The sequence below is a fragment of the Echiichthys vipera genome, assembly GCF_963691815.1.
Source record: "Echiichthys vipera genome assembly, chromosome: 17".
Classification (NCBI taxonomy): Eukaryota; Metazoa; Chordata; class Actinopteri; order Perciformes; family Trachinidae; genus Echiichthys; species Echiichthys vipera.
The window spans coordinates 6,781,124-6,852,667 of NC_139842.1; the positions used below are offsets into that span (position 1 = coordinate 6,781,124).

The following is a 71,544-nucleotide window of genomic DNA, read 5'->3' on the forward strand; positions in this document are numbered from 1 at the left end:
CCTGGTCTGACGATGCATTATGACAAGCCTGTGGATGTCCATTTGAGTGGAGCCTCTTTCAAAAAACAAACTGGGAAGAGCATAATGGAGCCCGCCTGACCAGCAGCGTGCTGCAGACGCATGCATTCAATCAACTGATGTCATGTGAGGTTAAAAATGCCGTTTTTAAGTACAAGTTTGCAGAAAAAACACGTCCTGATTTATTGTGTTTTTGCTCGGCCGATCAAGAAACTACAGCACCTTCTGTAATGTAACGTGTGCTTAAAATATGTATCTGTCAGTCTGGGGAAGAGCACAAAAGCATGTGAGTGAGGGATAAAGAGAGTGCTGACCTAGGAGCAGCTTGAATAATATTACCAACAAAAATGCATGCATTCAGCCTACACCTGGCCCTGGCTGTGCACACTGTAATTGGTCCGGGACCCAGATTTTTCGTACAGATAGCTTAGGGATGATCTTTATCTGGAGGCACGCCAAAGTCAAGATGGTGCAGAGCTACCCACTAGAAAAAACATTCCCTCCAGATAAAGAAACTTGGCTAACTGAATGGTACCTCTGTAAATGCCCTCATTTTTCAAGGGAAACATCTGGTTTCAGGTGACCTAGAACATTGTAATTTCACCTTTAAAACTAAGAATTATATTAAACATGCACTCAATGGGCTTATACTAAGATGAATGGTGGGCACATTTGAGCAAACTGAGTTTAGATTTACCCCGCACTATTCAAACTGCTCTCCAAATGGTTTAGAGAGCAAAGAGACAGAATCAAGATTTAATACTTTCGGAACAATATGTTCAGGAAAGGCCTGTCTTTTAGAGTTTCTTTATACATACACACACAGTATAAGGCAGCGAGGATCAATACAACCCTACAGAGTACAGTGCAGTTATCCGACAGTAAAGTAAACCTCAAATTGATTTGTTAAAAGATTTAAAAGCTTCTGTGTTGCTGGCCTTGAGGCATTCTGCACTGCCTGAACAGAAGCACTTTTTTGCTATGCAATTGCGTAAAAGATAATACTCAAGATGTTTTATTTCGCATTGTTTTATAAAGCTGTTGTCTTCTTTAATCATACCCAGGGTTAGTGTTCTGTTGGTATGGTGGCAGACAAATCTGCTCGCTACATTGCCACCTAGTGATGATGCCACACAATAAATACTCTCATTACAGAGAATGCAGTATACAGTCGATGGAAGTAGTTAGTATTGCAGTCCTCCAGTGGGAACAATGTACATACCAGATTCAAAAACACAGCCAAAAATGCACTATACACAATATATCCATATCTTTTATTGTTCTCTGAGGATGAGCAAAGTACCGATGATACAATCACCATTTAGGAATGACCACACAGAAAGTAACATCACTTTGGCCACAGTAAAGTGGTAGGACTTTAGACAGTGCAAAATGCTTCGCTAAAAGCCTACAATGTAACATGTTTGACTGACACTGAAAATATACACGGCTTATACAATATATTCACAGGTGAAGTGGGACTCTAAGATTCCAAATGAATGTCTGAAACATCCTATTATCAAATGGTAAAGTCATGCTCGTCACACAAAGTGCTGCGGTAGCCTACATCACTAGATGAAGCACAGTCAGTAAAGCGTAGGAGAAGCAGTGTCGGGGTTTCTTTTAAAGGCTACATCATTCGTAGAAAATAACATTTTACAGCATGGCAGTGGTATCGGTCATATTACTATAGTATATGCTTTAATTTGTACCTTTCAGGGTAGGAGTTTTCTCTTGCCCGCTTTTTTTTCTTTTTGCAGTCAAAGGGGTAGAGGGAAGTGATGTCATACCAGGAATTCACATACTTGCTCAAGCGAGAGTCAGAGGAATAAGAAGTGAGGTTGCCTTCAACTCTATAGGCACTCGTTTATTTGCATGCGTTGTCTTAACATGCCTCTGAGAGCTGAATATATATGTATATATTTTTTTTCCCCCCAAAACATCGCTATTGATGTCAAGAACTGATGTCTCACTGATGTAGAAAAGGTATTAAAAGCCCTGTGTGAGCTCGAATGGTTCATGAGGTTATGTTGTTTCTGTAGCATGCGAAAGCTTGATGTAGCCTATAGGATACTGCCCTGTCGCAGGGCTGAACAGTACTCCTGCTCTCGCGCTTTGATGCTGAGGCACGTAGCTGAATCTACCTTGTCGATCGATGCGCTGGATGCATGACCAGATACATCGCAGCAGACCTGGCACAAGCTGCTCCGCAGGGATCTGAGACTGCACACAGTTTCACTAGAGCCTTTCCTGTAACTGTTCTGAGCTCCTTGTAAGCATGAACGCTACAGCTGAGGTGGGCTCAGATGATTATATTTACTTCTGACGTTGGTTTCAATTTAGTTTTTCAGCACAAGAGAACTAAAGGAACCAATTGCAGCTAAAGTGCAAACACGAAATCTCTTTTACTAATCTCTAGTACTGGCAGAAAAACTCAACTGAGAGAATGTGTGACTTACGTCTGCAGTTTAGAAATCATCACAAGTCTGCGTTTCTGTCAACTGTACCACATTTTGCCTTGGAGGAAGCAATTCAACCCTGACTCCCTGAGCAGAAACAAATGAAATGTGAATGAGAATTTTAATATCACTCATGTCTGAATGTGTAGGATGACCGGGGCGCACACACAACTCACGCCTCTCCTTTTGTACGCACACATTCCAGTACACATCATTATCTTTTGTCACACTGTCAATGTTTCGGTAGGGTATTCACTTTCACTCAAATCACTCATCTTTGAACCCTTTTCGATTCAAACTCATTAAAGTGAATAGCAGAAATGGCACTTGATGTAGCTATATTGTAACGTCCAGTCCAAATTCACGATACAAGTCACACATAGAGACATTACTCTTCCAATAACCAACAGTGACAAACTTACTGCAGTCCTACCGCCACATCTGACTGGTCAGGATAAAGTTGTCTCCTTTTGGCTTCGATTTTACGCTTTTAACTTGTATCAGTGCAGTCCGAACACATAGTTGCGATGACGAGTAATTCTTTACTCTGCAGTGATGAAACAGGGTCTCTTTAGCAGCAGTTGATATCTGTGTACATGCTCATTAACAGGGACCGAGCTCTGGTCCCTTGAAGCAGAAGCAGAATATTTCTCCTCCTCTTGGGTTTGAGGAGAGTTTGCACTTTCAGTCCAAGTCGAGCTTTTGCTGAGTGATCAGTTCGGTCGTTCTAACAAAGACCTACTTGTGACGAGACTCCCGGTTCCAAGCCGTTTGTTTTCCCTAAAACTCTTTCGGAATTGGAGCAGGATGTCTAGATGAGGTTTAGGTTACGTGAGGTGGCGTTTAGGGGCCTGTTGAAGGATTAGAAGCCAGGAACCTTCCTTTGAGTGCGATCGTGTCACTGTAGCTGGCATCCTCGACAGTCATCCTCAGGCTCTGTGTTGTCAGAAGAATAAGAGCTCTCCTCGCTCACTGTCAAAAACAACACAGCTGATTAGACAGATGTATAATATGAAAAACCTTAGACATAAACACCAAACAGCAAAATATAGGAAATAATCTTGTGCGACTTACACCACTCAGTCTGTATGGGGAGGAAGGCTTTATCACCATTCTCTCTGATCATCTCCTCCATCTTATCCAGTAGGACTGACACACTCCTGTCCTTGCCCGGGATCTTACTGTCCAGGACGTGGTAATAGTTCCCACAGTATTCGAGTAGTCTTTGCAGCTCCCTTCCGCCTCGAAGAATGTGCTCTTCGATGGGAGTGCGGCCCAGCCAATCACCACAGCTGAACAGTACCATGGTGTGGAGGCACGCACTGTCACCAAACAGAGTCTCTATGTGAGCCAGGAGTGTCCGCCTCTTCCTGGCAGTGAGGGATGAGACCACAGGGAGGACCAGCAGCAGGGTGTGGGGTCCAGGTCGCAGGAGGGCGGCTCCGCGCTGCGACTCCTGGCGGATGCGCTTTGGGGTTCGCCTCACCGAGAACCAATCCCAGCCAGGAGTGTCGACAATTGTGATTCGACGGCCTGATACGAGCGCCTGCCTCCTAAGGCACAGCTCCGTCTCCTGGCCCGACTCAAAGTACCGGCGGCCCAGGATCGTGTTTCCCACCGAGCTCTTTCCGACACCCTTCCAGCCTAACAAGAGCAGTCTCAACTCTGTAAACCAAGAAAGACGGACAAGGAAAGAGTGAAATATGGAGAGAAATCTGGCGAGAAAAGAGTGTGGGAATGAGAAACAGTCTAACTAGAATGTACTCTCTGTTTGTCTGTCCTTCGATATACTCGACAACTGTTCATCAGATAGCCTTCACACTTGGTGGGTGTATTGCTGAGGAACCAAAGAAGTGCAGTCTTGAGTTGCAATGACGTGAATGACGAGAATGACTTATATTTCTGCGAGCAAAAAGCCTATCAGCGTTGAGATTCTCCTGACGTCACTGACACCCAGATGTTGTTTAATCAGTGTGAAGGAATGGAGGAAAAAAACATTCTAGCCATCTGTGGGCACTTAGAGCTCTACAATACTACTTCATATTTGTAAAAAAAATGTATGTTCTGAAAAATATTGCTGCTTCCACTTTATGGTGTGGGTCGACTTGATTCACTCTTGTTTGGTTTTCAATTAGCAAAAGTTGCGGATAATAACTGTTACTTGTTTTTGGTACCATCTTGGTGGAAAGGTGGAGTTAAAACACTGCACACCACTAGTTGGTTGGAGGGAATTGTCAGTAGCACAGCACAGGACATCCTGCACAAACCCACCATTTTTAAATAGCAAAGCTAACATGAATAGCAACTGCCATTTTTGAGAAAGGTACTGGTACCATAAAGGTGAGTTGAGTTGAGCAGAACAGAGCTGTACACAGCTGTCTGTTGCTTGATTCAAATTATCGATTGTGCATTACCATGAACCAAGTTAGCATTAGCATCATGTAGCCCCTCCTCTCCAGGACATCTCGAGTGAGTGCGTGGATAAACACAATTTTCCAGCCTTTACTCGTGAGTAACTCGAGGCAAAAATTTGCCTTGTGTTTTGTGTGAACACAAAGCGATATAACATGAACGCTGTTGTTCCCAGGAATAGCCTGGTCCCAAATAGCTAGCTGTTATCAAATTATTCGTATACTCCAGCATTGCTAGGGGATGCAATCATGTCATGACAGGTGTATTTCTCAGGACCCAAGAAAGCATAGTGTCGAGTGTGAAGTTGTTTGGATGAGCTGTTCTCGAGAAAGCTGCATTCAGCGATACTGAAGACCAAGCGACCGGCCTGCTCCAAACAGAACGGGCGCCGCACTAAAAAAAACTAAGAAAAAGAACAAAAAGTATTGATTGACTAGAATGAGTAAGCTGTTTCTTAGAACACCACTTCTGGAGTTTTGTTTTCTCTGGAGCTGCATTATGACACACGCACTTATCCCTCTCCTCCACCACATACATGATTCACACACACATGCATGCATGCACAGCCCCCTCATACCTCTGGGAGGCCCTCCGATCATCTGTTCCCTCTGTCTCGCATGCTCCTCCATCCTCATCCTCTCCTCCTCCAGGGCTCTCCTGGCCTGCTCTTCCTCCAGTAAAATCAACTCATTCACCTCGAAGTACCAGCCTGCGTGACAGCAACAATAAATTATACATTGTTTTTGGTGTATTTATTAATAATGCAATAATCAGAAATTGTCTGCCTGCATGCAGTATTATCTATTAGTGGCTGCAACCTTCGGTCACAGGGACAAATGAGTCATTTCTTCAACCCAAACGGTCTTTGGTGACACTGTTTGTACCTTATCTTGGTGTGAGCTACAGAGTCACCTTGAACTAGAGTGTTTTATGAGCATGGAATATTATAAAAACAGGATTACGGACTGTTTGACCACTGAATGCACACGTCCTGTTACTGAACACTGCTAAATCACTGTTTGATGTAACTTGCTGTTTGTTCATTGTTTCCTTCATGTACATGTTTATGCTGTTAGTTTGACATTTTATGCCATTTTGTTTAAAGTCTGTTTGTTCCTTTAAAAGAGACTCCAATGTGATTATTTCTAGTAAAGGTAATAAATACATTTTTGTTGTGCATTACTGCATCAGAAGTGGAATCATTTTACTTAATGTGGAAAACAAACCTTGGTTGTCAGTGATCATTTCCTCCACCTTTTCCATCAGCTCGGGTACCTGTGTGTTGTCTTCTGTTTCTTTCCGGGTGTTATCAAAGGCGTGGTACCTGCAGGTGGACAAAAAACCCACATTTTTAATCACTCATCACTCATCATGAGGAGTCATAGCCTGTGAAAACAGTTGTCTAACGTCTTCTGTGAAGGGAGCATTACAAATTTGAAAGGTTCTTGAAAAAATAACCCAGATTATGTCATAATGGTGTCATCAAGGTTTATCACAGCTCCGGCTAGAGCGTCAAAGCCTGACCATCAAATGGAAAATGTAGGATTGAGCAGTTTTGGAGATTGAACCATAAGAGAGATACATTTATTTATTTTTTTTTGGTCTATCTCTTGTGAATCTCCTAACTTTACAGAAATGCAATACTGAATCGCTGGAGTACCTCTATAATAAATGCAAACAACCTTTTAATGGATTATAGATAGTAAAAGAAGTGTACAGATGCATACGTCGGCCTGTGCATGAAGTGAGTACTCCACCTACATTACCCTCAATTCAACTCTACTGCCAACAGTTCAGTTGGAGATTTGGGTGTTTTATGTTAGTAGTGGCTTATGTTGATAGCATAGACTCTATATAAAGATTGACAATGCATCTACATCCCTTCCACTGTTGTAATTCTACAACCAGAGTCTATGCAGTAGTGATCAGGCGGTATCAGAGTCCCACCCATACACCTGCCCGACCAATCATGAGTCAATCCCAGCTGTAAATCATAATGTTTCACCCTGTTTTCATAGCATAAAAAAACCATTTAAAATCAAATTAAAATTTTAAGATAAGAACTAAATATATGCTAAAATGCCATTTGATGTTTTTCAGTTTGGACCATGGCCCATTTGCTAACATGTAGGGACCTAGCTTCATGACCTATACTGCAGCCCAGCCACCACGGGGCCATCTAGATGTTTTGGCTTCACTTTATATACAGTTTATAGCTGCTATAGGATTTCAAACAGCTCCGTCTGGAGCGTCAAAACGCTCTATACAACTTTCTTCACATATGCAGTAGTACTCCGCAAGACCCGAACAGAGACTTTGATGCACAAAATCGTTGGAGTTCCTCTTTAAGATGTCTATTCAACTGCTGCTTCACTGTTGCTCCAAGCACAAGATTCAGTAATTATTTGTGATGGTTTTGTTTGCACTAACAGAGACTTGACACAGATTCGTTTTTCCCTTTGTTTAGAGATGGCTTTTTGGGAATTCAAAGAGAGAAAAGAGGGGGAAACATTATACCTGCTTCCACATCTCTCCACCAGCCACTGCAGGGCCTCTCCAGTGTTCGCTATGTGCTCCTCAATGAAGACCCCTTTGGGCAGCTTGTCCACTCCAGTAAAGACCACCATGGAGTATCTCCAGGTGCCTCCACCCAGGGCCCCCAGCTGCTCCTCTGCGGCTCTCCTCTCTATGTCAGTGAAAGGTTGGGTGACCGAAACCACCAGCAGGATGACGTGGGGTCCAGGAGGGCAGAGAATGGCCCCCATGCAAGGCCCCTCGCTGTCCAAGCTCGGCGGGGGCCGCGCCGGGTTGTCTGACTCTGCGCCGGCGTTGTCGTCATTTTCAGCTTCACCGTTGTCCTCCGGGTCACTGGGGATGGCCCACGGCGGGGTGTCCACCACAGTGACCCGTCGGCCATAGATCTCCGTCTGGCCGACGTTGCTGTGAGTGGTCTCTGTCCCAATGTCGAAGACTTCATCCCCGAGGATGCTGTTGGCGGTTGAGGTCTTACCAGACTGTGGCCCCCCCAGGATCAGCACTCTGCGCTCAGGAGGGTGTCGGCCCCTGGGGTCCCCTGTTGAAACACACGCAGATTAGACTGGAGGTTCCCCACAGGAATGGGTTTGTTGGTTTTATTTATTCTACATGAAGCACAGCCGATGGCCCTCAGAGGAAATAATCTTTATTGTTTATTTTGTTTTAATCTCCTGTTCTGACTCTAAAGTATGGTCCACAAAGATTAGGGAGCTTCTTCAATACATATGCAATATATAGCCTTATCCCTCCTCTACTTGTGCACAATCACTCTGTCCTCACTCCGTAGATTTCCTCTGTGTGCCCTTCTTATCTGTGCAGCTTGTTACCTTATACCTCTCTTTGACTGCCTCCTCTTTCACTCTTGTCCTTCTCCCCTTCTCCCCCCTAACCTCTCTCCCAGCACGCCTCCTCTTTGTTTTCCTCTGTCCTTAGCCTTTTGAAAAAATTGGGTCAGAGGAGGAACCGTGGACTCCTTCCAGAGAGAATGGCATGTGGACAGAATATGATTTAGTAAAAATCACTAGACGAGGGTAAATGTGAAGAATATTCAGAGGTCGACAAGAGGAATGACGCCTGCTCTGTGCAGACGACAGGAGGGGAGAACATAGAGGGGAGGAGAGGGACGCTTAATGATTCACCCCTGTCACTCACCACTGCTGACACTTTCCATGTGAGCTGCTAAACACAGGAAGTTGACTCAAGCAACAGTTTCCCAGCATTGAAAAATGTTGTTCTCCAAAGATGAAATGGCTCTGAGAGTTTACCCCGGATGCTGTGACTGAATGAACGGTGATGATGAGGGGGATATGCGGCGAGGTGTGCAGCAAAGGATGAAAAGCCACTTACCAGTGTCCGAGGCAGAGGACACAGCAGCCATCTTGTGTGTAGAACCTCTGGCTTCCTCCTCCTCAGCCCCCCTCCTCCTTCTCCTTCTCGCCTCCACGGTGGATTCCTCTTCTTGCCTCTTCAGAAAGCGACGGATCCCAAGTGGCGTGCGAAAGGCTGGCAGCTCGAATGCTTCTTGACTCTCTCTTTCACACTTACCCTCATTCTACTGCAGTGTAACTCACTCTACTCTCTGTTTCCTGTGTCTGCCCCTGCCTCCCTTCTCTCTTCATACCTCCTCTGCCATTCAACCTCTCCCCCTTTTTTTTTTTGTAAATCTATTATCCTCCACACCCCCCTCACCCCACTATGGCTCTTTTCCGTCCTTTCCTCTGTAGCTTCTCTTTCCTTCTACTCGTCTCCCCGTGCTTCGTCTTTTGCCTTATTCATCTGTCAAAGCAGAGGGGAAAGATTGTGCAATGCAGGAGACTTGAAGCCAAATCAGCCCCTGCAGCAGCAGCTCCGGGAAGATGTCTCCTCATTATTATTTTTTTTAAGGCAAAACAGAGAAGGCAGTTCCTCCCACTTGCCAGTATCACACAGCAGCAACAGCAGCGTGGCACAGTATGCAGACTGCAGTCAGGAGGACAGCTAGGAAGATGGATAGACAGAGAGAGAGGGGGAGAGAGAGAGAGAGAGAGAGAAAGAAAGAGAGAGAGAGAGCACTATGTTCTGTTTACAGCTGGATGTATTCCCCAGCTGCTGCATCATACACAAACACAACTATTTATACGCCTGCAGACACAGAAACATTGTTAGGCAGGGAGAGCATGTATGCTGCATGAATACATTTCAATATTGATATAAGACATGCAGCCACAGATTACATAACTCATAAAAGCTCCCATAAAAAGCAGATGGTTGCGTTGAATTCAAAGCACTGCCACCTCGGTGTGAGTCATTTCTGGAGGATGTCGAGCTGCATCAATAATATAAATCATCCTGAATGCCTGAGCCCATCTTTGGCTCCTTAACTGGTTAATAAGGCACTGTATGTATTGAGATACATTCACGGACTCATACTAAATCATGTAAGATAGAGCGCTGAAAAACATTAGTTGAATGCACTTTAAAGGGTACATTTTGTACCGTTTCTTGACGTACTTTCATGGACCGGGGCGTTGTTTTAACTCTGTGGCGTCGACAACGACAACAACAACAACAACTGAAGAGCAATTAGCTGATGGCCTATGTCGCGCCACTCCGCCGTACACCGTTACAAGTGTCGTAGTCAGACCTCACGCCGTACCGCGACTTGTAGTGTCGTAAAAAAGCTTTCCTTGTCCATGTGATGCTACTAGCAGAGGCCGGGGTAGCCACTTGGGAAGCTAGTGTGTAGGGAAAGGTGCAGGGCAGGCTTTGTGTGTTTTAGTAGACACCACCGTCTTACAAACATGGAAGGAGCAGACGAGTTCATGAAGTACCGGTCCCCACTGGTGTCGAGGTACGCCAGCAAGGAAATGGCCTACAACTTCAGCGACAGGAAGAAGTTCACTACCTGGAGAAAGCTGTGGATCTACCTGGCTAAGGCTGAGAAGGTTTGACACAGTGTGTGTGTGTGTGTGTGTGTGTGTGTGTGTGTGTGTGTGTGTGTGTGTGTGTGTGTGTGTGTGTGTGTGTGTGTGTGTGTGTGTGTGTGTGTGTGTGTGTGTGTGTGTGTGTGTGTGTGTGTGTGTGTGTGTGTGTGTGTGTGTGTGTGTGTGTGTGTGTGTGTGTGTGTGTGTGTGTGTGTGTGTGTGTGTGTGTGTGTGTTATATTTGTGAGGTCATAGTCATTCATTGTCATCTGTAATGAGGCTACTGATGACATTATTCTTATGCAATCATAAAGTAATCTGTGAAATGTGTTTTGTTTGCAATGGTCATCGAAGTTGATCTATACATCACTCTTTGTAGAAATTTAAATGTCAAGGTGTGTGTGTGTGTGTGTGTGTGTGTGTGTGTGTGTGTGTGTGTGTGTGTGTGTGTGTGTGTGTGTGTGTGTGTGTGTGTGTGTGTGTGTGTGTGTGTGTGTGTGTGTGTGTGTGTGTGTGTGTGTGTGTGTGTGTGTGTGTGTGTGTGTGTGTCCTTTGCTAATGTTGTTAATATGCACACTCTTTCATGCTTTGTAGTCTTCTGAAATAAAGTTTGCGACCTTCAGAGAGCCCTATCAAGTTCCCTGCTCTATATATAGTTTTAAGGAGGACCCCCTCGAGGAGCTTTCTGCATGCTTCTCAGTTCCACATAAGTTAGATTATACATTCGAGTTACGTCTGTTCATTACAATAAACAGAAAGAACACATATAAAGAAATACAAATGCTTATTTAATTTTAAAGTTACACAGCAACCATGTGTAAATGAATGTAGGTACAATGCCATTTTCATTTTTTTATTCATACTTTTCAACTTATGAGATTTAGCAATTCAAATATGAATTATATACAGCAGGAGACTCATATATTTGCATAGTAGGATTGCAAATACTACTTGTGTCCATGAACCGTTTAAAACAAATAGAGGGTGGTTTTATTGTCCTGCATTGCTGCCCTACACCAAATACCATGTCTGTTCTTTTCTATAAAATGGTCAAAATCTAACAGCATCAAGAAAATGATGTCAACCTTTGTTTCTGGATGAGATTCTTTGCAGTGATGCAACACACAGCTTCCTCATTTGTTCCCCTTAAGCAGCTTAAAGGTTGTTACTCATCTAAACCCTAACTGTCTGATAGTGTCACACGTGTATAAGTATATATGAATATATATATATATAAGTTCTTCTAAACTGAGTGAAATGGTCAAACCCAAAACTCTGTGTCAAATGGAAATATTGTCATGTTGTGCAAACATTTCCCCGAATGTCTAATGTACCTGGATTACTTTTGAGTAAAGTAATGTGGGTTTTGAACAATGTTAGGCTGCGCGGAGTGAGTCTGTAATGATGATGTCTGGGCTTATTAGAAAATACCCTCTAAAACATCTGGACATTTAGCTCCAAAACAGCCATGTGATCTGTTAAGGTCCTTCAGCTCATCTTTAGCACACCGCATGGAGTCAAGGTTAATCAAAAAGGATCACAAGATATTATAAACCAACAAGAATTTTGCAGTTGATGATTTCAAAATATATTAATGTTCTGTAGGTGTGGTGGTCGCGGTGGTGGTGGTGGTGGGGGTGTAACTGGTGACAGACCCTCTCTCACATGCATCATCACCTCACATGACTACACACTAATCAGAACGGATTAGAGTCCATCTTTTCTACTGTTCCTGTATTTTGAGATGTTCTTCAGGGGGTTAGCGGTGCAGTGTGTCTTTGGCTTGTGTATGAAAATAGCATGTAGAGAATGTCATAGTAACAGGAGACCGCCCCCTGAGAGGCTGCATGTTAATAGCCTCAGCCTAGCACAGCCTGACTTCTGTAACCATTTTAATGTTTTATCATATCTTATGTTAGGTCACTATTCGCTTGGAATAGACCTGCTCACAGTTTGACCTTTGACCTATCAGGGTTTGACTTGTTGGGTCTTGAACTGTGTTGTAACATAGAGGGAGAAAGGTACTTTCAGCGGTTAGGCTTAATTTCTCAATTTAGCCATTCTGTAGAACCACCACATGACTGCTGTATCTCCAAAGATAAACCTCCAATCTAATCAGGATCTCACGAGGTGAGCACATGTCAAAACTGTAGCAAGACAGAAGGCTGTCTGTCTCCTGTTCAAACTTCTTAAAGTGATGAGATTATATTTTATCCTAATAGAATACGAAAAGCAGTTACAGTAAAGAGGCTAATAAAATCTATTGCCTAAATAGATTAACTGTACATTATCAGCAGCAAAGTCTTCTGTCTTATCACCGTGTCTCTCTTTCCCTCCTCTCCCTGTCTTCACTGTCCTCCTCAGGCTTTGGGTCTGCCTATCACGGACGCCCAGGTTCTGGAGATGGTTAGCCATGAGATGGACATTGACTTCGCCATGGCGGCCGAGGAGGAGCGTAAGCTTAGGCACGATGTCATGGCTCACGTCCACACCTTCGCACACTGCTGCCCCACTGCTGCTCCCATCATCCACCTTGGTGCCACCTCCTGCTATGTGGGGGACAATACTGTAAATATGATGGACACTGTATACCTTTTATTTACATGATCAGTAATCTCATATAACCCCCCCACGGTCACTATTCCTAACAACTCCCATCTACAGAATACAGTAGTCACTACTGTAGGGGTGCCCAATCCTGCTCCCGGAGAGCTACTGCCCTGCATGGTTTAGGTTTCTCTCTGCTCAAAACACCTGAGTCTAATGATTATCAAACCTGTGACAAGCTTCAGCTGCTTGATAATGAGCACTTCATTGGCCTCAGGTGTGTTGGAGCAGGGAGAAACCTAAAACATGCAGGGCAGTAGCTCTCCTGGAGCAGGATTGGGCACCCCTGCAGTAGTCCATTAGGATTATGCGTGTAGTGTTCATGTTCTCTAAGTGGTTTTGTTTTTCCTCCACAGGATCTGATTATGCTGCGTGACGGATTTGACATTCTCTTGCCTAAGGTGAGGCTCAGCTGTCTGCCAGAAGACACGCACACACATCCAGTTGTGCATTTATGAAACTGGTATATTTTTCCTTTGGAAGCCCCAGCTGTTCACTAACAAGTCAACAATGTAGAAATAATCGCTGCAGTCATTTCTTTGCAGTGTTTTGTCACGTCGAACATAGAATACATGAATAAGCTTCACATGTGAGGGTTGTGTGGCAAGTGTGTGTGTGTGTGTGTGTTAAGTGTGTGTGTGTGTGTGTGTGTGTTATGCAATAACTCAGTTCTAAAACCTTCTGTTCTGTTTTTTCCCCCACAGCTGGCCAGGGTCATTGACAGACTGGCAAACTTTGCAGAGAAATACGCGGATCTCCCCACGCTTGGCTTCACACACTACCAGTTAGTCTGACCTCTCTGAGGGTTGACCTCATCAGATGCATCCTGTTTGTAATGTCTTTATGAGTTTGCCGAGGGCTATTTCTTTACCTGATTTTTTTCATACAGTGATTCCATATTTCCCCTCTCTTCTTCCTCCTGCTCTGCCTACAGGCCTGCCCAGTTGACCACGGTAGGAAAGCGAGCATGTCTGTGGCTGCAGGACTTGGCCATGGACATGCGGAACCTGCAGCGAGCTCGTGATGACCTGCGTTTCCGGGGGGTTAAGGGGACCACTGGCACCCAGGCAAGCTTCCTGCAGCTCTTTCAGGGGGACCATGACAAGGTGCACATCAGCGATAAATTGGCATGTTGACATTGAATGGAGATTTAAAGCTCAGAAACCTTTTGTTACGATGGAATTAAGTGTAACAATTATAAAGTTGAATCATTTTCCTTCCTCAGGTGGAAGAGCTTGACAGACTGGTGACAGAGATGGCTGGCTTCAAAAAGTAAGTTCTGTTGTCAAATAAAAGATTGTCTCTTATGTGATTATTAATAACACAAGACAAGCAGACTCGGAGATGATATACAATTATTTTGTAAACTGTTAAACGCCACAACCACAATAAGGGTGGCGTTATTAACCATGATGATGTTGTTTTCATGCTACACAGAGCCTACCTGGTAACTGGACAGACGTACAGCCGTAAGGTGGACGTAGACTGTGTGTCCAGCCTGGCCAGTTTAGGAGCCACAGTTCACAAGGTAAGCTGCAGGAACTGGAGACATGTAGAGAAACGTTGCCATCTAGTGGTGTTTAAACGGACACTTCAGCCTTTTTTGAAGTGTGGTTGTATGAGGTAGCTGAAATGCATTGTTAGCGATATCCACCTCCAAAGTGACCGTTGTTGCTTATTTGCAGATTTGCCATTGCAGCTAGTGTGATCCCTAGTTATTTTCTGATATTTGTTTATTCCATAAACCGCAGAAAGCTTAACTCAAACAACTGCTGTGGCGTAAAACAGTATGTGGCACAGTTACACAGAGAAACTGCAGTCCAAAAGGAAAGGGCTGATATGTCTGACATCAAGATTAAGGTAGAAAAATTCTAAAAACAGCGTCCACTTAAACTGATATTTATTTCTTTAGCTGGGCCTTTTTTAAGCCGACTGCTAAGTACGTTTTGCTGCAGCTGCTGCCCCCGTCCACATCAGCTTCTGTGTCGGTTCTCCTGTCTGCTTCTCCACACTGGCTGAGTGCTAACCTAAAAAACCTACTCTTTTTTTTATCTGACTTTTAAAGTACACTGTGAAGTTAGCTTTAAACTTGTTGAAGCTCATCTTCAATCTGTCTGTCCGCTGCAGATCTGTACTGACATCCGCCTGCTCGCCAACCTGAAGGAGATCGAGGAGCCTTTTGAGAAGGAGCAGATTGGTGCAGTCACTCACTATTTTTCTTGCACAGTTGGATCACATTCTGACGCATTAGCCCGTAATGCAGGTATCTGTACAAACCATGTCTTCCTCCTCCAGGGTCCAGTGCCATGCCCTACAAGAGGAACCCCATGCGCGCAGAGCGTTGCTGCAGCTTGGCTAGGCATCTGGTGGCACTGATGGCTGACCCTCTTCAGACGGCGTCAGTGCAGTGGCTGGAGAGGACGCTGGATGACAGCGCCAACAGGTTGGCCTTCCCCAGACACACACACACCTTATGCCATGCAGGTGTTAGATATTGTGATATGCTTGTGTCAACCCACAGTGTTACTCAGGGCCTGTTTTGACCTGGTATTAATCCGCCCTGACCAATCAAAAGTGTCAGCAGAATGTGTCTCCACATGCGTCTGTGAACTCCTGATTGGGTAAAACTCCCCTGCTCTGGAAAAAAACCTCATGCATCATTTCATTTCGTATTAAGTTAGTGCTGATGAACACCCAACAGCTTTCCTGATTTCGCTGCTTCACAATAAAAGCGTTTAAAAAACAAAATTAAGGGGGGACTTTTAGTGTGAAGTTTTTATAGGAAATTAACGTGTCTGTCAGTTTTACAGCCACTCCGGCTTCTAAATAGAAACTGCAGATGTTGCAAAGAAAGAACAGGAAGGTCTGTAGAAATGTATATCCTAGATATTCCTGTACATTTTATGAGTTAGTTATTGTCCACTGGCTGTCCCTGGAGCCGCTCTCTTCCAGGCAACCTCCCAACAGCTCCAGATAAGTGCAGGGGAAAAAAACACTGACACATCTGCGGGAGTATGACAATTACATCCAAAACACCCGATTCCCTCTTGGTGGTTTCTGTGACATGAGAAATTCTTTTCAAAATAATAATGTTTAAAAATCCTGTTCACACTAAATGAATGCTGACATATGCAGCTCAAACCACCTGAATGTGTTCTGAGTGATCCGAGCTCAATGCCTCCTGGGTGCATTCACACCTGTACTTAGAGCTGTCCACTCGGTCTGAATGGGGCCTCAGTAATTCAGTAAGTAGTTGTTGCTTTTTACTGGGTCAGCTAAAGGCATCTGGGCTCTGATTTGGTACTGGATCATGCAGAGGCTGGTCTATTGCTTCCTCTACATATTTTCTAATTTCACCCCTTCTCTTGTGTGCAGGAGGATCTCCCTGCCCGAGTCCTTCCTGACAGCTGACATCATCCTCAGCACCCTGCAGAACATCACAGAGGGCCTGGTGGTCTACCCCAAAGTCATTGAGAGACACATCCGCCACGAGCTGCCCTTCATGGCCACAGAGAACATCATTATGGCCATGGTGAAAGCTGGGGGAAACAGACAGGTATTGGATTTGCTTTTTGGTATATGCAAGTTTAATACATTTGTAATTGTATACATCTGTGTTCCGACCATGCATAATCAACTATTGTGCTTAAAATAATGTCTTTCTACTCCTTCAGGACTGCCACGAGAAGATTCGTGTTCTGTCCCAGGAGGCAGCAGCCGTGGTCAAACAGGAAGGTGGTGATAACGACCTGCTGGCCAGAGTCCAGCGAGACCCCTACTTTGCTCCCATTCTGGGGCAGCTGGACACCATACTTGACCCCAAGACCTTTATCGGCCGTGCTCCCCAGCAGGTACAACACAAACAGCCAATTGTCTATATTCTAGCTGCCATCCCGACTGTTCCTCTATTATTACAAGAGCGCTCAGCGTTTTTGAGTATCTGTTACTAATGCGGATGGGACATATGCTCTTGTCCAGGTGGCTAGGTTCGTGTCTGAGGAAATACGACCCCTGCTGGAGCCTTACAAGACTAAGATGGATGTCAAGATCGAGCTCGAGCTCTGACGCACACACTCACGGATACAATGACTTGCACACAAGCCAAGAGGAAGACACTTCATCACGTTGTGTGGCCGTGCTGAACGCTGCACCTCAATAAAGAACAATCGTTGAATGAATTAATCTCTGTCATAGTGTTTTCATTTCTGCCTGCTGCGTTGAAATAAAAATAGATAAAGATGTGATGTTCTTAGAATCATATATTGTTTTTAAAGGAACATAACTTTAACAGACAGTGATTAATAGTAATGTAGTCATAAATGATGATGGTAATGTGTATTATCTTTACTGACAGGAACCAAAGGTCATATGTGCTGTAAGAGCGTTTACAATCTGCTGTGTCAGTACAGAAATGCTAATTGAATAATAGGTAAATGACTTTATTACTTAACATTTATGATGATGATCCCTTGATGCCAGAGCCTGAATACGGCTGCTCAAACTGCATTTCTTTTCATTATATTTTAAACCGTTAAACCGTTAGAAAATTCACCATCCTGTTTGGTGTGTTTGGACTTTGTGGTTAGCTTTCAGTTAACAGAACGGAAAAAGGTAAATTGTCAAGAGAGGAAGCCCACTGTTTGAATTCAGCGGAACTCGTACGAGTGGTTGTAAATCTAAAGGAAAAAAAACCCCCTCTGGCTCAAAGTCCAACCCAGCCCTACATAGAAACATTCATGTTACCGTACCGTGCAGTGTAGTGCACCACTTGATAATTTCACACTGCAGGGAGTGGAGTGAGCTTTCATTTTGGATTGTTGTTAAGAATCTCAACTATTTCAAATGTTACGATATTTGTCCTTTGTTCACCCCCTTAACTCCTTTTGCAGTAACCACGTACATAACGATTGTGATCATACTGAGGGTATACATCTGACACAGAGTCGTCGGTCCGCGTGTGAAACATCAGGACAGAGTGCAGTGGTGTCCAAACTCACCTCATCTGTTAATGTCATTATGGTAAAGGTGGAATGAGCTACTTGAAATTTTATGACTGATGTTTAATAGAGAGCTGCATCTCAATCAGTGAGTACGAACGTCTTCTCTCTCACACACACTGTTCAATTGTAGTTTTAGACTACAACTTTACGTTTGCGGTATGTTCTTTCTCAGAACTGAAGTCCTCCTCCCTGTTTGCTTTTTACGTTTACCTTTGACCTCTTTGTTTTTCAAAGGGAGAGGTAGCGGCGGTGATGTGTGCCTCCTTATGAACCAAGCAGCAGCTGTACTATGTGGCTGTGGGCATTGCTCCCCGTCTGTCTGGCTGTCTTTGGCACTGTGGGCATTTGGACTGTGTGAGTATTCATCTTCTTCCTTTATTAACACCATTAAAACTGAATCTCAGAGGAAGTGATCTTCATTGAGAACTCTTGAGTGTTACTCAAATAAAACACATCATGTCATTCACCATAGTATTGTTATTGTAAATATAATACATTTTAAATAAAGTATATTGTAAGTAATGTTATTGCAATAATGGCATTGCTGCTCTGTTTTCACTATTATCCTTGTTGCCCAATACCAATATTACTGTACTGGTAGGTAGGTAGTTGATGAATACGGTTCATTTTATGTCTAACTTCTTGTCTTCTTTGCATGTACTTCAGTATTTATCTTTGTGTGATTATTAGATATATTAACACTGAACCTCAGAGGAAGCAATCTTCATTGAGAACTCTTCTGTTCTGAATGTAACTCAAATAAAACACATTCTTACTTATTCAAAAATGTTTTACAATGCAATTCGCCGTAGTATTGCTATTGAATACATTTAAATAAAGTATATTGTAATTAATTTTATTGCGATATTGACATTACTGCCCTGTTTTACCATCATTGTTGCCCACTACCATCATTACTGTACTGGTAAGTAGGTAGTTAGTGAATAAAAAAACAAAAAACTCAATCTCATTTCTAACTTCTTGTCTTCCTCCCTTGTACTAGTATGCGTCTTTGGGTGGTGGTCCAGTATTTTATTGATACCATGTATTTATACTAAACAATCAAACTATAATTTGGGGGGTAATGACCTAAAACAAGGCATTTTACCGCAATACTGACATCGTTACCCTGGTTTTCACTATTGTTCCTGTTTTGTTGTTACTCATTATTACTGTAAAAAAAAAAGTACAGGTTAATTTTATTCCTAACCTCTTGTATTCCTGACGTCACACAACCCACAACCACACCGAGACAAATACTCGAGTAGCCCGGCGTCTCAGCTGCTGTGATACCATCACAATATAATCACAATATGGTCTCTAGTATTTATTTGTACATGATATGATTTGTAATATAATTTCTTTCTATGGTACATGCTCCTGGGTCTGATACCTGACAGTGTTAGAGCCAATGGGTCTAAATTCAAGAAAAAATAAATTAATTAAGGCTTGATTGTCCTGCACACTCGCACCACTGGATATTTGATCTCTCGGTCACAGTCCGGTCGTTTTCTCCCCATCAGGTTTGCTGTAGCCGTAACAAATGGATCAGTCAACCTCACAGAAGGGGTCCCTTACATCAGGTTGGTATGATTCCACTGAGAGAGATGATAAGGAAGAAAAGTAGTTCAAGCCAAATCATGATGTGAACAAGTTTACGTTGACTGATGATGTTTATTTTCTCACCCCCCTGTTAGTGAGTGTGGCACCTACAGCCCCCAGAGCTGCCTCTTCTCCCAGATCTGCAACATCTGCTCTTTGTTAGGTAACGACAGAGTCCTTCTCTACTAAACTTCTGTTCTAGTCTTGGTTGAACAGCACGCTTCAAAATGAACATGCTATTAATCAGGGCTGTAGTGGAGTCTGCTTTTGAAGTGTTGGGCATGTTAACATTGTTTAATTACATTTCTTTTATTGATATGTCCAGAATTGATTTCTTATTCAACATACTGTATGGGCCAGGGGTAGTAAAGTTTTAAGTTGGCACTGTTTTCCTTTAATAAATTCTCTCTCTCTCTCTGTGTCTCTCTCTGTCTGTGTCTCTCAGCGCTGTGGATCGTGGTGATCCGTTTCCAGCAGGTTAGGGACTATGGTGATCACGGAAAGGCCAACACAGCTAGCATCGTTTTGGGATTCATCTCCTCTGTAGGAATCTCCATCCTTGGCAACTTCCAGGTACCAGCTTACAAAAATGAATAAATAATGAGAATAATAATAAGAATTACTTGTATTTATCTTTCTCTAATCTGTAATAATCACTCTGTTGTCACTTAGCCATCAGTCTTAAAGAGTATCCACCTTTTGGGGGCATTCCTGGCTTTCTTCCTGGGCCTGGCCTACTTCTGGGTCCAGCTGTTTCTGACCTATGGAGCTCAGCCGTCTCAGGGCCGATGCTGGGTTGGGCCTGCCAGGGCGACCGGCTGTAGTCTCTGTACTATCCTGGTCATCGGTAGTATCCTTCCTATTTCTATGTATTAAGAAAAAAACATATTTGGTAATTGTAAAATCCAGACTAAGTTAAATGTACATTTAAAAAGGAATATGTGCGTATTGTTGCCACCTGTAATACACAGCTATTCGTTGTCTTGACCAGTTGTTCCCAAACTTTTTTGTCTGGCGTCCCCCTGTAGCCCTTCATCAACACCATGTTCCGTATGTGTTGATTTGAACTGATTTTGAACTGGACGCTCATAAACACTATTATTATAATATAATTACAATAATAATATAATTGTCGTACCTTTCAACAATTTATCCTTCATGTTTAGCTTAATTTCAGCCATTATCTGCTACTTTTAGCAAACTGTAGCCATCCTTTCTCCATAACCTTTAGTACTGTATTAATTGATTTATTTTGAACAATCTTTTTAAGTGACAGATTGAGCTCATGTTGAATGGCAGTACTCATGTATAAAGCGTGAGGTGTACTGTAGGCAATCTATATGGAAACGTTGTTTGCGACCACAAACCAGAACGGGAAACTAGAGACAGATCTTCAAGAGGAAGTGGCTAAAGGTACAAACATGCTATCTCATGGGTCCCACAAAGGTTACATGCGGCCTTTGTCAACGAACCTGCAAGGAAACAAACCAAAACTGTTTTCAACATGTTTTGATTTCTGATTTACCATGACATGCATTTATCAAGTGTTACCCTCCTTGACCTCTCTTCTCTCCTTCAGTGACCGTTCTCCACAATACAGGCTCTCCCTCCGGGGCTGCTGTGTGTGAATGGGCCTTGGTCATGGTGTTCTTCTGCCTGTTTGGCCTTTTCGCAGCTGAGTTCAGACACATCGACTGCCACCACCTCACAGTACAGAAACATTTTCTTGGGAAAGACTGCTGCCCCGCCTCAATAGAAATCAATGGTTATGTCACAAATGTACCGAGCTGAAAACATGAAAAAACACAAGTTCATGTGGTTCAAAAACAACAGTCTTCTTGGGCTGTACCCATTATGTCTTTAATGTAGATGCAAAGCCTTTGTAATAGTGTATGGACTTTCTGCTTATTATTATTATTATTATACTGTGTATTATATTTCTGTTTTTGCCATGTTGGGAGATGCAGTAACAACAGATCTGTTTGATATTTTAATATTTTAAGGAAAGCTTTATTTTAACCGTTTAGTAATCTTTTTCACATTGTGTGAAGTGTTGATAAGATTCAATACATTTATGTTTTTATGTCAACTTGCCATTCCACGATTAACACACAAGAATAGTATTTAACACATTGTCTTTCTATTTTTTTATTACATTATATTAAAATATTCAAGGGCATGTCATTTGTTAAACTCAGACAAAACTGAAGTCATTGTACTTGGCCCCGAAGGCCTCCGAAACTCAATAGCTAAAGATATTGTTACTCTGGATGATGTTGTGTTGTCCTCCAGCACCATAGTAAGGGATCTGGGTGTTATTTTTGATCAGGATATGTCCTTCGATTCTCACATAAAACTAACAACAAGGACTGCATATTTTTTGTCATTGTGTGTCAGAAAGACGCAGAAAAACTAGTCCATGCATTTGTGTCTTCTAGGCTGGACTACTGCAACTCCTTATTATCAGGCTGCTCCAATAAGTCTGTTAAGAGTCTCCAGTTGGTACAAAATGCTGCAGCTCGTGTACTAACTAAAACAAACCGAAGAGAACTTTATTCTCCTGTATTAGCTTCTTTGCACTGGCTACCTGTCAAATCTAGAATAGAATTTAAAATCCTTCTCCTTACCTACAAAGCTCTTGTTGGTCAGGCTCCGTCGTATCTTAAAGAGCTCATAGTACCGTATTACCCCGACTAGATCGCTGCGCTCTGAGAGTGCAGGACTACTTGTCGTTTCTAGAGTCTCCAAAAGTAGAATGGGAGGCAGAGCCTTCAGCTACCAAGCTCCTCTCCTCTGGAACAAACTCCCAAGTGTTATTCGGGAGGCAGACACTGTCCCCATATTTAAGAGTAAACTTAAAACTTTCCTTTTTGATAAAGCTTACAGCTAGGGCTTACGAGCCCTTAGCAATGTTGCTCTTTTTAAGCTGATTCTGTTCTGCTTAATGATGCTGCTATAGGCCTAGTCTGCCGGGGGATAATACTTTTCCTGATACTCTGAGCTTCTCTCCTCTCTGTCTGTATCATTCATGGCTCATCAATGCATGTTACTAATTCAGCTTCTTCCCCGGAGTTGTTTGTGCTTTGTCACCTCGCAGGTCTCTGCTGATCGTGGTGGTGCCTGCTGCCGTGGTCCTGCATGACGCTTTCTGCTACTATTATAATCTATAACCCTAGCTGTGCTTGTTTCTGCTATTCTGCTGTATTAACTGCCATAACATATAAGTCACATTCACATTATAGATATTATTATAGCTGCTGGAAGTGTGTTTGTCTCTGTCTTTGTGTCTGTCTTTGTCTCTCTCCGTCCATCGTCCGTCTTTTCTCTCTTTTTCTCTCCTTTTCTTCCTCCCCAACCGGTGCAGACAGATGTGCGTCCTCCACAGAGCTCGGTCTGTCTGACGTTCCTGCCTGTAATAGGGAAGGTTTTCGCTGCCATCGTACTCTACAGAAGAACTGTTGGGTCTATGTTTATCATAAATAAGTCATAGAGTGTGGTCTTTACCTAGTTTGTAAAGTGTCCTGAGATAACTTTTGTTATGATTTGGCACTATAAATAACATTGAATTGAATTGAATTGAATCAAATGGATTGTTTTGGTCAACCCCAAGGTATTAAGTCTACTCACATTAGACAAATAAAAAACAGAAAGTGCCCACAGTTGAGAAGCAGGAACAAGAGACGGTGGTCCTTTTTGCTTGGAAAAATTACTTAAAATAGTTGCTGATTGTTTTTGATTGAGTGAGTAATTGATTGATTGGACCAAGTTTATAAAACCTCACTTGGCCTATACTGCAATAAATGTGAACTAACACATGGGGGCACCATTCAACCATCATTCACGCTGCACGGCGTTTTGACGTCTAGTCAATAATCACTCTTTTTTATGGAACTATATGTGAAAAAGTAAACCACAGTTCATGCATGTTATCTTTGATATTTTACCCCCTTTAATGCCACCATCCCTCTCCCAGAATGGGACATGAACTCACAATTACATGGACAGTAAATACCAGGAAAGGTCTAGTCTTTTTCTCCCTCTCTCTCCACCTGTCAGCTGGGTAACGCAATAGAGGAAGGGGAAAAGAAAAGGAGGATGGAGGTATGCAGGAAAGGTTTTGTTAGCAAGAGAGAGAAAGGGTTTCTTTTGAAACAATGCCTAATGGGAACTGCAACCTACCCCTACCTAACTATTTGATCGATTTAAGCCTTTATTTTGAAGTAGTTTGATCAAAATGCATGTAAGACAATATCTGTGATGACCAGCGGGGGTGCTGTGGAGGATTCTGGCTGATGATCATTTCACTGATGGGAAAATGCAGTACTGGCACCGTGCCAGCATGTTTTTTTGGAAGATGCCTCTAGTTTAGACAGAAGTTTCACATTCAGCACAATTTGTCAGGCCTGTTTGAGATGGGATGAAACAATGGAGCTCTTACAGCCATGCCGATAGTGGGAGAGGTCCTTCTCTTGGCTCCGGCACTCAAACTGTTTCTCTCATCCAGCTTCTCTTTTTATGTAAACATATTGTCTTCGGGTCTGTTGGCACTGCCTTTGGTCATACTTTGTGATCAAATCTTCACGTTTGTTTGTATCTTTTATTGATGTCATTTAAAAATCACTGGGGGCATGTAGAGAAGCTTGAGCTGGGAATACTGGGCCCCCAGTGTCCTGCTATGTCCCGGCAGCATTCTTTCACATACTCCATGCTGTGTGATCACCAGAGGGGGGCTTTGAGGAGCGGGCACAGGGATCAGATGGACGGCTCGGAATTCTATGGGAATTTCTCAAGTGCTGTTGGTTACCAGTGTTCCTGCTGCAGACGGCATGCAGGTTTTACACTTGCAGTTAAACAATACATTCTTGGGTCTCTGATGAACTTGTTTACTGCAGCTGATTGGCAACACAGACTTCAGGGCGCTCTTGTGATGCCTGTATTTACTCCGAAATGCAGTCGTGCACTGAGGAAAAAAGTTGAGAGATCCTCGTTTGTCCTAGAAACTTTGACTCAGACACAAGTTCACCTCAGACGGTGTGAATATTCTTTTGGAAGTGCAGTTGGCTTGGTTTGCTGAAATGATGATATGTTCTTGAATTATACAGCAGCTCATGCAGAGGAATTCAGAGGGAAAGTGTCGGCGCCAAACTACCCTTAGCCCTGCTGTTTTCATTAGTGAGTATAAAAGGCATCTGATAAAGCAATAACGCTCATAAAATCACCTGTAGCGACGTGCAAAGACTTGGAGGCCCTTGATGTAAATGTCAGAAAAAAAAGGTCTGGATCCTCTATTGTGGTGTAGGAGAACATGGTTTATGTGACGCCCGCCTTGTTGCTTTTGACTTTGATTCAAGAAAGTGGTGCATGCTTTCTAGGGCCTATACCGTAATCTCGCCTAACACCTGCTCGTGCTTGAGGCTCTCTTATCTCCTCAACAGCTCTCCACCAGAAACAATAGCAATGCTTTTCCTATCATGCAGCGGAGCAATCGCCTCCAAGTTCACTATCAGACACCGCCAGTCTGTCAGCTCGTATCATCGGAGAGCCAAATCCTGTGCATTCCACCTGGAAAGGCCGCTTTTTTTTATTTGCAAGACAGCTAGATCCGCCGAACTTTAAGGTTTAAGGAGTAACGGGGAGAAGTGTTGGGGAGAATGGCTGGGGAGAGGGAGATGAAGAGGTGGGAGAATAGCGACAGGGCAAGAATGACACATACAGCATAAAGATGCAATTGTCCAGAAGTGAGAGAGCTAGATCCTGAGACAGATACAGAGACCTAGAGACATGGCGAGTGAAAGATGGACTGAGTGATAGAGACAGAAAAGAGAGAAAAAAGAAGAGTGGGCACCAGCAGCCGTGATCTCACCCTCCTCCCCTCTCCTTTGGCAGCAGCTTCCAAAAAGCTGCCCTTTCGCTGAAAAATGCCAAGCACACCGCATTCCACCAGCCACACAAAGACCCTCCCTCGTCTCAGCTGCACAGACACAATCAGACAAGGGATAATTATATAATTAGGCTGGCTGGTGCAGACAGGGACCCTCAGATGGTGTGTTGGTGTGTCACATTTATGTTATGGGACAATGAGCGAGTGAGAGTCTGGTCTTATCAGAGAAGGCAGCAGAGTGTGTGTGGGGGGCTCCAGCTGTGGCACTTAGGAACAGATTGTCATGATAGCAAATAAAGGGTCGATGGAATGACCTTCAGCATGTGACCCGGCCGAGATCAGCGCCTGTATTGTGGCCGAGCCCGGGTGTCTATGTGATATGAAGAGGTGGGGACTTTTGGGGCTCCAACAACCAGACAAGTGAGAAACAACGATGAACGACGATATTAATCAGATTGCACGGTGCTTGATTGAGCACAAGTATAGCAGCAAACAAGTATTTTCTGTGTAAAGATATCTCTCCCCAAGAGTGTGTCGTAATCTGACACGCTATTTCACGTATTGGGGTGAGAGTCGTATGGGTGAGAGTCATGTGGAGGCAATGCCAGACCATTTTTTCCCTCAGTATTTTGAGTAAAGGCTACACGGTGGTGTAGTGGTTAGCAGTGAGAAGATTTCAGGTTCGCATCCCGGCCTGGGCCTTTCTGTGTGGAGTTTGCATGTTCTCCCCGTGTCTGCGTGGGTTTTCTCCGGGTTCTCCGGTTTCCTCCCACAGTCCAAAGAATGGACGTGTTAGGTTAATTGATGACTCTAAAATTGCCCTTAGGTGTGAATGGTTGTCTGTCTCTGTTCGTCTCTATGTGCCCTGCGATAGACTGGCGTCCTGTCCAGGGTGTACCCCGCCTCACGCACAATGTCAGCAGGGATCGGCTCCAGCCCCCCCGCGACCCCTACAGGGACAAGCGGTTGAAGATGAATGACACTAGCCTATTAATTGTAGCCTATAAATATTATAGTGTGTGGATATTGGATATTGTCACAATATTTTTCAATACAGTTGAATTTTCTTTTTGGTTGCATTTGTAGGAACTGCCACGAGTCAGAAGCCATTTCAACAATTACTCTATTTGGCTAAATATTTTAACAATAAATAACACAGTAATATTATTATATACATAATTATACATAATATTAAGGATTAACCTGCCTTAGTTTTTACGTATATATTTTTTTCTCTCTGCAGTGTTTAATGGCTGCCATGGTATATCTGTGTTTATAATTTTTGGGGAAAAAAATCATAAAAAAAAACAGTTGCAACAAACAGTAAAGTTTAAATATTTAGTACATTTCTGGCAGACTTCACAATTCTATTTTTAGTTTTAGAGAAATAGGCACAAAAAGTGAAATTACTATATGTCATGTTAGTGCCATGAAACAAATTTGAACAATCACTTTAAAAATGTAGTACCAGGACCGTCAATTAACTTAGTATTAGTGTAAAAGAAGAATTACTTATTGTGATGTATTTAATTCAACACTGTTAACAGTAAAATATTGTAAAATTTCACATGTGAGATGTTATTCCCTGCTGCCTGATTTCTGCATTTATTTCATTGAAAGCACTATTTGAAATGTCCAGAGATGGTCCAAGATGGCGGCGGCGGCAGACACATGACTCTCACAAATGTGATGCGGTATCTAGGCTACTGTGAGACTTCCTTGCTCGCTTGCTAACTAGTTTTCGTGCACTCTAAACATGTTGTTTTCAGTGGTAATATTAATTTTTGTCAAATTATTGAAAAAAAAATATTTCAGCTACTCCCCCATCTTCCCATGTACCCTTGTCAACTGCAGTAGTGCCCTTGGTTGAGGAATCACTACACCAAATGACCACTAGATCTGCCAAACAGACCACCTCTTCCCTCTTGTCGAGGCGGGATTCACGCTCCCAGACGAGAATTGAGCCAGTGTCCTGCTCAGTTGGCCACCACCCAACAATCTCCCCTCGCACCGTGGCCTTGGCTATGGGTGTGTCTCCACTCGCACGGGACAGCACAGAATAGACTATTGTTTATTGCACAAGACAGAGAGGCAGGGGAAGAAGGGGGGTGGTGATGGGTGAGGGAGATGGTGGGAGGGAAAATTAGCTTTTAACGAGCGAGCGAAAAGCACATGGACAATGAAGCATGGCTCCCCTCCCACTTACATGCGTTTGCACTGATGCAGAGCCAATGGACATTTCATCTCACACACACACACACACACACACACACACACACACACACACACACACACACACACACACACACACACACACACACACACACACACACACACACACACACACACACACACACACACACACACACACACACACACACACACACACACACACACACACACACAACATTGTGCACCAGTTGCTAATGGCAAACAAGGCGTGTGATATGTAATAAAGAGCATCAGGTCCAGAACCAAACAAGGCCATGCATGTAAACAATGATGTGTATCAAGAGTAAACCAGCAATACACAAACAAGCTACAAGCTACAAATCAAGTAGCTTTAAAGAAAGACTTTTCGGGAAGCCTTGCAGACAAGAAGATCAATACTGCTCTCATATCTTTACGTTAAATATGAAGCTACGGCCAGCAGGCAGGCTGAAAAACGAGGGAAACAGCTAGCCTGGTTCTGTCCAAAGGTGACAAAATCCACACTTCTAAATCTCACTGATGAACATGTTATAGCTAATTTGTGCAATGTGTGCACAAATGGAGATGTTAGAATGGGTTGTAATGTTTTGTGACCAAAGAAACAGGAACAGCGCACTAGTGTGTTTGCCATTTTGCACTGGTGTTCAAATTCTCAGGGGTTAATTTCATTCACTATATAATCCACTATAAAGTAACCACAATGCACAGCTAATTTGAGCGTACATGTATGGGGGCCCTGTGCCCACAGTGACCATGAGACTCCAGGCGTCCAACAAAGAAATAGTCCTGGTTTATTTTGTGGGCAGATTTTGTCACCTTTAGACATTTTTAGTGTTTGGTGGTAAACTAAGCTAACCTGCTGCTGTTTGTAGCATCATATATGGTATGTTCCCCAAAAATCATTGGGGAACATACCATCGTCAATCAACTGTACTGGGATATTAATCATTAATCATTCTTCAGCCCCCTCTTTAGAAGGACAACAATGTAAATATACTTTCATAAAGGTTGTGAAAGGGGAAATCTTTCGTGAGAAGGCTAGAAATACTGTCATGAATTGAACAGTGTTGCATTCAAGAGTCATTCAGCTTAGTCAAAATACAACTATAATTTTGTACTATTTAGCTTCCGGAAATTGAAATGAACCATGTGGGTGGTTAGCCATTTCACTTTAAATTCCCCTACTTAATTTACATTAGTCCTGACAATTTTCCAAGTGCAGCATGGATTTAGGTTCTGGGCAACCTTCCATGTTTTGGAGGGGAGAAAATCAATTTGAAACGCATGGAGTGCTTTGGGAAAGTAATGTGAACCATTGCAGTTAATGAGCTCAAATATGCAGAACCAGTGTATGGCTCTTCACATCTTCACATGTTTCCTATATATGTTGTATATCCTGCTCGTACTGTGCATGGTCATAACACATGCATAAATGCCTTGATTTGAATTTTCTGTGTCACACGCACGCACGCACGCACGCACGCACGCACGCACACACACACACACACACACACACACACACACACACACACACACACACACACACACACACACACACACACACACACACACACACACACACACACACACACACACACACACACACACACACACACACACACACACACACACACACACACACACACACACACACGAGAAACTGTAGGAATTTCTTTGTCTCACATAACTGCAGGTGAATGTTTGCCTGAAACATCAGCAAACAGTCATTAGCACTTACGAGGCTCCAACTGTCTCTTGCTTGGGTAAGATTACTGCTTCTGAACATGTGGAAAAAACGTCATGCGGTAGAAAGTCTCACTCTCATGGCAACAAAATAAACCCTCTTCAATTACAGATTCTCATCCAGCTTTGAAAAGCTATTCACATGTAACCCTGTGCTGCACAACTATATTTGGGCTTTGGACATTTTTTTGAGATGGTGAGAAACTACTGTCTAAGTAGAAATGCCTGCCATCACCAAGGCTTTCTGTTTTTAATCATGCTGTTTATAGATGTTGGCAGCAATATCTTAAGCTTTGTTTGTCCCCAGAGGTTTGCATTGCTTTGGAGTGTTGGTTAACATTTTCCAAAGGAAAAAAAGTATGTGCGTAGAGGTCAGGTTTATTGGCATGGGACATGAAATAAAACTTTTTTTGGCGGTTTCAATGGCATGCCAAGTTAATTTGACTGGTTACACTAAAAAGTAAATTATAGAATCCATGAGGTTCAATTTTACTAGCCTGGGATCAGTAGGCCAATCGCGAATGTATATTAGTGTGGACCCTCTCGGTTCATTTACGATTTCCAAGGGGTGTTCTCAACGGTGCAAAGCGAAATGTTTCTAGCCACAGTTGGCTAAACTTATACTCAATCAGCGCCATGACACATGGCCTACAAACAATCAGAGCACTTTCTTTTTTCTCATTATAGCTAAACAGTGCACAAAAATGCGTTTCTGAAAACATTTTATGTGAGTGCAGTAAAAGTAACACAATATTCAATCATATTTGATCAGCGAGGCCTAGTTTGACAGCTTTCATGAGCCTGAAAAACTGTGCTGAACACGGTTGTGATTGGTCCTCCCAGGGAAAGATCAGGAAATCTGTTTGAATTGGAGTGTGGCAAGACCTATCCGTCAGAACAAATAAAACATGAATAATGACCATGTGATATGTAGAATGACTAAATTGACATGAGTCACTGAGTCTCTGAGGTCTTGGAATGCCCATTCATCGTTCCACTTTAGCAAAGCTGCACTCAGACTTCAATGCACAACTATAGCAGACAATAACTGTGACATAAGAAACAATTCAGCATCAAGGTAATTCTCTAATTTTCCATATTGCCGCTCTCCATGCTACCCTTTTGCGTGATACCAGGCGAGCATGCCAGATCCATGCCCCCCTCTCTAACGTCTTGACCTTTTTGTCTTGTTGGAAGACTTGAGAGCGGGCAGAGGGGTATAGCTGGTGTGTCCCGACAGAAAATACATGCAGGGATTATGTAAGGGCCGTGACATTTTGGAGTGGGCTGTGACCTCCTTCACTGCTTTGAGGATCATCAGACAGACATTTGCTCAGAAGGACCCCCGTTATGGCGCCACTCGTGGGCTGAATCGGTGTCTTGATGCAGCAACAGTAGTTACAGTAGAAAGGCTCATTCTATGTGGTGTGAGACAACAAAGACGTCATTATCAAAGCCACACTGTACCTAATGTGTAGGGATATAAGAAAGGGGACAACCAAATATATAATATATAAAATTTGTTGATCAATATGTCGTTATCTGTATAGCGGAAGAGAAACAGTTGCCTTCTACATTCAAACTTACCAGACTTTGAAGGAATTTCGAAAAAACGTGGATTCTTCATGGTATCACCAATTCGGTATCCGACCAGTATCCTCTTCTGTTCCAGAGTTATGGTGCAGAATAATGGATATAAATATCATGATGAGGTAAAATGTTTGTACAGGATGGCAATGCTCTACATGCTCTTCTGTTGAGAACTGTTTCTATTCTGGTCTCTTATATAATGTTGTAATTTCAGTTAAAATGCAAAGCTTTAAATTATATTTTAATCTGACATTTGACAGAATATGTTAGTTCCTCTGCAAATTGTTTTAAAAGATTTGGCAAACCAAATATGGCACTCTTGCAGTTAAATGCAGTTGAATGTCAAATAAGACATTCACTATCACAATAGGATTAGCCTGTTGTGGGATTCACGCAGATGTGCATTCAATTTGCACCTCACCAGAGATTTCAGATGAACCTAGAGGCCGATCCAAGGCTGGGCCAGGCCATGGGAAACTCAACGTCAAAGAAATTCACCCTCCAAAATAAGTAACCTCTTTTCCCTCTCCCCGCTGGTCTGGCCTGCATTTTCATATTTCACTGGTATTTCCGGATGGACTCCCACATTTGCCAAATAAAGGCCATCAGAGTAATCATTATAATGTAGAACAATAATAACTGAGGGAACTGAATGAAAGCTTGGAGAGGCTTGTTGACCTTTCGGAGCTAAACTGGTCCTGGCTTCTGTCTGTGCACTGCTGAGCCCATTGTGTTCCCAGACCTTATCATTGTGTTGCAGTTTCCTCTCCCTGCTGCGTGTGTGCACATGTGCATGTGAGCGTATGAGATGATGAGTGTGCGGGGGTCCTGTCCTTGTGTATAAATGTGTGTGTGTTTGTGTTTTAGTGAACTGGGCCGGCGTACAACAAAGGTACAGAGGCTTGGAGAGTGATACATGCTGTTTCACGCATATTGGACACCCCCCCCCCCCCCCCACACACACACACAAAGTTTGAATCAAGTGTTACATGTTACACTCACCTGTAGGTGACGTCATTTAAAATGTAATTCCGGCGCAAAATCGTCCCATGGTCTTTTTCGACACTTACATAAATCAAATAAGCCGGGGTATTGCGGCGAACGCATTAAAACTCTTTTTTAAACACTAATACTGCTCAAAATAAGACCAAAGCTCTGCAGTAGCATGAGAAGAGTCCCTACATATAAAACAAAGCACCAACAACGTAGTTAGCAAACCCAGAGTTTATTAAAAGAGTGTTTTGAAAGACTTACCAACTGGCCCCTGTACCAGCTCCTCTCATAGTAAAGTCCATTCAAGTCGAATACTGAAAGTCAATCCAAAAGGAAGGAGCCAATTGTTCCTTCGTTTCATGTGTACAGAATATACAGGGGTACTTATCATGCTACTGCAGAGGTTTGGTGTTATATTTTGTTAAAAAAGCTGTTTTAATGTCTTCACCGTACTGCCCCGAGCTAATCAGTGTTAGCCACGTCCGGCTGTTAGCGACTCTACTGGATTTCTCCGTTAATAGTTGTTACTGGATAAAAACTGTCTCCATGGCTGATTTGTATGTATGTAAGTGCAGAAAAAGACCTTGGGAGGATTTTGCACCAGAATGACACTTTAATGCTTTAACAGATCAGCATGGCATGTGCCTTTCAAAATTATTCTTTAACAGTCTGCATTTTAATCTAATGCTTTTTTTTGTATTCCACTATGTCACAATGAGAGTTAACTCTCTGTTTGACTTATCTGTTTGATTTTACCTTTTATTCAATCAAGTCATTGCCTACTGACATTAAAACAAAATTATTCATTTAATATGCTGCTTTTTATTATTGTGATTGTTGTATTCTGTTCTATTTTTTTCTGCTACTGTTTGAATTGCTCTTTGATGTTTTATGTAAAGTGCTTTGAATTACCTTGTTTCTGATGGCTGAGGTGCGATGGATACGTTTGTCTTGCCATTTCATCGAAGAAAATATGGAAACCTTGAAATTTAAATTTCTACAAAGAGTGATGTATAGATCAACTTCGATGACTATTGCAAAAGAACCCACATTTCACAAATGACTTTATAATTGCGTAAGAATAATGTCATCAGTAGCCTCATTACAGATGACGATGAATGACTATGACCTCACAAATATATGACACACACACACACACACACACACACACACACACACACACACACACACACACACACACACACACACACACACACACACACACACACACACACACACACACACACACACACACACACACACACACACACACACACACACACACACACACACACACACACACACACACACACACACACACACACACACACACACACACACACACAGAGCGCCGGTAGATGTCACAGTATCCAACGGTAAGAATGTTCTTCCCTAAGCATAACATCTCAATCAATGCTCTTGCTAAGTCCTACTGAAAAACACAGACAGATTTTAACAGTGAGGCTCATTCATAAAAGTTAATAGCTGATGATAGCTGCAGTTATCAAAGTATTACTACAACTCAGGAACCAGTGACAGATTCTGCTTTCGCCTGTCCGTCCCTAACATTAAGAAAGAAAAAAAGAAACAACCACGGCCTCCACCTGTTTGCCCTCCTCCTCCTCCTCCTCATCCTACTCCCGACCTTCTCCACTGGCTGGTGTGGGAGCCAGACGTCCTATGATGTAACGGTCAGCTCTGTTCTCCCAGACAATACACCCACACCTCCGGGGCTTCCCCTGCCCCGGCAACAGGGGGAGCTGTTGTGTCCTGGTGGTATGTGTGCTATGACTCATCGCCTCCTTTCTCCCACGCATGGCACACACACACACACACACACACACACACACACACACACACACACACACACACACACACACACACACACACACACACACACACACACACACACACACACACACACACACACACACACACACACACACACACACACTACAACAACAGCAGCCGTACACAGCTGCTGTCAGCCAGAGCTCCATAGTGATACACAAATACACAAACGCACGGTGTATTAGGGTATACTGTGCATGGACAAAAGGGACATGGGCTGCATGTAGGATGTGGGGGAATGTTGCCAGGGGCAACTGATATCCCAACAGAGCTCTGACCCCGGTAACACCATAAAGCTTATTGAATCAATGGTAGTATTGATACACATGGAGAGAGTGAGACAACAGAGGAGAGAAATCAGAGGACAGAGGACAGTTGTGTGTGTGTGTGTGTGTGTGTTTGTTGCTGCATCCATATTCTTTATGCATTGGTGAGTTTCCATTCCTTATTGTGCTTCATTTGTTTTAACTAAAATGCTGAAACTCAGAGGCCTGTATGATGTGTGTGTATTTATGTGTGTGTGTTGAGATGAGAAGTGGGAACCGGGTATCTCCTGGGTGAATTTGTTTGTTTGAACCATATATCCACCCTGAACTCCTCCCTTTGATTAAGACAAACATAATCTGGGACAAAATACGAAACATAACGGAGAATGTTGTTTTGTTGTTTGGGAACATACTGTATACAGTATATATAAACTTTAATATTACGTACAAAAAGTGCTGTTAACTGTCAACAAAGTTCCTATTCATATTACTGGCTATTATCGGGATATTCATAACAATACACATAAGCTATTCAAATCATCTATAGCTCAATGCTTGCGACATGAGACCATGTTTAGGTGCTGTATGTTAATACAGTTGCACGTCCTGACATCCTGGCACTGGCAAAAGGATAAAGTCGTTCCTTACAGTAGGAAGCTGCCAGGATCTATAGCTGATCTTGTGATGTTGGGGCCGATAAGGGAGTACCTACTGCAATCCACCTCTGGCCATCAAAGCTATCCCACTATTGTTCCCCCACGCACAGGAAGCAAGGTTTGTTGTTATTGTTGGATGAGGGAAAAAGAGTGAGGGAGCTGGAATGAGGCAGGGTGTTGGTGCGTGTGCGCTTGTGTGATGTACCCCTGTATGTGTGTGATTTATGAACGCGGTTCAATATGTGAACAGTATGTGACACGTGTGTATATTGATCACTGTGTTGTGTTGGAGCGAGGGGGAGGAAACCGCCGGTATGCAGTACCTGAGTCAGAGCGGAAGAGGAGCTTAAGCGGCCGTCTGCTCAGCAGAACATGGAGCTGTGCAGGAAAACACCTGGGCGCTGAGGGAGAACAAACAAACCCAGAGGAGGGAAGAGGAAGAAGAGGGAGAGGTGAGGCAGGATGAGGAGGGAAATTAAAGAGAGAGAGAGAGAGAGAGAGAGAGAGAGGCAGAGCAGCTGCTGTTGAAGCCATGTGGAGTCCAGGAAGAAGGTCTTATGAGAGAGTTCCGTTTTATACGTCAGTGCAGCATCATTGAGATTGAGCTGCTTTAAAAGAAGCTGGTTTGTGAGTGAGCGGGGCGGTTTTAAAATTTATTTTAGGCTTTCAGATTGCTCCCTGGATCCAAATAAATCCAGATTCAGAGTGTTCACTGGACACAGAAAGTTGTGGCTAACTGTGACAGTTTAAGTTTGGAAGATTAATACCACTTTCATGTTTGTACAATGCAAATACCGGCTCTCCCTACTGCAACTACTACTGTGACTCCCTCCTGGCTAGTCCGCCTGCCTTTGCCATCCGACCTCTGCAGCTCATCCAGAATGCAGCAGTTCGATTGGTCTTCAACCTACCTAACTTCTCTCACACTACACTACTCCTCCGCTGCCTTCACTGGCTTCCTGTAGCTGCTCGCATCCGCTTCAAGACACAATTACTTGCGTATCATGCTACTAACAGATCAGGCCCAACTTACATCCAGGACATGATTCAACCCTAAACCCCAGCTCCCCCACTCCACTCTGCATCGGCCAATCTTCTTCCTGCTCCCTTGCTGCGAGGGACACCCAGTCACTCGACTAAGTTACTACTGTTTGCTGTTCTGGCTCCCAAATGGTGGAAGAAGCTCCCCATCGTCATTGTCAGTTAAATTTGGAGATGGAAGGATCATGGCTTGGGGTCTGAGTTGTGCCTCTTGTACAGCTACATGGCAGGGTGAATGCAAATGTTTATGTGAACTTCCTTCTTTACTGTATGTGCAGCTGCAGAGTGATGTCAAAGGGTCAAGACAAAATGGCTACCGGCCTAAAGACTTGTAGTGGTAACTAAGCTTAAGATGTGCTGGTAGGTGGATTTTGTATGAGCCAAGCAAACCGGCTGCTGGCTCAGCCTGGCTGTAGCCTTATATTTGATGCACAGATGCACAGTGCTTTCAATAATAATGATTCCCCAAATGGAGAATAACTGCTTTGAAATGTATGGATGACTCAAGCAATTCTAGGTACTCCAGGTACTGATTGGCTTTGGAGTACAGTGTCAGCATGGAGATTTAATGTAGAATTGGCTACATGTTTATTATTCCCTCCCCTTTGTCACAGTCATGTGTTTCCAATGCACTTCCATTGGTTTCACCGCATTGTCTCTCTTGTAGCGTGTGTTTTGTGCACTATAAACTGGGCCACACTTGCTTTTATCATGTGTCACCAGTTACAGAATGATAAAAAGAAAGCTAGACAATTATTTAGTTCACTTTATGAAACAAACAAACCAAAAAAAATCCCACAGACTGATACAAAGTCACACAAACACACACCATAGGCTGGCCCTTCCTAAGACACAAAGCGCACAGAGGCCCTGCTCTGTTGCAATTGTCCAGACATCACATCCTTGACACAGTTCCCTGGCTGCCATGCAGCTGAACTGGGCCACTCCAAAGTTTCTTCCCACTCTGTCTCTGCAGATGGCATTGTTTTCAGACACAATTTTCATTGTATCTGGAGTAGGAGGGGATGGAAATCACTGCTGCAGATGACGCCAAGCGGTTTTGTACTCAACGACCCTCATCGGCAGTCGAGTCAGTGGCAGGTCTCCTTTCCTGCTACCCTTCTCCATGCTCTCCTTCTACGCCCCTCCCATCCCCTTTTCTTCTGGGAGGTAAAGCCTGGATTTCCCCGTTTCCACTCTCCCTAGCTCTTTAACAACTAACGCCTCACTCTCACCCTCTCATTTAGCACCACTCCTCTCATTTCCTCCCCTCCCCTGTTAAACCATTATGTCCTTTTATTCAAAATGTTTCCTCCTCCCCATCCTCTGTGCCTACCTGCTCTGAACCTGTCCTCGTGGCATTATACATCAATTCAACTGCAAAATTCTCCCCCATTTACCATTTTACTGATTCTACTTCTTTAACCAAAATGTCCTCATCAAAATCTTGTCACTGTCCTGGTCCTGTAAAAATATTCCCAGCCTTAGTTTTAAAGTTCTGGTATCAAACACATTTTTATATATAAATGTGCATACGCTTGTGTGAGAATACACCTTCCTCTGTCTCTTTGCTTACCCAGAATACCCCGTTTTTAATCACATAGACAGAAAGTGGCAATATTGCTTTTACTTCTTTTGTCTCCCCTCGCCACTCCCAAAATCCATCACATAAGCAATTACCTTTATAATGTAATAAGCAGGTATGGCACAGATATTTAAGGCATTTTCGGATGCAGTTTGGTATTCGCTGAGTGTTCCCTCTGCACCCCTCCTGTGCTGCCTGGACCTGTCTGATTGTTCACTTTGATTACAGGGTCTTTGGCACAACTAAAACTTCCTAAGCACATGTGAGATACCGAACAGAGTGCAGAGTCTGTGTCTGTGTGTGTCTGTGTGTGTGTGTGTGTGTGCGCGCGTATATACGTACAGTATATGTGCACACCCCGTGCAGTGCATTACTGTATACCTGTGGCTGTGAATGCAAGTGTGTGCACTCTCTCTGTATTAGAGCTTTCCAAGAATCTGTGCGGAGGACTTGACATCTGTGAAATTTATGGTGCTCTGAGGATTTTCAACTTTTCGGCGAGCAGCTGCGTGGCAAAGCAACAAAGAGACGTGCTTCCACATTACAAAGGTTTCAGGCGTAGGTGTGACACATTAATTACCTGCCGCCTCCTGACCTTTTATTTGATGTCTTTTTCAGTTGCTCTTTAAAGTCTTTATTTGCCATTGAACTGACATAACACAGATTAATGTGGTAGACTGAGGTGCACATAGGTATTAGTTACTAATAAGTAGGCCTGTTTGTAGACTTTTAGAGCAGGTGCTGAATGGAGAAAAGGAGCACTACCCCTCTGACCCTCCTGTAGGGTTAATACAAAGTTTCTTAAAGTGAATAGCAGTGTCAGTATGAACTGTCTCATGATAAAATGATAGGATATGATTAAGACAAATTCAGCAATTGAACATCTATCAATAAATTTCACATTTTTCAAGCAAGAAAAGCAACTAATGTACCATATCACAGCAGATAATTCAAACAATCGATACAAAAACGAAACAACAGCACAGAGAAAAACATTTTTATCCAACAATACCAAGTGTCTGGCAAGTTATTTGAAAAATGTTATCAAATACTAACGACACCTCTTTCCTGGGAACAGATATTATATTACTTTACTAATTAGTAGTTAGTTTAGTTTAGTAGTTTCATATATAAATATTTATAGTTATATATAAAATGTACATTTGCTGGCATTTGCATGTCTTGCATGTTTTCCATTTTTGTCAGGTTGTGACAGCTGGATTAACTATTTCAAATGTATCATTTCACAAAGTCAGCGAACAATGTCATGTCCTCTGTTCCAGGATGTGAACATGTGAAACCTGCAGACAACACGGCTGAAATTTAGAAAACTGAACGTCACCAAAGCGTTGATGGCAGGAATCCTTAATCAGAGACGGGATATGAAGGAAAGAGTATCTGAATGAATAGAATAGAATAGAATAGAAATACTTTATTGATGCCAAGCTGGGACATTTCAGTCTTAAGCCTGAAAAATCGTCCTTCTGAGCAATGAATAAAAACAAAGACCAATTAACAAACACACACACAAACACAGCAAACATAGATGAGTCCTGCTCCCTGAGAGGAATACCAGATGACGGACCATGACACACTCAGCACAACGTCATCAGGAAGCAACCTTGTAAACAGGAATGACTGGGAGGAGGCTCAGCCACTTTGCAGAAATTAACGTAGAGAAACAAAGTTCATGGAGGCATTTTTAGATCGACTGTTACAGATACACCTGTAATCCCCCCTCCTCTCTATTTTAAATCTGCTTTCCTTTCTATTTTTGTTATGTGATGAATCTAAGCCGCCTTCTTGTCTGTCTCTCTGACACATCGTCCCCCCTTTACTCCCTCACATGCTTGAGTCTCTCACCTTCTCCTTTTAACTCCCTCTCAAGGCTGTCTGCACAGTGAAGGCTAAAAAAGACACGTTAACATCCTTATATAATAATAATTATAATAATAATAATAATAATAATAATAATAATGAATACACCATGTTTCATGTTTTCCATTTTTTTTGTTTAGTTGAATTAAAGCATAACTTAAATTCTTAAATTGAACTCTATGAGCTTCGAGCTGAACGCCAACTTCAGCATGCTAACATGCTAGAATGGCAACGCTTACATGCTGATGTTTAGCATGTTTAATGCTACACATGGTCACTATCTTGGTTTAGCATGTTTAAATTGGCTACTTAACACCAATGTCACTTCATAACGTTCAGTTAAAGGAGCTAAAGGAAAAGTCAAGGGATCACCAGTGTGATTACAATTAATCATAAAGAGATCATGAATGCTCAGCTCAACCGCTTAGCCGGGGCATCAGCTCTAGCAGGGGAACCCAAAACTTCCCTTTCCCGGGCTACATTAACCAGCTCTAACTGGGGGATCCCGAGGTGTTCCCAGGCCAGTGTGGAGATATAATCTCTCCACCTGGTCCTGGGTCTTCCCCGAGGCCTCCTCCCAGCTGGACGTGCCTGGAACACCTCCCTAGGGAGGCGCCCAGGGGGGCATCCTTACTAGATGCCCAAAACACCTGAACCTGCTCCTTTCAACGCAAAGGAGCAGCGGCTCTTCTCAGAGTTCCTCACGGATGGCTGAACTTCTCACCCTCTCCCTAAGGGAGACCCCAGCCACCCTCCTGAGAAAACCCATGAATGATCATGAATGTCCGTGCCAAACTGAATAATAATCCATGTAATAGTTGTTGAGATATTTCAGTTTGGACGAAACGACCAAATGACGGACATTGCTATAATGCTAGAGTTACATAAAACTGATAAAAAATGAACTTGATTAGAGAGACACTTTAACACATATAAACATAATATTGCTCTCAAATTTGCACTGATGCTTGCCATTTTCCATTACTGCAATGTGAAATTGAGTGACTAGCAAATAAGCAGGCTCAGATGGAGTCTGGCTAACTGAATGTACAGTAATAAAGCCTGACCTGTCAGTCGCCCTTCTGCTAACTATTTTGCAAGTGCACTGTTGCTGTATCCAGCGCTTACCGCCTACGACAATTGTGATTGGTTTCCCCTATCCCAAAAATGATAAGCTGGTGTAGCCGTATTGCCTGGCTCCAGCGCTGACGCAGCTTTGCGAGTCTAGGTCACATGCAGCCTATTCTTACCCTGTACACGGTGATATTAACTAAACAGATAGTACAGTAAGCCTACATGGTATAGAGTCATTTCAGTACAGTAGAGAGCAGGGAAGTCCCCTGTGAACCAGGACAGGGAGGGGAGGCTGGCAGAGGAATGCTACTGTATACAGCCTCTTGGAGCTGAACAAAACCAGGCATTCCTCATGGAGGTGTTTATACTCTGCAGCTTGGTGTGGTCCATCCTCACTGGGTCTGTTAGTGTCTTCATAAAGTCACCATCAGCAGCATGCCCATCCAGCAGAAGGAAAAAGGTGATTACACTGAGAAAATAACAGTCAGAATCGAATCCCAGAAACCCGCCATTGGGGTAATATATAATATCAGATATCTCATATATCATATAACATATATATTTATATACATATATTATGGCACTGCAGTCCACACTATGCCATTCATGTATGAGCATGTCAGTTTTTCCCACCCATATACCAATATATACGTAGTTAATTTAACTGAGGTTCAGAAACAAGACCATACTACAAGACCCTTCACTAATTCCACCACTCGGGCCTCACATTTAAACAACCCGTGTCTCATTAATGCATCACCTGTGTCTCATTAACTCAACTACCTGTCCAACCATATATATATTTGTGTCTTACCCTCTCTCTCCCTCTCTCTCTCTCTCTCTCTCTCGTTCGGCTCAGTTTTCACAACCCTCCCCCCTGGAAACCCCGTTCTTCTCCTCTCTTCCCCCCTTTTTGAGAGAGCAGCTCAGTAGTCTACACTACAATGAGAGGCTTCTAGACATGAACCCGGGGGGTTGATGAATCAGCACACATCAAGGCGTAACCCCACTCTGAGCCACGCTCCCCGGGCAGGTGTGACCTCATACACTCCTCAACCGGCTTCGCACCATTCCTCCCCGACGATCGATCCACGTCCTTCATCCCTGGCGATCGACTCCGTTCTCCATCCTTGCCGATTGACCCTCTCATCATTCCCTCAACCCCTCCCTTAATCCCACCTAAACGCACCCTCACCCCACCTTCTTGCATTCCCCGGCTATTCCAATTAAACTTCTCCAATATCGTACAATGGTGTTGTCTTGTTAGTGAAATCTCCTTTAGATTTATATCACATTACATGACAAGCTTTGGCTATTTTCTTTGATCGATCTGGAGAAAACATGTCGTGACTAATGCCCATATTTTGGCTCAGTATTGCCGTAACAGACAGCACAGACACTGTAGGATAACGTTTTTGCACGTCCAAATGTTTGCATGTGGAAGAATGAGTTACAGACATTTAGGTATCCTCTTTGCACTTGACAAAATCTATGTTTGTGGGATCATCTGTGACCTTAAGCGCACAGAGACCAGCATAGGATGCAGCCAGAAAGAGTCTATATCAGCTGTGAGAGTTATGTGACTTTAAACTAGCTCCAGTTGCAACAGAAGGGCTACAAACACCAGAGGGACTGCTGTCGGCTCTGAGGCCCTCTGAGAGAAACTGACTGCGTGTACGATATATTCTGACATAGATTTGATGTGCCTTTTTCATGACAAACATTTTTATTTTTTTTACAGTTCTCATTTTTGGGTTTCAATCTTTTCTGTCACTCTGCATATCTCAGTGCCTCTCTGTGTGTCTCTCTTTCCTTTCTAAACCCTCCGCTCTGTCTCTCTCTCCATCCTTGTCTCAGCAGAGTGCATTCCAACAATTCCTCACTGTCAGTCTTCCCTTTCTTTCATTCAGACCTATTTGTTAGGTGCTGTTGACAGATCCTTGCTGAGACATGAAGGCTTTGAGCTGCTTTAACTTTGTCAAACTGATGATTGGTCAGTCATTATAAAATCCCACATATTAGCTTTATTATTACTGCGATCTAACTGTTAGGAGACAGCATTTATTTTTGCCTTTTGTTGTGCCGTTGCTGACATGAATAAATCAGCCACTGGTCTCTGCACCTGAATCAAACCTCTGTTTTTGCCTTTTGATCTGATTTAGCCACATTCCTGCTCCTGAGATTGGGAAACCTGAGAGCCAGGGTGAGCGGTCGTACTCGAAGCTTGAGGGGCCAACTAATGACTTCTCATTAGTCCTTTTTCTCTCCATGATCCACTATTATCTGCGAGACACGCGCTGGAGAGAGTCTATCCCCACAACTAATCGAGGGTCAATTGTCTCCGCCGCTTAACTCTGATGAATGTGACAGCAGCCAAGAGTGCACCTCTGCACACTCATGCGCCCAAACCCATGGTCCTTTTGTACAACACAAATACAGTACATTCATGTTTTTCATCTAGAAAAGCTGAATGTGGGGGAGAGGACCCAACTATGCGATTACTGCGTCAAATTAACCACTGAAGCTTTTCAGCCAACGATGGAAAAAACGCATGAAATCAAACGGCATCATTGTTCAATCGGAGATTAGTTCAGGGTGCTGTGACCTTCTCCGGATCTTCTGAAAAGCTCTTAAATATTTGAGCGAGTGCTGTCATTTCTCACTCAATTGTTAAGCATAGAGAGCCTTCTGTCCTCCTTTCATGGTGAAATTGGTTGTCAGCTCGGGACAGTGAGCGTGTGTGTGCGTGAGCCAATATTTGAGGGGGTGTGTTCCGTTCCACACAGCAGTGCTTTAACATGTGTGAATGCTCTTCATGTGCAATTTTCATTGAGTGTCTGTGTATTTGTGTGTACATTTGGGTGTTTATGTATGCACACACAAGTGTATTTTTCATGCATAAGAATTTAACTTTCCTAAGATACATGTATGCACGTGTCTGTATGCACACACACACACGCACACACACACACACACACACACACACACACACACACACACACACACACACACACACACACACACACACACACACACACACACACACACACACACACACACACACACACACACACACACACACACACACACACACACACACACACACACTACTGAGCTTTAGGTACGGGTGCACACAGTGTTTTTATGAATGTTTCTTATTAAGTTGTCCCCGCTGTAGAAAATGATGGATTGCCTTCTCTCTGTGGGATTGTGGTGAGATGTTACGTCTCAGGTGTGAGCGTGAGTGTGAGTGTGTGTCTGTGAGAGAAAGTCCGCCACAGTGTGAAACGCATACAAGTCCAGGTGGGAAAATCCCTACCTCTAGTCAAGGAACCTGCATCCCCCCCGCCACACACATCTCCTCTTCATCCTCCCCCTTAGAGACCAAACACACCACACTCTCATGTTTTGGGAGCCACAACCTGAACATAAAATAGAATCAAATGTGTTTTGACGTGTACACGGTCGTAAAACTGGCAACACTGATAGCACAGGTAAGAGGAAGAACATGATCAAAAACCCTTACTTTTACTCATCCCCACTCATGGTTATGTCTACAGACTTCCCTGTGTAAAACAATATTCATTAGTAAAATCATTTTCTTTTTGTTTGGAGGTATCTGGCAACATAAGGTATCCTCTTCATCTTTTTATACAAAACGATTTGCAGTACAATTCGATCATTCCACTTGACATCACTGCCGTTTCCTTAGTTCTGCGTTGCACCGGTGTCCTAAGTCACAATTGTTACCCCATACTGCCAGTGGCCTTGGCCAAACGTGCGAAAAAGAAATGGAGTGTAAATATAGCTCCATAGCTCATGCTGTTTCCTCCATTGACTCTTGTTAGAAAAACAATGGCATCCTATTATTCACCGGGCCATGATTGAACTGGAAGAAAAGACTTTACTAACTGTAGGGACATTGTTCATGGCTGCACTACAGTGGCGTTTGAGAAAATGTCTTCAGTCAGAAACAATGTGTGAATTGATTGCGCAGTTTTGTTCTTTAATGCACTTCACCTTTCAAATGTTTTTTTTTTTTCCATGATAAAAAACATTCTTGCTCTTTTCCCCGCTGTCACGTATCATTAGCCTATAAGTCCACGAGCTTGGCTGGCTGATATATTATTTTTGGGTCTGGGTCGGCTGAGTTTGAACATGCGGAGTCACCGTCAGGCATTGTTCAAAAATGTTCCCTAAACATGGGTGACCGTCAAAGGTCAGGACTCTGAGAATAACTCCCGTGATATTTAGAAACACCTTTTGTTTCCTGGTGATGCTGAGGTAACAAGAGGAGTCAGTTGGCATGGCAACTATCCCTGTGACCTCTCCAGCAGTAGGCTAGTAGCTGCATAAAGGTCTGTTATGCAATAGGCTGAATTTAGGGTCAAGTGTTGACTTTGCTTAAAGTATCTTTTGTTTAACAGACTTTTCATTAATGAGTTAATGAATTAAAACAGAGTTTGCGTGTTGATTACACTGTACATCTTTAAAATGTGTGTGAAAAGTCACATAGATTTAAATGGGGCAACATGTTTGGGCTTCAGTCTCCAAAACTCACGGTTCCTTACTGTTCATAAATACTATTAATGTTGATGATTTCAGGGTTGTAGTTGTTCATTATTTGGTCATCAAAACCAGAACGTGTCCATATGGGGTATCTTTTAAAAACTCTAAAGTAAATTATAACATTGGTGCGTTGAATACTCATGGTGGTGGAGGATGTATTCCGATCTTTTACTCTAGCAATGAAAGCAGGCTGCTCCATTACATATTCAATTGCTGCATTCACTCAAATAAAAGTACATGAAAGTACTTAAAGTATATAAGTAACAGTAGTTGATGTGCAGACAAATGACTGAGTGTTAAATTACGGCATATTATTGGATTATTAATACACATTATAAAAGGTGAAAGTAGTATTTTTTTTATATTGTAGTTTGTAAAGTCAGTACTTTATTTGTTGGTAATCAACAACAACGCACCATGTTTTAAAACCTCCTCATATGTTGTTTATGTACAATCTGAAAAGTAACAATAAGTAAAGCTGTAAGTGATAAGTATAAGTAAACATTTATTGAAATACATGTGGAGTAGGTACAGTAACATAAACATCAAGTAAAGTACAATACCTGAGAACCACACTGCTCCTAAACACTGACGGTTGATATTTGTACCCCCTCAGAGTTAATAACACTAACATTTTAAAGCAGCTCATGTGGCAGAAACAGAATTCAGATCAGCCGACAAACCCACAGGACTTGGCCCAGCCTCAGGAATATCTGCATAAATGATTCACGGCAGAGGAAACATTGCTCAGAGTGGCTGATGTGAGGCGGGCGTTTGTGAGCTCATGTCGCTTCTCTGTGCGCAGATTATCACCCGTTCTTCAGGCAGGGGGCGGGAGAGAGACTCTTGGAAATCTGCTCTTCCCCTCACCACCACCACCACCACCACCACCGCTGCGTAATCAGGCAGGTCCAGGGCTGAGGCGCACCGAGCCACACAGAGCTTTGCCTATTGATAAGACTCCTTGGAAGAAGAGGACCGCAAACTATACCGTGCTGACCTGCGACGTTATTTCAGACGTCCAGCCTGTGAGCCGAACTTTGGGACGCTCCACGGTTAAAGAGACCTGATTACTGGGGGAAAGACAATTGGATATATTCTATTTGAAGTCTGGACACCCTTGGAAATATTGGGAACTTTTCTACCTTAGTGTCACGGATAGTTTTGTCTAGAGAGGTGCGTGACTTTAAAATGTCCTTAGGTCTTTTGTTAATTGAATGCGCTTTTAGCCAAATAACGCACTTGTGCGTAAAGTGAACTCAACCGAAAAGACTGAACATCACGTTGAAGAAAAAAGCGCCTGAGGTGAAAAATATATACATATTGGAGGTTTATAATTTATCCAGGACGGTGGGGTTTTTTGTTTTTTTCTTATTTTCTATTTTTTACAAGGGGGACTTAAAAGTTGCGTACTGCTGACCCAACACGAGCGCTTCTCCTTCTTCTCCTTCTCCTTCTCCTTCTTCTCCTTCTTCTTCGGATATCTCTTGAGAGACAACAAGTGCGGACTGACCGTCAACGCGCGCGCAGTTCCGCAGGGAGAGCCGCTGTCCCCCCCCAGCCGCGCGCGCACTGCTGAGGAGAGGGGACTCTCGCGCTTCCATAAATGCCCGGTCCGTCGAAGAGGCTCGAGGCTGGGCAGCAAGATGAGCTTGTGGGTACAGCTGCTGCTCGCGTTGCTGGCGACGTGTCTGCGGTTTGGCGTAGCCGAGGTGAGTTGGCATCAGTCACAGTTTGGTGAACTTTTACAGACACTTTCCCTTTACTGTAACAACTAAGAGCACGTGCATGTTACAGTGTATACACATCACAGCAAAACGGGAATGGGCAAGTGGCTTTTATTGGACGTTTTACGCGAGTACGGGTATGAAAGGCCATTAAAGTGGCTGTAGTCTAGCTTAGACTGAATACGGTTTATATCCTTCTGGACTTGTGGAGCAACTATTTTTCCTAAGTACTTCAAAATTGTAGAAAAATATTGTAGTAATATAAATGTGTGTCACATTTTTATAATTCTGTTGTACTTTATTCATTTTGGGGGGTAAATTATGAGTGACATATCAAGGGCATATGTTTCCTTCCTCACAAACAAAACACACACCAAGATCATAATTAAATCCAGGTGTTTTTTTTTATTTTTTTTTAAACTTTGAAGTTAGTGCACCTGCTTCAGTTTAGACTCACAATAAAATCCGGTCTTCCTCTTATGGCCACTGAGAGGGGTGGGATCCTCGCAGAAAATAACTGTTATTCCTTCCATTAACTGGCGTTATGAATGGATGCCCAGGGGCACACACACACACACACACACACACACACACACACACACACACACACACACACACACACACACACACACACACACACACACACACACACACACACACACACACACACACACACACACACACACACACACACACACACACACACACACATGCAGAGGCCGTGCAGAGGCCGTGCTCTGTGGGTGATGATGAGCCAGGAAACAGAGGCTGCCATGATAGGCCCCTTTACAGCTGGATGCTCCACGTGGTAAAATGGTGCATTGATGGATGCTGTTCCAGATGTTGAGCGAGTCGATAAATCAGTCATACTGACATGATACTGTAGAGGCCGCATGTTAGTTACAGTAGGGCCAGGAGATACAACAGTTGCAGTGACACCCTTTCCCCCCAACTTTGACACCCAGGATAAAATAGATCTCAGAGGCAAGATGATGTGTTGTGTTGTGGAATATTTGTCACGATTAACACTATTTGAATATCCTGTCTTGCCATTTGTCAGGAGTCTAAAACACTTATTACTGATATTTAAATGGGAATGAGTGCAGAACCTCATTTCATTTTCATTTTTAGATCTAAATGTATGCTTTTTAAGTTTGTGACAGGAGTGATACCGTGTAGACACAGATGGTGCTTTTATTACTGCTGTTTCTACCTCCAGTGAACCACTTCTGCACTACTGCTCCCTTTTAAAACGTCTATCTGAGTAATATTTCTTTAAAACTTATGATAGTGAACTGGCAGTGAAATAAGGATGCAGGACAGACGGACAAAGTCTGACAGTCTGGGGTGCTGGGGTCAAACAGGCAGACAGAACTTAACTGAGGGCCTCATCTAGGTCAAGTGAGGCTGCATGATAAATGGCATTATGTCCATTTGGAAAAAAAAATCTTTGCGTCTTTTGCCTAAACGACGGCTATAGAAGTAGGTTCTACTCTGCACATTGGATCTGATTTGTTCTCTGCCTCCACTCATATGTTATCTGTTTGCGACCCAGAAAAGTCAATGAGCCACCGGTGTCAGCCACATGTAAACTAAACACACACAGTTAAATCAGGGAGATGGAGTGATATGGTATTAGACATTGCATCCAGGACTGAGAAACTATTAGCTTTCAATTAGAGTAGAAACAATATAACAAGGGGGAAAAACAGAGTTGCTGCAGGATGTGAACTGACGTCTAAAAACCTTTCCTTTTACCTTTCATTTACTGAACCCATATGATTTAGTGCATGCATGTAGTCTACCATCAACATGACTGCATCACATAAAGGTAGATTTAGAGTGAAACAAATTCATGATGAATGACTTTAAACTCCTGTCATCAACCCGTCTTTTCGTTTTACAGCCTCTGTCGGCACCACATGCAAAAGAAAACTCAAATTTGACAGGCCAAGCGTTTCAGAGGGAGAACGTTTCAAAGTCTTTGAGGTACACAACCAGGAATTCCCCATGTCTAATTTTAAAGTTATAGTATAGCAGCTGTGAAATGATTGAGCCTGTATGCGGAGTTCCATTATGTCCCTTATAAAAAGAACATTATCATAAGAGAATGGCTTGAAGACACATCCAGTCTTGAGACTGAGTAATAATTTAGCTTGCAAGTGCACATACATTCAACTGTGGACCACCAAGGATGAATCCAGACATTTACTTCTATAGCTAACACAAACTCATTATTATCCTCACTTGCGTCAGGCGCTTTCCGACTCAGAGATGAATTAGGACAAAGGATTTAATTAAAGTCATATTTATTCACACATTCCAGTATTGCACACGTGTAGGCGCAGTTTCGTTGACTACATGTGAAACTTCACACGTGGGCTGTGGCGGCTGCTGCTCGACCCCCTAATTACATACGATTAGATGTTCCCTCTCCTCCCCTGCCCGCTGCAGCCGCTGCCTGTACCTGTCATTCCTCAATATGTCCAAAAGACCCTCAGGGGATGGGAGCTTGCTTCAGGTGATAAGTGCTGGATTATGTCAAAATGAGTTTTTTTGGGCCGTAAATGGCAAAAAGTATACAAGACAACCTGAATTATCATGATATTAAAAGAAGAACTTCATTGTACGGCAACATAGGGAGCAGTTTGATTATAAAAGCAGTTTCTAAGAGGTTTCACTGCTGAAAGTAATCTGTGTCTATTACAGACATTACAGTGTGATACCTGTCTAACAGCTGTATCTTTCATAATAAACAGGGTGCTGCTGCTGCTCACTGATATCATCTGTATCTTTTATGCTCTTGTTTGTGCAGCTCATAATAAATGCCTCTATAAGAAGCTATTTTCTAATCATGATATATACTGAACAGATCGTTATCCCGTCGTTGCACGTTGAACATTATCAATGTGTTCAGACCGTCTGTCTGTGGATTGTGAATATGTTTACGTCTGTTTTGTTTATCAGAACCAAAGTGTTTATTTAGTATTTCCTGCTGAGACGCAAATCGTCATGGCAGCAGGCACCACTGTGAACAAAGGCACACATCCTATAATTAACATCAGACACAATTAGAGAAGCAGGCGGGTTAGCTCCATTTGGCGAAGGAAAGAAATCACCATGATGACTCCTTAGGGGCATCGACATCTCTGCAACAGAGATGTAAGTGTAATACAGCAGGCATTTCCCCGCTGTATAATTTAAGTCTCTGAAAAGCCAACCAACAATGGAGGAGAGTCAATGGCGTATAGTACGGGCAGGATGAGAATACATGTCCATGCATGGATGGCTGCTTCCTTTGGTTAAAACCTGCTTCCCGTAGGGATTCATTATATCCTCCGAAACCTGAATGGAATCGTAACACACAGTTTACTGGACTGGACTCACATTAAAAAATTAAACTTTATTAGAATAAAAGAAAGTAAAGATGCAACCTTTCACATATTATGTATTTGCTGATGTTTGACAAGACACCGACCACTATTACTAGCGGGGAGAGACGGCAAAGCAAATGAAGCACATCCACGGCATTTAAACCAATGTGAGGAAGTGTCCCGACCCATGTCTGATCCGTGTCCACTTTTAACCCATCTTTTATCCACCTATTATCCCCCTTTTTTCAGATGTACCTCCTTTCTCGCCTCCTCTCCATATCACTCCTTCCCCCACTTCCTGACTCCTTCCTGACTCCTTTGACCCCTAAATGTTAGCAGATGAGAAGACACAACGCCAATAGTCATTCACCCTGCTCTTAGTGACCATTGTGTGTCTGCCTCGGTTAATACCCCCCAACCCCCCCATGCTCTTTTGCCCATTAATGACTCGGGGGGGTTAAACCCACAGCCAGTCCATATAATCACAATGTGGAGCTGTTGCTTGGTTTCTGGTGTGCTGGTATATGGACACATTTGGTCAAACGCATGTTCTTTTAAGAATAAGTCTATTGTAGTGTTATCCTTTTGTAATTACCCACAAAACAAAACCAGGAATGAATTCACCTACTGTCAAGTATTTCCCGTGGATCCACAAGTTGATATTGTTTATAGCCTCCACGCTGCAGAATGCCATTGTCTTCCAAAAAATTAAAAACACAAAACAGAGAGCTATAACGTTGCACGGTGTGATATATTCATCCATGGCTATGAACAGAACAAGTTAGTTCAGATCATGTTTAAAGGGCCAGTCAGTCATTTTGGACCATTAAGATTTAAGGTGTTATCAGTATTTTTTTTGTGTTTCAGTCACAATTCAGTGTTAACAGCCATTATCAGTCGTGTAAACAAAAGTCTCTCAGCCCCAGAGAGCACTGCAAACTTACATGTAGATGTTACTTTAGTCTTCATACTAAAAGACCACTCAACTGACGTGAGAGACGTAGTAAGTTGTTTTTTTTTATAAACATTTTGTTGACATTTTGTTCTGATCACCTATTGTGCCTCAGTCAAACAGAAACACACACACTGACACACTTTTGAACGGCTCTTGCAGACGTGCTGCGGGGGTATTCCATTTCCTCAGAGGAATTGTCTAATGCAGGATGAATACAGGGTGGGAAATTCTCAAATAGCTATTCTTATAGTCACATGCGCCGCTGAAAGAATGTCTAAATGGTGATGTGACTTTTCCTTTTCCCCATATCATGTTCTAAGACAGCCTGTTTCGTGAGTGTCTTATAATAATTGAAACATTATTGTGTGTTTCAGGGGGAACCTCTGCCTGCAGCCCTGGTGGAGCTGGTTAGAAACAGCCCCATCTCCTCCATAGAGGACCTTCAGCTGCTACTGCTCACTGACTCCGTAGGTAAAGACCAACGCATTCTGATTTTTCTGATGATACATACCCTGAAAGCGCTCTCCGTATTGGGGGTGTTATTATTGATACACTTGCATTCTGTTCACATTCTTATTTATACTAAAGTGTTCATGTAATACAAACCACTTTCAATTCATCACAAAATGATGACTAAACCCCTCCTAAAACATTTTTATCACATACCTAAACCTCAACATACAGTTTGGCAGACCAGTAACGCCGTTTCTAAGCGTAACATGAACATAAAACAACCTTACGTCTTTGTGACTGGAGACAATTTATTACCAATTCATAATAAAACATTTTATGTAGTAGTAATAGTAAGATAACAGAAACCATAACAGTAACAATTTCATGTGAACATAATTGCCTACTTTTCATACAACATGCAGTTTTATCATTAAGTGTTATTACTTCAGTTCAAAGAAATATGAGAAAGTTGGAAAACCTTTGGGCTCATGAGTATCCTTTCAAAATAAAGGTCAAAGCACTTTGAAATCAAGCAAAAACCTAAGTGTAGACATACAGCACACGGAAAATAAATGAAGACATGACTTGTGTACGGATGTTCTCCCATAAATCATTTATAGATTAAGATGATGTTCTTATGCCAGAAAATTGTAATCAAGAGTTCACATGTTTTGATCTGAAATCTAACAAAACACCATAATTGAGAACTGTGAACCAGCCACCAGTAATTAAACTAACACAGACAAACAAACGGAGAAACAAGAGTAAAGAAATCTTAGAAACACACACACAAACACACACACACACACACACACACACACACACACACACACACACACACACACACACACACACACACACACACACACACACACACACACACACACTGTATGTATTTTCTTTTCATTTCATTTTATAACAATGCAACACTTTCTTAAGGTAGGTCTCTCGTGCTGTCCCCTCCTTTCCTGTCCACATGCAAGGTCTTGCTCTCATGTGTTTTCTCTGTACACATGCAGAGGGCGCTAGAAGGCCTTAGAATTTACACCAAATGCCAAAAAGAGAGATCATTCATAAATCAGTTGCTGTGTTTACATTAGTCAAATGCTGTTTTTGATTATTGTTTTGTCTCAGATGAGGAGGACGCGACATCTGCAGCTAATGGAGGCCATAGACTACCGAGAAGCCTTGGTGAGCGTTGCTCCCTCTTTACCTTTTGTTCCCTCAGAGAATTTTATCTCATCTCAAAGATTGGTTTCTTTTTGCACTCAAGATGTGAATTTATTGTATGCCATGAAAGACAGAGACATTCCTGCTCTTACTCTCATGTGGCTTCTTTAGATCTTTAACATAAGCATGGCTGACAGTGTGTGAGGATACATATCTGTGTTCATACTTAGAAATAGGTGAATAGAAGGTTGTAGTGCTGACATGGAGGATTCCTGATTTTCCTCATGAATGCAAAAGTACTCCATCGTCATTAGTGGAGGACTGGAAGTTGATTAATGTCACCAGTATGGCTTTAGTGACACGGTCAAATTCTTCCCATTAACCTCTTTTTCCGCTATCATGATAAAGCAGATGTCTGAATTACTGCTCACCAATCTACAGCCATCTGGGTGACTCTGTTGGATTCCCTCTAGTATGATGAGATGCTAATGATCCTACATTACATCCTCGCATAAACTATGCACAATATCTTAAGTGTCCTATTAGGGTTTAGCGATATGTAAACATTTTACAACCGGCCACCGTCAGCCCAGCAACCGGCCATATATTCACCCACGTGTGTGGGGTGGCGGCCTCAGCTACAACTATGTCTCACTGAGACTTCCTGAAGTTTGTTATTTTGCACTTTAAGTCTATTTTTGTGTCATTTACTGAAGCACAATCTGCATTGACATCTGTTTAAATCACACAGATACTGGTTGAAGAGCAATAAATAAGAATACTATGCATCTGTTTTATAGTCTTCTTATTGCACTTATTCATTGCAGGCAAAACAAAGTTGTTTCAGATGAAAATGGGGTCATCACAGTAAATAAGGCTTTTTGTTCCTTTTATTATATCACTGCCCCGTCAATCTGATTATAAGTATGTACGTTCATTCATTTAATTAAATTAAAGTGCATGGTATGTATGAATATTTTAGGCTTACTTCCATATGATAATTACTATATATTAGTTCTTCAACCAGTCTCTGTTGCAGCATGATATGCCTGTCTGTATATGAAAGCACAATGAAATAATACAGTCCACAGTTTCACTGCACAGTGCACACCTCAGATGACAATCGTTCATATATGCATATCTCTCTGCCCTCGCCTCTAACGATCTCAGGTTCTTCAATGAATGGTGATGTCATTTTCTAAGATAGTTGCTTGGTCAGTAGGCTGTGCTTTCATACAGATTGATCTGTTATCTGTATAAATTACAAATATATTCTTCTCCAGAGCAGACTAAACGAGTGAAACGGAAGCCTGAGAACCCTGTCGTGCACTGCTGTTTTAATTTAGCAGGATTTACAGACCTATGACACACCCACCGAATGATAGAAAACATTACCAGAAGCCTGTTGCACACTGTTTCGAGTAAAAATGTTGCACATCATCTCAGAATCAATGTGCCCCTGGTTTTCAGTCCAGTGTTGGCTCCTCGGTTTTGTTCTCTTATAATCAGTTTTGCCTTGAATAAAGAGTCATTATTTCACGTTTCTGTTGCCGGCAGTTTCCAATTGCTCCACTCTTCACGACAGAACCTCTGTGAAGCAAAGCGGAATAAAATTCCCCCATGTTTCTTTGTAACAAACCGATACAATGCAATAATCAAAAAAGTCAGATGGGAAGAAGTTGTAGCATATTTGAAAAGCATGAGTTTCATATTATAATCTGCAGCAGAAACAGGTGCTACTGGATGCTGTGGGGCTAATGCAGGATAATTGTAGGTTAGCTGCATAAGTAATTTGGGCGTCAATGTTCAGAGCTTCTTATCACACTAAATACACATGCAGACAAGCTAGGTGAGTCACTGTGGATGAATGAGTAAGCTTTATGGAACTGGAAGTAATTGGGTCTGTTATATTTGCCAAACACTCAACTCTTAGCAACTGTGATTCCTATGGCAAAACATAAGGAGTCACATATGCAATTTGATTTTTTCTCAAGTCAAATAGAGTAAAATATATATTTTTAGAATTAAGTAAGTTCTGAATGCCAATGCTAGTAGGGCTGTCCACTATTTAGAATATGTCAGTCTAATCGGATCTAGGCTGTTTAATGCGAATAGTCAACTATTTGTTCCTTTTTAAAAATATAGACAATATATCAAGCAACACTTAATTGATCTGCCAGATTTTTGAACAGATTTCAGTGTGACGTTCAGAATGACAGTGGCATTTACATAAGAAAAGCCCTACGAGCTAAGGCTTGGATCAAAATGTGCAAAATGTATTGCCGATACTAGATATGAGACAAAAGCCAGAGACTATATCATCACCAAGCTAAGCCTTTCTTCCTCCGCCTCACTCCGACTCTCAGCTGCCTGTACTGGAAAGCAGCATAAAAGCAAGGAGCGTTCTCTCTGTAGATACTTTTGAAAACCAAAATGTTCCCAGACGTACACTGCACACTGACTGACAAAAAATACATTTAAAGTCTGCTCAATTTAGAGAATCTCAGTCGACTGAGGGGTCTCGAGGGCTCTCGACTGATGATGTGAATCTTCAGCTGCAAACTGACACAAAAAACAACTGTCAGGAGACTTAAAACGGCCACAAAATATGCATAAAGATATACAAACAGACTTAAAAATGACTTTGTGTCTCTTATTTAGGTGCAACCTGTTCTCACTCCGAACTTGTCAAAAAGAGCAGCTTGGTTAGTAGTGCCTTGTGCATACAAGGCACTCTTTAGCATCTGTATGAGACGAACCAGGCTTCAACAGAACATATACTTAAATGACCTACATAAAGTCCTCTACTTAACTTACAAATGTTCTTATTTTAACCCAAACCATGATCTTCTAGTCTGTAGAAGTGTTGCCTAAATCTAACCCTTTCCTGCATGTTGAACAATTACGCCAAAGTGGTATCCAGAGCATTTAAAATGTGATGCCAATGGGTCCTGATCATGTGTCTGTATGTGATAATTGTTGGGAGTGGGAATGTGTTGGGGCCCATTGTTTCATAACCCATCCACGCTCACACTCACTCATATCTCATCCCTCAGATGCCCAGCCAGCACAACAGGCTTTGTGTAAAGTTCGTACAGAGGTGGTCGAAGTCACCAGGGCAATGTTGGATCGCAGTAACGCTAACTTCCTGTTATGGCCACCCTGCGTCGAGGTGCAGCGCTGCTCCGGCTGCTGCAACACCAAGAGCCTGCAGTGCGTTCCTGTCGTCACGCACACCAGACACTTGCAGGTAAACAACCACACACACAGAAACGTACGGTGCACAAATGTGCAGACACACATACCAGAAAAGGCTGCGCTATGTTTTAATGATCTCCTCTGACTCCCATGTTCTTTCCAACCCCTCCAGGTCATGAAGATCGAGTACATCAACAAAAGACCCACTTATGCTAAAGCGGTGGTGTCAGTGGTTGATCATGTGGAGTGCCGATGTCAGCCTACTCCACGTTCCCCCACTCCCAAAAGGAAGTCATCTCGCAGACAGCATAACCATCAGCATCGAAACCAGACACTCAGCCAAAAAGGACAAGGACAGGGACAGGTACAGTGTGGTTTATGGTTTATATTTTTGCATTTGTTGTTGGGTTAATCTTTTAACCGCACCAAGTAACATTTATGTAAATACTCATATATATATATATACATATAATAATATAATATAATATAATATAATATAATATAATATAATATAAATAAGTAATATATATAACCTAAACCTTGGTTAAAACCTGGCTATTCTAAACTTGTACACGCAATACATCAACACTTCTTGCACCTGCTTCACAATAAAATGCAGAATAATTTTTTCCTTGGATAACCTTTTCTGTCTAACACCTACAGTACCAAAAGAGATGAGTTAGTATGGTTCTAATGCCTTTATTGTTGTTTAATGTAGTAATACTGCAATGGGTTGATTTTTAAACTAAATGTTTGGACTTTGGATATTTTAAAATGAGCTAATATTTCATTCTTGCTAATTTTGTGTAAATGTTACATACAAATATCAGCATGTATATTATCTATCTACTCATTACCATCTCCTTCTTTTTCTGACCGATACACATTGAATTACAATAATAACATGTTGGTTGAATGGACTAAAATGAGATTTAGCTTAATCGGATTTTGTTTAATTTTATTGTAAAAGGTAAAGGTGCACTCCAAGGATGAACTCCATCAGTGGGATGATCTGAAGCAGAACCAGAGAGCCCACCTGGAGGACCTCCTGGAGCAGCACTGGAGCCCCAGAGGAGACACCTTTACTCAGCCAGGAGAAGGATACAGCCTGGCTGGGGAGGAGACATCTCGCACTGGAGAGGCTATTCTTTTTGCTCCACACTGGGCACATAACTCCACCAGGCTCCTTGGGACTAAAGACCAAACTGAGAATGTTGAGAGGAAGAACAGAAGGATCTCAGATGGCAACAAGACTCTTTCCTCATTGGATAATGTTGGCGTTGAGATAAACAACAAGTTGGCAGAAGGTGGGGAGCGCTTGCACCTCAACAGCACTGGAGGGAAACTTGATGAGGGAAACGGGATGAGGGATGAAGGCACGCAAACACAACGTCCATTATGGCAAGATGACAAATCAAAATTTTCAAAGAGCCACACGAGTGGTTCCTCTCACCCTCTTACTCAGAATCCTGATGTCAAGGTCGTCAGTCCTACTGAGGCACCCCTTGAGAGAGTCGGGAGCAGGGTCCGACCGACCAAAGAGCCAAATCCAGAGCCTCGAGAACAGGCGAGACGGAGAGACAATGAGACTCCTGAAGAAGCGAGGACATTACAGATTGAGGAGGAGAAACTGGAGCAGGAGAGAAAGGAGCTTCTACTTCTCCACAAGAGGCTAGACCAAGAGAAGGAGATACTGAGACAGCAGCAGATAAAACGTGAAGAGGAGGAAAGGCAGAAAGAAAAGGAAACGGATAGTCAACATCATCTACATGGTAAACACCGTCATCATCATCTGCAAACAACACAGCGACCAGGTAAGAGACACTGAACAATATGGGTTAATAAATACACACATAAGGATACCTATCAGACTAAAATGATGTGCTTAAAGGAAACCAATTACATGTTGTTTTCCCTCCTGTTAACTATTGCACATATTTACTCACAATAACACCGAGCCACAAGATTAAAATTATAGCTTTTTGCAGATTTTTTAGTAATGTATAAATTCTATTCTGACAGCGACGACATCTACAACTACCACGCGGCAGCCATCAGCTCCAGCAGGTCCCAGACCACCAGCCCGTCCAAAGAAAAGGATGAGGAAGAATCGCAAACGAATCAGCAAGGCAGCTATGAGAGCAATGCTCATGTAGAGCTCAAAATAAAGCCAGGTGAGTTTAAGGAATATTTAAGATAAAAGATTAAACATGAGTGAATAAAATAAGTGGATCTAATATTTCTATTTACTGATGATATATGCACTTATACTTAATGAACTGGGCCAGTATGTAAGCAGTTTAAAGTACGTCTTCCTGTGTTTCCCCCTCAGGGACGCAACGTGAACTTGGTGAATTCCGTGGATCAAGAGGTGAAGCAGGGTGACTCCCTTCTTCTAAGTATTTATTCACTTGTCAGTAACCTGCTCGTCCTGTGAGATCTCCTCTGTAACACTACTAATGACTGTCTGGTGAACCTGTAACTACACCTGAGTGGACTAAGAGGAGGGTAAGAAGAAAATAGAGTACAAATAAAAGGTGGACCTTGCCTCCTCGACAGGTGCTGGTATGAAGTAACAAGTGGCACGCAATGACTGACAAATCGTGTGCAAGCACAGTACCTGTGGGGGGCTGAAACTGCATCGCTGTAGAACTGTGGACAATGGTGCAATTTCAAAGCTCCTCTTAAAACCTTGTTTTGATATCATCCGAGAGAAACTGCACTTACATGTTGGCGGAACCGAGTCCACATGGGGTTTAAATGACAAAGACTTTTTTGACAACCACAGTCAGAAGGACGACGAAGTGCATTTGGTGGAAAAATGGACATACAAGCGGACATAACTATTATGTGTCACTGAAGAATCTTTTGTATTGTAATTGGATAATCTGAGAATCAATCATCAATACACTGCAACAAGTGATGTTGACTAAAATGAGTAGTTTTTCCATGTGTGATAGAACTCACATACTGAGTGCTCAGTGTCGGGAACAAAAAACTGTGTAGATTTACTGTGCCAAGGCCTGATATCAGTTATTAGTTCCATAAAACAGTCTCTTTAACCATATTTAATTATATTTAACTCATTGCAAACACTGGAAATATCACAAACTACACACGTGATTAGAGAACCAAAAACATTTCAATTGCATCTCATCGCTGGTGTGAGGGAAAAAGGTGCTATCTGAATACGAGGTGATAGCGTTCATCTGTTCATTCTTATTTATTTATCTCTGCCATTTACTGTGGATTAACTTTTTTATACGAATACTGCAATCTACTGGCTGGGTGGTTCAAACTGAATGAAAGAAAGAATCTTCCTCCCAGGATCACGCATACACTTCTGTATTAGTTTCTCTCGGCCTCTCTTTGATAAAGACACGTCTCTTTTCCCCTGAAACAGTCACATTCCATTCAAACTCCGGGGGGAGGGGAAAGCCTGCCTACAACACATTTTTCTGTCCCCACTGTTTTTGTTTTATTAAACTACAACTCAATGTTTTTGACATTTCAATTACAGGAAACTAAAAGGGTCAAAACAAGTACATTAACAGTCACTTCACAAGGAGAGCAAAAAGCCGAACATTTCAAATGTAGATATTGTTTTTGTGTCCTTTATATTGATGAGTAACAGCATGTAGAAACACACTGACACTGGTGGTGCTATTTGTGTCAAATAATCTATAATCAGCCAGAATTTAAGTTATTGAAAAGTATTGCTCGTTGTTCTTCATGCCAACTCACAACTGTTAATTGATTTTGTCTGTTTTATTTTAAGATATGATGAAAAAACAGACGTTTGTGATAACTTTGCCACCAAGACTACTATAGACTACTATTTCCATATGGGTATAAGAAGCTAATGTGTTTAAATCAACTTTGTTGTGTGTTTTTATTCCAAAGGGCCAAAGGAGTGTTATGAAATGTGCAATATGCTGAACACACGTGATCAACAGACAACCGACAAATGAAGCAAAACAGATTTTAAGAGCCTACAGTCATGCTAGCTGCTCTGCAAGGGTGTAGCTACTTAATCATCCCATGGTCTTTTTCAGAACTTACATAAATCAAATAAGCCATCAAGACAGTTTTTTGTTTTTCGAGTAACAACTATTAACGGAGAAATCCAGAGAGTCGCTAACAGCCGGACGTGGCTAACACTGATTAGCTCGGGGCAGCATTAAAACTGATTTTTTAACCACTAAGGCTGCTCAAAATAACACCAAACCTCTGCAGTAGCATGTTAAGAGTCCTTACACATACAACAAAGCACCAACAATGTAGTTAGCGAACCCAGAGTTTATTAAAAGAGTGTTATGGAAGACTTACCTACTGGCCCCTGTACCAGCTCCTCTCATAGTAAAGTCCATTCAAGTCGATTAGCAAAGTCAGTCCAAAAGGAAGGAGCCATTGGTGCTTTGTTGTATGTGTAAGGACTCTTATCATGCTACTGCAGAGGTTTGCTGTTATTTTGAGCAGTTGTAGTGGTTAAAAAAAGCTGTTTTAATGCCTTTACTGTGCTGCCCCCAGCTAATCAGTGTTAGCCATGCCTGGCTGTTAGCGACTCTCTGGATTTATCCGTTAATAGTTGTTACTCGAAAAACAAAAAACTGTCTTGATGACTCTCTTGGATTTCTCCATTTGAAAAAGACCATGGGATGATTTTGTGCCGAAATTACACTTTAAGCACAGCAGTATTTTGAGCTAAATGTTAACGTCTGCATGCTGACACTTATACTATGCAAGTATCATTTGTACCATGTTTAGCATATTAATTTAGCTTGTAAGCATGCTGACATTTGTTAACTAGTTCTAAACACAAAGCACTGCTGAAGTGGATTGGAATGTCATAAGTTGTGCATGTGTATGATCATAAACAAAAGATTTGGACAAATTCAAATGTTGGTCTGATGATCATGCTCGATGATGTGATGACCAAAGTGATAACAATCCTCCTGAGGGGCACATGAAATGTCAAATGAAATGTCAACCTCATGGTGGTGCTAAAGGTAGTAAAATCCATAAGATTCATCCTCTAAACATAATGTATGTCAGTACTAAATCTCATGTCAATTCATCCAACAGCTGAGATATTTCAGTCTAAACCAAAGCAGAAAATACGTCTTTGTTGGTGTTTTTTTTTAACTCCAAACCTTTGAAGCCAGAATAAAACCGAATTTTTTTATGACACCATGAACTCTGACTTTTCAACCACCTCGTGAACACAGGTGGATGTATTTACTAAGACTGTTTGGCTGTTGTGTCTAAATAGGGCATCTGCCCAAAGACATCATATTCATGTGTGTTCAGCCCTGCCTTGTATTTAGCGTTAGCCCCAGTGATGTGCACTGAGGTTTGTTCAATCTGACAAAGGGGAGCGAGAAAAGAAAGAGTGGGGGTTGATGTACTGTTGGTGAGCTCTGGCACACGCTGCCTTTGTGGTTTGTTTTTCACATTTACTCACTTGACTCTTGGCTGCAAAAACTCCCGTACTCAGCAGCCGGCTGCACAGCTATTTCTGGTAATTATCTAGATGTCATCTGCTCCGCGGTCTAAACAGAATCATACGAGGAATGGCTTTGAAGCAAAATAAATGTCCTCAGATTTAAACCATCTTTACAGTAAAGGGTGCTTACTTCTACTGTATGCAGTTGTAATTATGGTCTTCCTACATTTAGGGCTAAAAGAGCTATGTTCTTGGTCTTGACTTGATATAATGTGCATAAATCACCGTGTTTGATGTCTGCACCAAATGATAGTTTGCAGAAAGCTGTTACCATCTGTGTCTCACCCTTAATCCCCCTGTACCTGACTCCTGAAATGTGTTTTCTGGTATTCATGAATGACTTCCCGTTACCCTACTGTCAATCTCACACAGACGTACTACTTCTAAACAGCAGACCATCTCCAAATTCAGCATCGAGGTGGGATGCCTGTTTTTCCGCGGGTGTCCGAGCAGCTCCCCACCCCCTGCGGACTTCAAACAAGAGCAGGAAAGAGAAGTGCGTGGAGACTTGTTGACTGTGCCAAACACACACAGGGGTCAACCACCATGACAGTGTGGGAAGGTCTCCGAGGGACCAGAGACTGTGACTAAAGACATGCTATGGTTCATAGCTCAGCGATTGACCTTAAAGGACGATATGGCTTGTTGGGTCTCGACAACACTGTTACCTAACCAGCAAACAACCACTGGAACAATATAATGACCCATTAAGACCCCAACATTAGAAGTTTAACACAGACCAACCTGATTATGAACCATCCGCCAACCATTGTTATTAGTTCCAATCCAAGCCTGTCACATCATATTAACTGTGTTGGGATTCGTTGTTGGAACATACTGGTGCCTTTACTCGTCACAGGGGCCACCCAATTACACTGTGAGGACTCATCTCACTTTCCAAACAGAAGTTTGGTTAAGTTAAGGATAAGGGTTTTGGTGAAGCATGAAGTGAATATGGTTGAGTTCAGGGTAAGTTCCTTGAAAATGACTGAATACAATGTCCTCATAAGTGATGGAAACAAGTTTGTGTGTGAAATCAGGCACAGAAACATGTGTTGGGCCTCTGGGAATGTGCATCCATGCAGAACAGCAGCAGCTTCAATGTTACTTAACTGAAAGCCTCTCTGTTCTTTTCATTATGTTGTTGATGAGAGGGCTAGGGACTGTTTAATAAAAAGGACCGTTTTTAAAAAAAATGTTAAACTAAGCTTTTTAAACGTCAATGTGAAAGAATTACTGATATTTCAATAAAACACTTCCTCTGTTTCAGGACCTCTCCATCAGTCAAAGAGCTGTTTAGTCACAGTAAATAGTAAAAAAAAAGGTCACGTTTGCCTTCCCTTTGTGGCAGAAATCAAAAGGAGTCGTTCGGCAGATTTTCAGCATGGTGATAATGCAAAATGAAGCACCAGGTGGAGAAGCCAAACACTGTTTAACTGCACAAACTGCCATGACACAGAGCTGGATTTAAATCAGTAAAAATATCCCTTTAAGCATAATTCCTTTAAACTTCCATGCAATGGTATGTCTACTGACTTGGTATTACACATGCCTCGTCCTCTCTGGTATCAGAAAGATGAGTTATTAGGATATAATCCTAATGTTTAGAGAAAAAAAATCAATTGGAACATGCATGTAAATAACAACGGCATGATACTGCCCTGAAAAACTGCCTTTGAAGACATGTGTTTCAGTATGACCTGGATTCCCTGATGTACATAGTGAGGAAACAGGAGGCCTTTGAACAGGAGGTTACACAAGCATCCGTGTGGCGCCACGCCATCCCTACACCTTCCAGCACTTTTATTTTCCTGTTTTTATGTACGACAAAGACAGGGACATGCTGTACTCTCAAACCCACTTTCTATCATCACGCTCTTGTCTCACTTGTCTACTGTACTTTTCTGTTTTCACTAGATCAATATGAAACTGTCCCTCGTTCACTCACTCACTCACTCACTCACACTCACTCACTCACTCACTCACTCACTCACTCACTCACTCACTCACTCACTCACTCACTCACTCACTCACTCACTCACTCACTCACTCACACTCACTCACACTCACTCACTCACTCACTCACTCACTCACTCACTCACTCACTCACTCACCCACCCACTCACCCACTCACTCTCCTTCTAGGGAACAATAGCTAGCGGACGGAGACTGTGAGGAATGTGACTTCTTTTGGGGCTGATCATCTGAAAAAGCCAGGAATGCTGGGAAAACACATCAAAACACCATCCCCTCGCCTTCCACTACCATGGTCAAGGCCAAATATAGGAGTGAGTTACTGTTTTCATGGGCATCATGACTCAGTCTGTAAGTCTGTATGTATGTGTGCGCATGCGCGCGGGTGCGTGTGTGTGTGTGTCAAACTGCTCCTCAGCCTCATCAGACAGGAAGTCGTACCTAGCGATGGGCTGAATACACAGGAAGTTGATATCACTATGCCCGGAATTCCAGCATTGTGTTCTCTCTACAGAGACAAGAAAGACTGAATACTCTGCACAGCTTGGTCAGGCTAGGAAGATGTGCAGCTAAACAGAGCTCTAAATTAGATTGTAATGCGACTGTGTTTGTGTGTGTGTGTTTGTGTGTGTGTGTGTGTGTGTGTGTGTGTGTGCGTGTGTGTGTGTGTGTGTGTGTGTGTGCAAGAGAGAGAACATTGTCTAGATACAGTACACAACTCTGCAGAAGCAATGATATCCACCTTCTGATCTGGAACTTGGCTGCCAAATCACTGTAATGTACATACATGTTTAACCTGTAAATGTTGCACCTATTAAAAAAATACAGGTGCACACTGGTCATGTGCCCAGGTTAACAAGGGAGCATGAGAAGTAGAAAAAATCTATCCCAATGAATAAAAAAAGCTAAATATGAGGAAAGGAAACTGATTTGGCCTATGTTTGTCATAGCTTTGTTGTGTAATTGTAAAATTCTCTCATGTGTATACTACCGTGCATTTGTGAAAGAGAGAGAAATGCTAAGTGTACTGTGAACAGACAAGGGACACTAAACTGCCATGTGTAATTTTGGTGAAAACTGCTTTTAACCAGCCACAACAGTAATACTCTTCTTCACCTTGTGAGGTGTGTGTATGTATGTGTGTGATCATGGCAAAGTGTGGTCCTGGCGACACCTACTCTAGCAGGAAATACCACAGGGGTGGTTTTGAGTACTAGGTTTTTACTGTCTTTGGACAAATTTTGTCATGACGATAGTGTCACTACCCTGGTAAAGGTGTGTAGTTGGGTTAAAAATCAAGGGAGTGTTCAAGAATGCAGGCAAGGGCACTGGCACTAGGGATGCCGCCTTTACGCCCCTGGCCCATCTCATCTCATCTTCAACCGCTTATCCGGGGTCGGGTCGCGGGGGCCCTACAATGTGGAAGATGCAGTCACAGCAGCCAACACTAAATGCCTACTATGCATTAAATTAAAGGTTGAATATGGAGAATGAGCAGAACACACGCCATCTAGTGTCTCAAGATCTTAGTCGCAACAACAAAAAAATAATTCCAGCAATTGTGTTGCCAGGCTTGTTGCAGAGTGTGTCAACCCATCCCCTCTGGCAAATCGCACCATAAATACAAGTCAGTGGCGACTGCTCTAAGACTGCAAGGGAAGCTCCCCTTATATAATTGTTAAAAAAATGTTTTTTTTCTGAATAAAAGCATATTTTTATTAACTGAATTCTTGGTCTCCAGTTCAGAAATTCACAAAACTTTACAACTGTGTAGTAGAGGTCAAAGTGATGCCGAAAATGTTCGAAAATGGGTGTGATCCGAGTGAGGGGGTTAGAAGTAGGGAATGGGCCCCTCCAACTTTACGGCCCTGGCCCGATGACCATACAAGATGCAGTCATGAAGCTTTACAGTTGTGCAGGTGATATTAAAATGAAGGCCACATTCAAAGATGGGTGTGGGCTGCACTTTACAGCCCTGGTCCAACTTGGCACTGGTGTGATCCCATTGCAAGATGATCTCTAGTTAATATGCAGATTATTTCAGAATAAATATTAGTAGTAGACAGACCACCTTCATTTTTATAAATGGAGAGAACAAAATAATAAAGCACTCGTCTAATACAATTCAACAACACCACTATACGTCCTCCGTAATTATCATCCAGTTGAATCAACACCATTTTAAAACAGTTTCAACAAAAACAAACATCATAACCTTCATGAAGGTAAGATGTATTGCAGGACTCTTGAATCCGACTGCACTAGTATTAACTTGGTGTACCTAATAAACTAAACCTAATAAGTATGTTACGCAGTTAGCTATCCAGCCTGGAAACTTTAACTGTAGTTTTTGATTGGGTGAATGTGTTTGTGTGTGTAAGCCATTCATAGACAGAGCCATAAACAAACACTTCACAAGTTTAATTTAGCATAACAATACAAAAGTGCAGCAAACGTTGAAACACTTTATTCTACTCATTTGTGATCTCGAATGACATAGAAATAGGGCTTTACTGTGTCTCATTTATTAAAGGTAGCTTTAATATATTTTAAGTAGCTTGCATTCAAAATGTCTCTGTATTTCCTGAAGTAAAAAAAAACTGTCCACCAGTGACAGTGCTGGTGCCACACAACATTAGCACACAGTATCAGCACATCAGCGGGTATATAACATACTGTATAAATACTTTCAGCAACACATAGGCTTCAACACTTACAACAAGGTCCTAACTCACACACCTTTGTGCAAACATGCATACATGACCGCAGCGAACATGGCAGTCAGCAAACTCACACACTTTTCCCATGAAATGCAGTTGATGTAATTTTGCATCTTACATCAACTGTGGGAGACACAGAAAATACATATAAGGAAGTAAGAAAAATGACTGCATTTCAACACAGTTCTGAAGAATATGCGGCTAGATGTGTACATGTGTGCTTGTGGAAATACACAAGTAAATGATGAATCTCTTTGACCAAATCAGAACTTCACAAAGCCCTTTCATCGTGGTTGTTGTATTCTCTTATAATAGATAGTGCTCCTCTTGTTTCACTCTGACCTGCAATGTGTGAGGAGTTTACAATTAAAGCTCAAAAAGACATATCTATTTTGTTTTCCACATCCATTAAAATTAACTTGCAGTGCCCTCACAGCCTAAGCTCACTGCTGCCCTCCATGGGTCAGACATCCAACCTGATGTCAGGTCAGATAAGACCAAACAAAACAGTTCTTTCTATCATGTTAAAACCCATCAATGAATTGCATTTTTTCCACATGGAAGCATATGTAGCTGAAAATAAAGTGGAAATCTTACAAATACAAGAAATCACTGATTGCCTATTTGTTAGATCCTCCTTGACATGCTCTTCTCTTGCATGCTGCAGGTTACTTTGATGCTCTCATGAAAGCTGTGGGCAAGTGGCAGTAGCCCGAGGCCTGTGCGGTACCCCCTTGAGGCCAGGAAGTGAAAGGTCCTGAGGTGTAGGCTGGAGGTTGGTGGCTGCTGGTGGGCTCACTGAGGCCTGGCTGGACGTTCATCTTATCTGGACACTGTTTGTCCTGCTCAGCGCTGTCGTGCCTGTGCATGTTTGTGTTGGCGCCGCTGTGAGATACAAGATCCTGTGTGGACCTGGTGATGTTGCCGCCTGGCATGCACACATAGCCTTCCCCGTAAAGGGCGAAATTCCCCGGGGAAAGAGGTACAGAGTCTTCAGGTGGGGTTTCATGGTCTCTCTCTTTCACTTCACACTTGATGTCCACTGACTTGCAGCTTGGCTCTGATGACTGTCAGATAGAAACAGACAGTGATGTTCAGTCGGACTAAATACAACCTGCAAACTTAATGAGTAATATTTCTTTGATGAACTTAGCGTACTGATTGTCATTTGCAAATATATTAACTGCTCAACAGTATGTGCTCTTCTGAATAGTTTTTGTTCTCACTATATATTACCGTAGTACTCAAGTCAAATATAACGTATCACGTAGGAGTGATACCACAGCCAGCAGCCTGTTAGCTCACTTGAGCTGTTTCAAAACTAGAAACAGGGGAAACAGTTACCCTGTTAACAGTCCCTCTAAACCAAACTGATTAACTTGCTTTTTTTAATGGGAGTTATGTGAGAATCTATTTCTTGTCCTGGTTCATGGACCTACTGCACCTGGCCATGGAGTAGTCTGGTTCCTAACCCCCCAGAAAACCACAACATGTCATTGCGATTTTTAAAACGTTATTAGAGTGAGACCCCTTTGCTTATTCTCATACAATTTTAGGAATACATTATGTTTATCAGCCAGTGTTTCAGCAGTTACATGTTATTTTTGATTCATACCGAGTGCTTGAGAAATTCCCAGCACCTGGGTACATGACAAATGGCACATGGTTGTGAGCAACTGACCTGACAGAAGATGTACGGTCCGCTGAAGCTCATGGAGGACGTGTCAGAGGCATTAACCTTCTCAGCAGGGGAGAGCAGGCTATCACACGTCCAGCAGCCCTCGTCCTGCTCCAGACGCTTTTTTACAGTACCCTCTGATGACCACAGGGAAGCATCAGAGGAGCTGCAGAGAGAGAGAGAGAGAGAGAGAGAGAGAGAGAGAGAGAGAGAGAGAGAGAGAGAGAGAGAGGGGGGATTTATCCGTTCATGTCTTTCCTGAACAGTAATGGCTGCATTCCACACATTCTCTATCTTTTCTTCCATGATAGACAAATATATTTTTTATTATCGGTCTGTAAATGATGATTACCACGTTGATACACTGTCCATATGCAGCACTTTGCAGATGGTCGTGCTCTCACTCTGCATGAGTGTCCAGCTTTTGGGAGACTGGATAACAAAAACATACATCATGGTTAAAACACAACATAAAATATGATCAGATTTCTTAACACACAAGAAATGGAAATAATTCGATCAAACTGTAGAACAATCCAGTCTCACCTTGAGCTCAGACAGGATTTTGCTTTTGCCTGGAGAAGGAACTGAGTCCACCCACAGAACTGCCCTCCTGTTTGTTCAAAACATACCATGTAAAAAGAGAGTTTTATAAAAAAAAATGAAATATCCCTTAAATTGCACACTTTAGTCATGCTGCCTAGACTGACTAAGGTGGTCAAATGAGCGATGGCATCCTTTGGGTTCGGGTGCCCTCTTTCCTCAGTTCATTGATGGGCTCACAACATCTCGAGAGTGACTCAGTCTCAGGCTCAAACTCCCCCGATGCTATCGCTCACTTGGTGCCCAGGTGGAGTCCTCTCCCTTCATCCAAAGCCCCTGACTGCCCTTAGACTAATTGGCTTGATTTGATTACATTTTAGATATACTTTTATTATTTGCATGTACTCAAATACGGTATAATGTAAATGATGTACCTTCGACAAGCTGGAATGGAGCAGTAGATTGCGAGGAAGACTGCAGCTACAAACACACTGATGGTGAAATAGATCAGGTTGTCTGGGGACCAGGTGGCTGTCAGGGGACAGAAAACAGAATCCATGATGATTTTTTTTGCCCTGCTGTTTATTTGTGAATAAGCTGGACAGAAAAAAAGTAATTCCCACAAGAAGAGGAGAAATCCTTTTCTTTATGTATGTTTGAGATCATGTGTGCATGCTGCTATTTTAAATCACCCTCATGCGACTCCCAGTCCACAGGATCGGTCCATTCAGAGGGGATTCCCTCATAGTGGTCAGAGTCAACCAGCGACCTGACCTTCACCTGGTATGGCTCTGAAGGGGCAAGAGAGGCTCCCAGGATTGTTAGAGACATGGACCCCGCTGGAATATTCATCAGGACACGAGATCCCTGAAAAAGGAATACGTATTGAATCCATTTAATGGGTTTCGTGGTTGGTATGAAGGGATTGCAGTACAGGTATACAGTGGGACAGGAAAAAACACTTATATATAAAAGTTCACCTGATCCTGTGTCTTGTAATAGCAGACCTGATAATACAGTCTGATCTTTGAAGCTGTGCTTGGTTGAGTCCATTCCACAATCCGGTTGCTGTCTTTCTTCCTCACCTTCACCTGCTGCGGTGGGTTGGGGCGAACTGCGTAAAGTTTAGGTTATAGCATTAATAAATCATGCAAAGTTTTTTCCTTTTTTCTACTGCTGCAACAACATCATTTCCCCAAATAACACCTTATTTTATCAAGGAAAGAGTTTCCAACAATTTTAAATAGTTTTATAATGTAAGTTACGAGGAAATGTTATGCAATATTTTCATGCAATCAAGAACAATGTATGTAATTTTCTACGTCAATGCTCAACAACAGGCCCACTTAAAGGTTGTAAAATAAAATGAAATGTTACATTTTTTGTAAATAAAACAACCCATTTATGTAAAATTATTTTTAAACAAGGCTTACAGGGTTAATTATTTAGCAGGAAGTCACGTGTATTCCTAAATAGTCAGACACAAGCCTATTTGTGAATAAAAAAAATCATACATATGGCTCTTTTGTATCTTAATCATTTTAGTGTGTGGGGGCTATAATTTGGAACAGTTTACCAGATGATACTTTGAATCTATTAAAGTTCCTAACAACAGTTTTTGAAAAAACAAAACAAAAAAAAATACCCCGGAAAGATCCTTTTGTCGTTTTGCTTTTTTCTTTTGATGAATATTTGGACAAGTGTGTTATGTATACATTTTATGACTATAAATGAAACTAAACCAAACCCGTCTTATCTAATTGCCTGGTAATAAGCAGACAGAGATGCAGTAGTGCAACTCAAACACTAGGTGGTGGCACTCAATCACATCCCAGTTGCTCTGTTCAGAGTGGCTGCACAACTTCCTGCAGTTTAAGCACCTCGTTGTGTGTTTCTAATTTGGCAGGATCGGTAAACTGTCCACCCTACTGTGTTAAGAGCTACAGCCTCCTCCCCAACCCAAATTCAATTTCTCCTATAATGTCTCCTGTCAACGCACTGTGTTTGTCCGCCTTAAAACTCTTGGCATTGCTTGCTGGTAGGAGCTCAATGAGCAGATGTGCAGGGTCTGCGACAGTCAGAGAGCAGCTGTACCTCAGCACCGCCCTGCTGAGGTCAGAGCTGACTGTTGGCTTCACACAGCATCTCTCAGACCTGAAGGCAGGGATTAGAAAGAGAGGAGAGCAATGAATGGATGATGACTGGATGCATTTGTCAGCCCTAATCGAGTGGTTTTGTTGACCTACGGTGCAGTCTGGTTGTGTTCACATGCCAGCTGGTAGGTAATGAAGTGAGCCACCTCTCTGTTCACCTCCCAGCTGCATGTCACCTCCTTCTCTCCATCCAGCACACATTGCAAACTGGGAATCTGCCAAGCGTCTAGCACCAGACAGAGAACAAGAAGGAGTTAAAAACAACAGCTGCAAAGCTTCAGACTTTTCCAATGAAAATGGACAGAGGGAGAAAATTAGAAATGTGAGGGAAGGAGATAAGTAGCAGGCTGTGTATCAGAGGAAAAGGCCGTTATGGAGAAAAATGATCCAGTACATTAAATATGCCAGCCAAATGGTTTTACCCAGAAATGTCAGAGTTGAAGCTAATTTGTTCACAAAAGGATTCACAATTTTGTTAACGGATATCATTTAGGGTTTAAATCATTCTGAATGATGTCTTTGACTCACCTTCTTCATTGTGCCAGGTGACCACAGGACTCCAGTCGCTCCACTGACCCACACTGGCCCGGGCCCTCACCCTGGCCTCATACCTGCGACCCGGAAGCAACAATCGCTTCTGCAATTTCATACTGGTGTTTGTGACCTCCTCAGACTGAAAGAATAGAAAGAGACACAAGTGAGTTTAATTCAAGGTGCAGAAATATTTGGAGCAGTACAGTTCTTGTGTTTTTTTGCTTCACTTTGTGTACCTTTACCCTAAAATTTAAGTAGAAGTACACTTATTTTAGGAGCTGCTAAAAATTGTTTCGTCAAACATATGTTAGCATGCTAACATGCTAACTTAAACTAAGCTGGTGAACATAGTAATTGTTAGACACATTAAACATTAGCCCGATAGTATTGTCATTGTGAGTGTTCATAATGCTGATATTAGTATTGTCATTGTGAGTGTTTAGCATGCTGACGTTAGCATTTAGCCGAAAGCACAAGTCACAGAGTTGCTAGCATGCCTGTTGATTCTTGCAAAGTTTTGTTATTTAAAAATTTTCTTGTCAGAGAAAAATCTCCAATACAATTTACAGATAATGAATAACTGATTTCCTTTTTAAAAAATATATATAAATCAGAACATGCAAAACTCTGTCATTCTAAATAAACATCCCAAACCCACTCATGATTCCAACTACAGTAATGTCTCT

At 42.4% G+C, this 71,544-nt stretch overlaps 5 protein-coding genes across 5 annotated transcripts in view; 3 read left to right on the top strand and 2 right to left on the bottom strand.

Annotated features, from left to right (window-relative positions):
• Positions 1 to 1,316: 1,316 nt before the first annotated feature.
• LOC310959707 (GTPase IMAP family member 8) lies at positions 1,317 to 9,007 on the bottom strand. The gene is made up of 6 exons (XM_083931165.1): positions 8,772 to 9,007; positions 7,407 to 7,962; positions 6,116 to 6,213; positions 5,467 to 5,598; positions 3,552 to 4,142; positions 1,317 to 3,449 (listed from the first exon to the last, which is right to left on the bottom strand). The coding sequence occupies exons 1-6, from the start codon at positions 8,800 to 8,802 to the stop codon at positions 3,376 to 3,378; spliced, it is 1,482 nt and encodes a 493-aa protein (XP_083787291.1). The 5' UTR covers positions 8,803 to 9,007; the 3' UTR covers positions 1,317 to 3,375.
• A 1,080-nt stretch (positions 9,008 to 10,087) lies between these two features.
• On the top strand, positions 10,088 to 17,105 carry adsl (adenylosuccinate lyase). Its single transcript, XM_083931981.1, has 12 exons — positions 10,088 to 10,348; positions 12,691 to 12,894; positions 13,290 to 13,334; positions 13,638 to 13,717; positions 13,868 to 14,039; positions 14,159 to 14,205; positions 14,371 to 14,461; positions 15,061 to 15,130; positions 15,229 to 15,376; positions 16,309 to 16,489; positions 16,608 to 16,784; positions 16,912 to 17,105. Exons 1-12 carry the CDS (start codon positions 10,205 to 10,207, stop codon positions 16,996 to 16,998), a joined length of 1,446 nt encoding a protein of 481 aa, XP_083788107.1. The 5' UTR covers positions 10,088 to 10,204; the 3' UTR covers positions 16,999 to 17,105.
• Positions 17,106 to 18,222: 1,117 nt separating this feature from the next.
• On the top strand, positions 18,223 to 21,326 carry tmem150b (transmembrane protein 150B; the record flags this gene model as incomplete). Its single annotated transcript, XM_083931217.1, has 6 exons — positions 18,223 to 18,287; positions 19,457 to 19,516; positions 19,631 to 19,698; positions 19,981 to 20,108; positions 20,208 to 20,385; positions 21,115 to 21,326. The coding sequence occupies 6 exons, from the start codon at positions 18,223 to 18,225 to the stop codon at positions 21,324 to 21,326; spliced, it is 711 nt and encodes a 236-aa protein (XP_083787343.1).
• A 24,479-nt stretch (positions 21,327 to 45,805) lies between these two features.
• On the top strand, positions 45,806 to 58,924 carry pdgfbb (platelet-derived growth factor beta polypeptide b). The gene is made up of 8 exons (XM_083931912.1): positions 45,806 to 46,585; positions 51,304 to 51,400; positions 52,517 to 52,573; positions 55,609 to 55,802; positions 55,923 to 56,114; positions 56,721 to 57,564; positions 57,773 to 57,924; positions 58,083 to 58,924. Exons 1-7 carry the CDS (start codon positions 46,520 to 46,522, stop codon positions 57,904 to 57,906), a joined length of 1,584 nt encoding a protein of 527 aa, XP_083788038.1. The 5' UTR covers positions 45,806 to 46,519; the 3' UTR covers positions 57,907 to 57,924; positions 58,083 to 58,924.
• A 6,724-nt stretch (positions 58,925 to 65,648) lies between these two features.
• The window catches only part of csf2rb (colony stimulating factor 2 receptor subunit beta), a 9,475-nt gene continuing 3,579 nt past the window's right edge, over positions 65,649 to 71,544 (bottom strand). Inside the window, exons 6-15 of the mRNA XM_083930828.1 lie at positions 70,853 to 70,997; positions 70,418 to 70,550; positions 70,171 to 70,325; positions 69,152 to 69,285; positions 68,864 to 69,038; positions 68,606 to 68,702; positions 68,175 to 68,241; positions 67,981 to 68,060; positions 67,632 to 67,794; positions 65,649 to 67,017 (exon numbers count right to left, since the gene is read on the bottom strand). Of these exons, the coding sequence (XP_083786954.1) occupies positions 66,619 to 67,017; positions 67,632 to 67,794; positions 67,981 to 68,060; positions 68,175 to 68,241; positions 68,606 to 68,702; positions 68,864 to 69,038; positions 69,152 to 69,285; positions 70,171 to 70,325; positions 70,418 to 70,550; positions 70,853 to 70,997 (1,548 nt within the window). The 3' untranslated portion in view covers positions 65,649 to 66,618. The remainder of the gene's footprint in view (positions 67,018 to 67,631; positions 67,795 to 67,980; positions 68,061 to 68,174; positions 68,242 to 68,605; positions 68,703 to 68,863; positions 69,039 to 69,151; positions 69,286 to 70,170; positions 70,326 to 70,417; positions 70,551 to 70,852; positions 70,998 to 71,544) is intronic.

Coding starts and splice junctions, on each gene's coding strand:
- LOC310959707 (XM_083931165.1), bottom strand. CDS start 8,802: ATGGCTGCTGTGTCCTCTGCCTCGGACACTG. Junction 6,214..7,406: donor GTGGAGAGATGTGGAAGCAG/GTATAATGTTTC, acceptor GTCCACCTGCAG/GTACCACGCCTTTGATAACA. Junction 3,450..3,551: donor CCCCATACAGACTGAGTGGT/GTAAGTCGCACA, acceptor TGTTTTTGACAG/TGAGCGAGGAGAGCTCTTAT.
- adsl (XM_083931981.1), top strand. CDS start 10,205: ATGGAAGGAGCAGACGAGTTCATGAAGTACCGGTCCCCACTGGTGTCG. Junction 12,895..13,289: donor GCTATGTGGGGGACAATACT/GTAAATATGATG, acceptor TTTCCTCCACAG/GATCTGATTATGCTGCGTGA. Junction 15,377..16,308: donor CTGGATGACAGCGCCAACAG/GTTGGCCTTCCC, acceptor TCTTGTGTGCAG/GAGGATCTCCCTGCCCGAGT.
- pdgfbb (XM_083931912.1), top strand. CDS start 46,520: ATGAGCTTGTGGGTACAGCTGCTGCTCGCGTTGCTGGCGACGTGTCTG. Junction 46,586..51,303: donor TGCGGTTTGGCGTAGCCGAG/GTGAGTTGGCAT, acceptor TGTGTGTTTCAG/GGGGAACCTCTGCCTGCAGC. Junction 52,574..55,608: donor TAGACTACCGAGAAGCCTTG/GTGAGCGTTGCT, acceptor CTCATCCCTCAG/ATGCCCAGCCAGCACAACAG.